This window comes from Mustela erminea, chromosome 10, assembly GCF_009829155.1.
Source record: "Mustela erminea isolate mMusErm1 chromosome 10, mMusErm1.Pri, whole genome shotgun sequence".
In the NCBI taxonomy this organism is placed as follows: domain Eukaryota; kingdom Metazoa; phylum Chordata; class Mammalia; order Carnivora; family Mustelidae; genus Mustela; species Mustela erminea.
The window spans coordinates 103647170-103718058 of NC_045623.1; the positions used below are offsets into that span (position 1 = coordinate 103647170).

Below are 70889 nucleotides of genomic sequence, written 5' to 3' on the forward strand. Positions count from 1 at the left end.
CTCTATTTCACATACCAAAATTTAAAAGAATTTCTTAATGTCACCTAATATTCACGGTCATTAGTAAATATCTTCACATTTATGCCCCCAAATATTTTTGTGCTTTTTCCTGTCAGGCACCTGAAGTTGTTGGCAAACTTTTGGTTTACTTTTTTCTTCCCTTTTGTTTTTATTTTTGTATTCTTTTAACATGCACATCATGTGCATTAGAACCAAAAGCCAGCAGAGGGCCAATTTGTGTTGAATGCCCAAGCCCATGTTTTTATGCTTCTCCCAACGTCTGAGACCTGGACCGCCAGGTTTCCTCGCCATTTCCTGTTACCCAGTGGACTTCTTTCCCATCCTCCCTCGTGCTGAAGATCTTCTCTCCAAGGTCCCACTTTGGATAAGGGTCTCCGTTCCAGGTCTCCGCCTTGGCTGCAAGCTGAGAGGAAGGATCCTGGAGCTGCTGGGACCCACCCTGAGGAGAAGGCTTATGTGAGAACAAGACCAGCAGAGGGCAGAGCAGAGCTGAGGGAGGAGGAGCTCTGTGCTGATGACATGGTGTGAGCACAGGGATCAGCAGCGCTTGAAGCCAGATCTCACCTGAGTCTTCCAGGTGGTAAACCAGTAGACTTCCTTTGTTGCTAAAACCTGTTTGATCTGGATTTGCTATCTCGGAAAACAAAGAGTCTCGTATAAAATAGTTCCCTGAAGAGCAAAGCAAGTCAGAGCAATACTTCACTGCCAGCTAGAGATTAGACCTTCTCTATGAGCCTGCCCTGTCATGTTTTCATTTTCAAAGAGAAGCTTGTTGACCATCGAGGACTTTTTAAAAAAGGTTTTATTTATTTACGTGAGAGAATGAGTGAGCGAGAGAGCATGAGCTGGGGGAGGGGGAGACACAGAGGGAGAAGCAGACTCCTCGCTTAGCAGGGAGTCCCAAGTGGCGCTTGATCCTGGGACTCCCAGATCATGACCCGAGCCGAAGGCAGAGGCTTAACCACCGACTAAGCCACCCCTGCGACCCTGAAAGACTTTTTTTTTAACTCACAATCCTGAGATCAAGATCTGAGCTGAAATCAAGAGCCAGGCACCCCAATCATAAAGGATTTTTAATTTCTTTTTTTTTTTAAGATTTTATTTATTTATCAGAGAGAGAGAAGGGGAGAGAGCGAGCACAGGCAGACAGATTGGCAGGCAGAGGCAGAGGGAGAAGCAGGCTCCCTGCTGAGCAAGGAGCCCGATGTGGGACTCGATCCCAGGACGCGGGGATCATGACCCGAGCCGAAGGCAGCTGCTTAACCAACTGAGCCACCCAGGCGTCCCAGGATTTTTAATTTCTGATGGTGAACTTCTGACAAGAGCCCTACAGGTTCTGTCCAGATGGAAAATGGAGTAGAGCAATCGCTGTCCTAGATTCTAGATCTTTCCTTGCTGTTTCATATCCAAGACACCTGAAGAAAGTTGTCTAATGTGCCTGCACCTCTGTTCCTTGTTCTTAAATGTGTATGATACAGGTGCCATGACTATCTAAGGGGTGGGGAGAGCATGTCCCGAAGGATGAGGGGAGCTCACCAACTAGACTGGGTTGGGCAGACAGAGTGAGCAGAACATACAGTTCCCTTGTTCTTGTGTCTCCAAGGCCCCTTCCCTGAATGTGGGCCCTTTTATTCTTGACAAGGGCTAGTGGTCCCATCTGGTGTGCTTTCTTTCCTGGCCCCTTGCCCTGTTTGTCCATCTCTGTCTGCTTCTAGGACGGGTGTGCCTCATGGCTGCTTGGCAGGCTCAGTTAGTAGAGTAGAGCGTGCGGCTCTTGATCTCAGGGTTGTGGATTAGAGCCCCACGTTGAGTGTAGAGATCACTTAACAATAAAATCTTAAAAAAAAGAAAGAAAGAAAAGAAAAGAAAAGTAAAAGGATGTGCATCAGCAGGTTCTTCGCATGTCTGCACCGAACCAGAGGCTGACATTTGAGTGGCCCACTGTGGACTGGTGGGGATCCCCCTCCCCTCAGCTTCCACCCACAGGCGTCTGTCTGTTACGCTGTCAGGCCGGGGGTCAGGTAACTCTGGAGTAGGGGCCGGGGGGCATCCAACACGAATTCAGAAGATGTTCAGGTCCCAACACCCAGAAACTCAGCCCAGGGGTTCTCCTTTAGTGAGGCTGCTGGGATGCACCCAGTGCACCCCCATTCTTCTTGCTGACTTGTTCCCTAGCCCAGTCCCAGGGGTCCGAAGGGTCACTGAGAAAGTGACTGGAGCACAGGACTTGGAGTTGAGTCCACACTTGTCCACCAAGAGGCTGTGTGTCCGAGCACAGTCTCTGGTCCCAGTGTCCAAACGAGGCCCGCCAGCTCCCCTGGTTGCTTCTGAGGCGCAAACAAAATAAAAGGAGTGTTGTGTCCTCGTCGGAGAATGTGTGCTTGTGAAGAGCAGAAATGCAATAAAATCGGCTCCATGGAGGCCTTGTGGGGAATTTCTGTGGGAGCCGAGGGCAGGAGTCCAGCTGTCCCCAGCAGCTCATTGTCCACAACCCTCAGCCACACTGACCCTCCCTCTCTCTGCACAGCAGCTGTCCCTGGAAAGACCTGGTGTCTGCAACGCCACAGTCCACTTGGGGAAGGCCCAGGGCAGCCTGTGCCGGCTCCCTCTGAATGGCCTGGGCCCTCAGATGTCAGCAGGGCTCGACCAGGGCCTCTGAATGGCCGGCCTGTCCCTTGCAGTGGGGCGGGGGAGGCAGGCCTGTGGTGACAAAAGGGTGGATAGGAGGGGCTGGGCCTCTGGGAGGTGTGAAGGTGCTTTGCTATTCAGAAAGCAGGTGGTGGAGGCAAGAGGGACCACAATCCAGGGCAGCCCCACGCCCGCCTTCCTGGGCGAGAAAGAACAGGAGTTCAGGGACACGCACTGTGGTGGTTGTGGCTGATAGGCCTGAACTTACCCTGAGACCTTCATGGGTTCCGTGTTTACCCATGTTTACTTATGGGTTCCTCAGTGTACCAATGTGAAAAATGGGAGGGAAGATCTCCAAGGGGCCCTGCCATCCTTGCTGTAGCCATTGGGGGGCAGCACGTCCTCTGCAAACACCCCCACTGGCTCAGCCCTCAGGTCCTTGGCTTTCCTCGGTTTTCACAAAATGGCACCAACACAGAAAGCTTTGTCGGAGGTTCTGGCACTGGTGAGAGAAACACCCGCTGAGAGCACCCTGGAACAGGTAACAGGCCGTGTCTGAGGGATACTGTGTTGCTCACAACTGGTCTCGAGCACCTTGAACGCCCAGAACCCCTTATTGGGACATTGGGATCCAGGGCCCACCAAGGGCGTCTTCCTGCTTCTGCTCCCAGACTGACCCCTCTCGCCCCCAGGACTTTCTTCCACCGAACACGAGAGGCTGGTTTGGAGGCTGTTGGAGGGGCAAATTCTCTCTGTTGTCCCTGGGATAGGAGGTGCCCTTTGGAGCCTTGGCCATAGCCAGGAAAACACTTAGGGGGAACAAAATTGACCTCAGCAATTTACTTATAAAAATGTTCACAAGGACACTCTGAGGGAAATAACATCCGCCTGGAATTAATATCGCCTGAAGCCTTTTAAGTTTTTTTCTTGGGCGTTTTTGTTTGTTTTCATTTTCCAGCTAAATTCAGCCAGATTCCTCGTCTGTGTGGTTTGTAATAGGGAACAGCTGGAATCCTAAATGAACAGTGAGCAGGAACACAACTAGACTGTAATATTTATAGTTCCCAGAGAAGTTGTAGCAATGTCAGTGGATGGTTGAAAACTTTCATTTTCAACCTTTCGATACAAGTAAAACAGAATATAAGTGACTACGGAAAAGTGGAAGAATTGGTCATGCAGGAAGATTCCAGAGTTTTCTTTCTTTCTTTTGTTGTGCTGCACTTTTTTCTTATCACAGAGGTGATGCTTGTCAATGAGGCGGGAAAATGTCATGCTCCGACCCACCCAAGAAGACTCTATTATTGAAATCCTTGGTGTGGAAACTTCCAGATCTCTTGGTACGTGCGTGTGCGCGCACACACACATACACGCACGAATCTCATGCCAGCCTGGTCTTCAGATGAATTCTTTAGGGTTAGACATTTTCAAAATTCCCAATTTCTTGCTATGTCAAAGCTGAGCTAGCCTGATGAGCTGAAATGCACTGAAGTGTTCAAAAACTTTAATAGAAAATAATAATAATAATAATAATAAATAAATAAATAAATAAAAACCTTGATAGAGGAATTTACACCTGCAAGTGTTGCAGAGTGGACAGACCCCTTCCATGGTCACTTCCTGGTGCCTTTATCTCTCCATCTCATTTTTGCTGCCTCCAAGGGGTCTCCATCAGGCCCAAGGCTTCTGCTCCCCCAGGAGCCCCTGGAAGGCGCTGGACAGTGAGGAGGCCAAAGGTCCCAGCTGGGCTGGTGGCAGGTTGGCCAGGCCGGGTGGCGGTGGGCCCCGCCCCAGAAAATCAATTCCTGCCACCCCGCCTGCCCGGGCCTCCCCGCCTTTTCCAGCTCCTACCCTTCCCGCTGCTGTGCCTGTCCCCCGCTACGTGCTCGCTTGGCGGTACCAGGAGTCCCTGCCTCCGGCTGCCCACCGCGACTTCCAGGAGCGTGGCACCTGGCCTGGTAAGGCTTCAGGACACTAGCGCGTGAGTGAGTTTCTGGTCATACCAGCGGCTTCCTGGCTAGAGCGCCCTTTCCAGAAAACAGCCAAGCCCTCCGCCCTCGGGGGGAAACCACACTTGAGCGCTCGTGAAGGCCCGGGAACCGGAAAGAGTGGCGTTCAGTGTCCTCACGGTGCGGCGGAGTACGTTTGCTCAGGAGCCAGTGTGCCTGAAACTCGGGCTTTCGTCCTCTTGATCGTTTCCCGAGTGCTGAAAGCCGTGATATTTTTGGACCTTTCCCAGTCCTGATGGGAGAACCGCCTGATCTCGCTCCTTGCCCCAGGGAGAGGCATCACAGGGCGGTGGAAAGACACAGAATCCCAATTCTATCCCTATGGCACTCTGGGCCTCAGTTTCCCTGTCTCGAATTTGGGAGTCAGAGTCCCCACCACATGGCACTGCCGTGAGGCTCAAGGGGAGATGAGGTCTTTGGGAACTTAAGGTGACTTTTGAAGCACAACATAAATGCAAGCAACCCTTATGGCTGAGCCCCCACCAGCATCGATTGCTGCACTTGGAGCTGTGCCCTGGGCCATTATGTGATCTGGAGGGGCCCAGGGTGGCTGGAGGGAACCTGTGGCTCATTGGTGCAGGAATCCACTGGAGAGGATTCTAGAGACCTCCATGATTCTACCTGGGATGACAGTCCCTCCCCCCTCCACAACGCATCCTTCCTAGGGCCATTCTGCAAGCTCTTCTCCCAATGCACAGATAACTCTGCCCCGAACAGGATCACACAGCAATCCTGTGTGGGCTCAGCCCTGGGATCACCGTTCCAAGCAAAATGGTGAAGAAGCAGCCCACCACAGTGTTACCTGAGACAACCAGTGTCATCTCAAGCTCATTGTCCATCTCTGGGGCAAAACAGAAGATGGCCTGGTGGCTTTTGTGGTGATGTGGGTGGAAAAAGCATGGCAAGAAAGAACAGAAGCTTGTGCCCTATCTTCAGTGCAGTGAGAACAGTATGTGCAAAGGCCCTGGGGTTGGAATGCATTGGTCTGTCTGAAGAACACTGTAGCCTGAGCTCAGTGAGCAAAAGGGAGAGATGACATCCAGGAAGTAGTCAGGCGCCAAATGGTAGAGACCACAATTAGGGCCTTGGTATTTGGTCGAAGTATAATGGGAAACTATTGGAGGAATTTGAGTAAGAAAGTGATGTGATCGGATTTCTGTTTTTAAGGTATTAAATAATAATTAATAAAGAGTAATGAATATCATGTACCCACCACCCACTTTAAACAACACATCATCACAGACGCAAGTGAAGTGCTGTGTTCTCTCTCTCCCTGTAATGAGCAGCACCACTGTTCTGAATTTCATGTTTTTCTCATGAATCCCCTTTACTATGGTTTATGCCACCTCAAGATCACATATGTGCATAATTATTTTGTTATTGTTCAACTTTTTTTAAAAGCTTTTATTTTTAAGTAATCTCTACACCCAACGTGGGGCTCGAATTCACGACCCTGAGATCAAGCCTGAGCTAGCCAGGCACTCCCTGTGATTATTCAACATTTTACAAATAATATTGCAGTATGTATTTTTCCTGCTACTTGCTTCTGTGGCTGGCGAATGTCTTCCGCACTGATACGTGTGGTTCTGGTTCATTCATTCTATACTACTCTACTACCTCGATGATTATGGAATGTGATCCCATTCGCAGACATTTAAGATGTTTCCCGTATGTTTCAACCACAAGTAATTCTGATGAAAACATTTTTGTTTCTGATGCACACACGCAAGCTTCTCTAGGGTCAGTACCTACGAGTGGGATTTCTGGGTCATAGGCATAGACATGTTCCATTTAATAGATATCACCAAACTGCTTTCAGAGCATGGGTTCCCGTGGACAGTTCTACCAACAGATGATGAGGACGGTCCCTTGTCCTGAGCCGTGCTTGGTACTGTCAGACTTTTCGAGGTTCGTGCCTGACTGGGGGTGTGAGACGGCATCTTGCTGTGGTTTCCATTTTCGTTACCTTAATTACTAGTGAGAGCGAGTACTTCCATGCATTTACTGGCATTCCCATGTCCTCCCCTGTAAATTGTCAGCTTGCCCCTGTTCATGATTTTTCTCATAGGCTGCTAGTTCTTTTTCCTCCTGCTTTTTAGGAATTATTTTCTGTGGTCTGGATTCCTTCCTTCGGCCCATCGTCCCCAAGCGCCATTAGACGTCAGCTACTCTTCTCCGATACTTGGGGTTTCCTGCAGAGGACAAGTCCTCATGGAGCCTTTGTCTTCCCAGCGAACACCTGTCCTTCTGTCCCCTGCATTTTCTGGACACTGCTCATAGCTATAGGCTTAATTAGATCCAGGCTCAAAAAAAAAAAAAAAAAAAATTCTCCTTTGCAGCCCATTTCATTGGCACGGCTGTGTAGTCCAAGAAGCACAGAATGTTAGCTTATTTCACCCGGAGTGATATGAACACTGCTAAGTATCTCCAAAGGTGACCTGCCCAGCCCATCTGTTGGACAAAGACCTTCTCTACCTGCCACCTTCAGGTGCTAGGAGCCGATGAGGGTCATCACCTGCGTCCACCGCTCCACTGTGGCTGCAAAACGATTCCTTTTGAATTTACGAGCTGGAACCGCTCCAGGAGGACCTTCCATTCACCAACTGTAGAGGGTTGAATGGTGCCCCCCCCCCGAAAGATACATCCACTCAGAGACTGAGACTGTGACCTTATCTGAAAAAAAAAGATCTTTGCAGATGCCGTTAAGGATTTTGTAGGTTAACGAAGGATTCTGAGATGAAATCATCCTGGATTGTCGGGTGGGCCCTAAAGCTGATGGCGAGTGTTGTGAGAGACAGACAGAGGGACACAGACACAGAGGGAAGAGAAGGTGATGTGAAGCCAGAGGCAGAGATCAGAGGCGCGAAGCCTCGGGCAGGGGCTCCTGGAGACACTAGAGTTGGCAGAAGCAGGGAAGGGCTCTCTGGTAGAGACCAGAGGGGACCTTAGCCCTGCCAATGCCTTGAGTTTAGATTTATGGTTTCTGGAACTGTGGGGAAAAAAATACATTTCTGTTCTTTCAAACCAGGCCGCTTGTGGTCATTATCTACAGCAGCCCGGAACCCACGACGAGATTTCTTCGAGATAGAATTTGGACAGAAAAGGCAGGACAAACACTTGCTTCTTCCTCTCTATTTGTCAATTTACAGAATAACAAACGGTTCCTCTAGCAACCTCCAAAATTGACCAATGAGTTTTCTTTCATTTTTTAGCACCATATGAGCTCCTATATTTTCTATATATTTGGTATTTTTTGGTCCATTGAGTTTTAGTCTTTCTCTGATATTTTTTTCCCAAGAGCCCATTCCAGAAGGCCACTGCATCTTTTGGGCATGACTTCAGTAGTCTTAGGTAAATTTCTTGTTTTCTGGCCTAAAATGATATCCCAGACACATCCTATATATCCTTGCCCCAGATCTGGAAGCCGCATCTCTCCAGGGAGCCCTGGTTCCCCCATATGCGAAAGAGAGAAACCACTGTCCAGGCCCAAGGTATCCACTGATACCCCTGCTTGTGGTTGTCTCCAGGCCGAGAAGTACACAGGGTTGTAAAGCACAGCCCCCTTAGAAAAGATTTTATCGACTCAACACTGATTATTTCCAATTCGAATTTACGATTACAACATTTTTACTTAGATTTCTCGATTTTATATTTGGATCTCTGTTTTATTATCCTGAAATTATTGTTACTGAGGGCAGAAACCTAACTATTTCTGTACACATAGTAACATAGTGTAGCAATTACACGCATGTGAGTACACACGCAGCTTCAAAGTAACAATACTACTACTGACTAGATACTGACAAGATTCCTGAGCACCATTTGGATTTCTTTGCAGCCCTTCTTGTCCTTAGGACATACTTACCCCATTAGGTGTGATGGTAAAATCACCATGTTTAAAGATAACCCAGAGGGGAAAGAAATAAATTAAAATTTTTTTAAATAAATTAAATTTAAAAAATAAAAAATAAAAATGACTCAGAGGGGGCGCCCGGCTGGTTCAGTCGGCGGAGCATGCAGCTCTCGATCTCGGGCATGAGTTCAAGCCCCACATTAGGTGTAGAGATCACTTAAAAATAAAATCTTTAAAAGAAATAAACCCGGGGCACCTGGGTGGCTCATTCTGTTAAGCATCTGCCTTTGGTTCAGGTCATGTCAGGGTCCTGGAATCGAGCCCCACATCCGAGCCCAGTAGGGAGTCTGCTTCTCCCTCCAACCCTGCTCCCTCTGTCTCTGTCTCACTCTCTCAGATAAATGAATAAAATCTTTTTAAAAATAAAATTAATTAAATAACTTGGAAAAAATTCTTCTCTGTGTATGCTACCAACTCAATGTATTTGATCATTTTACTATGTTTTCACATCTTAAGTATTCTGGATTTAAAAAGATGTTTAAAATTTAGTTTTGTTTTAGGGGTGCCTGGATGGCTCAGTAGGTTAAAGCCTCTGCCTTTGGCTCAGGTCATGATCCCAGGGTCCTGGGATCGAGCCCCACATCGGGCTCTCTGCTCAGCGGGGAGCCTGCTTCCTCCTCTCTCTCTCTGCCTGCCTCTCTGCCTACTTGTGGTCTCTGTCTGTCAAATGAATAAATAAAATCTTTTAAAAAAATAGTAAAATAAAATAAAATTTAGTTTTGTTTTATAACGATGTAAAATGGAAGGTTCCAAGCTTAAAACTACCGAACAGGACGCCCTCAGAGAAGCTCAACTTCCAGCCCCATCCCCCACTCTTCTTCTGCCTCCCCTTTCAGATAACCATTCTAATTAATTTTCGGTTCCTTCTCCCCTCGCTTTGGAGCACAAACAGCGATGACCCCTGTCCCTGCCGGCTCGCGGTGCCCCGAGCCTGCCCACTGGGCTCCCCACGTGAAATCCTTCAACACAGGCCGAGCACCAGTCCCTCTGAGGAGGTCGCAAACCGTGGTACTCCAGGGAGAGAGTGATGGCTTAGGTCAATGTCTGTCCTGCTCATGGGGCTTGAGTGCCCACCGTAGAAACCATCCCTCCTGCCCCATCTCTGCACCCCAGGCCTCAGCCCCATGCCTGGCACGCGGCAGGTGCTTTAGGAAGCTTGGATAAATGAAAAGGAAGACTTCTTCTTTTTTTTTTTTTTAAGATTTTATTTATTTATTTGAGAGAGAGAATGCACACAAGCAGCGGGGAGGCAGGCTCCCTACTGAGCAGGAGCCTGATGCGGGACATGATTCCAGGACCCTGAGATCATGGCCTGAGCTGAAGGCAGACGCTTACGACTGAGCCGCCCAGGCATCCTGAAAGGGAAGACTTCTGTAGCTAAAACAGCTTGGATACCAAAGACCTGGCTTCAGATCCTGGCTCCACCGTCTTCTACCCTGGAAATGGTGGACGCGTCACCCGCCTGTCCCCCATCTTGGCTTCCGTTTCAATAAACTGGGGGAAATGCAGCTTCTCTGAGGACGCCCCGAGCGGTGAATGGAGTCAGAGGTGATGGATGACAGCGTGGGGGAACAAAGCCAGTAAAGAGCAGACAAAGGAACTGGGAAGAACATGGTGGGGGGCTGGGCCGGAGAGGGGAAGCGACGAGGCGGTGGCGAGAAAGGGCCTCCGTCAGAAACGTGCATCGGTGCACTCAGACCATGGCGATCATGGTGGTGACCGATTGTGACCGTGAGCCGCAGAACTGGACCTTGAACCCGGCTCTACTGACAAGGCCCAGCCACCATCTGACCCACGAGGATGAGACGTGCAGGGAGGTCCTCTCTGCTCTCCTGCCCTCTCCTCCCCCTCTGTCCTGCAAGCCCGGGGTCCTACTCCTCTGTTCTTCCTTTGCTCGCCCAGCCCGGCCCAGGCTCCAGACAGACCTCGCCACCAGCAAGTTGCAAGGTAAGACTCTCTTTCCTTCTTCCTAAACTTGTTCTGGAACCCTTCCCACCTCGATCCCTGTCCCATCCCCGGTGTCCCTGGGGGGAGGGCAAAGAAGGCATATTTGAAGTGGTACAAAAGAAACAGAAAAGAGAAATTTTCAAATGACCAATTCCCAAAGACATTTTATTTCACCTAAATCCCACAGGGCAGTCCGGGCTGCTTTGTAATTTACACAGATCAACACGCATGATTCAATAGGAAGATACTTAGGGCTCCATTTCCTTTACATTTCTATTCCAATCAATTCCCATTGGTGTCTTCTAACAAACCCCTTCTCATACCCTTAAACCACCGCATTTCCGCTCAGGGACAGTGGTTTACTCAGTCTTACAGAAACGGGAACAGGAGCCTCGGGGAGGCTGCAATCCCGGCACCGGATTTCTCGGAGGAGCCGGGGTGGGGGAGGAGCCGGGCAGGGCGTGGGCTCAGAGGAGGGCCCTTTTGTCCTGCACACCTCCCGCTTCAAGCTCGCCATCTCTAGAATTTGTCTTTCTTGTTCCTCTTTTCAGTAAGTCTTCTCGAGAATTCGAACCATTTGTTGAGCTTTTTTATGTAAAGCTGGAACTCAGGACCTAGATTATACGCTATGAAAAGAAGAGTTCGTACGCGAAGGTCAGAAGTTTGGTGGTCCTTGTGGGACAGCCAGACACATTCCCCACACCTGTACTAAAGGCGGGGATTTTAGGTTCCTTAGAATGCCCTCCATGTCCTGTCCCACCAGCTTCAAGCACCTTCCCGCTTTCTGAATTTAGGCGTGCAAGCTGCCTTAATCCAAGGGCTGACACATCGGCGGTGGTTCTGCCCCTGGACCTTGGTTTCTCGTGCGATGCTCAGTAGCCCTTACCTTAAGGGGACATGCATGTTTTCTAATAAATGAATTGCAAGACATCTATATCTGGTCATTATCTTGCTTTTGTAATCTTGCTTCTTTGCCAGGTCATTCCTTATTGCTGGGGTGACCATATTAACCCAGTGGGGGTGGGTTCAATGGAACTGGGAGGCATCAGGTGCGTGACACAACCGGGCTGGCCAGAGACCAGCGCTGCTACCTAGAAGGCTGGGTCTGAGGGCAGGGGGAGCAAAATGGTGCTCAGTTCTCTTAGCAGCAAAGGGAGGCTGTCGCTCCGGTCCCCTGACTGCAAGTGGGGGAAGAGGCCTTCTTATTATCTCCTGGGAGCTGAAGTAATAACCCTAATCGGTGAGTCTCAGAAGGGTGGGCACAGAGGACACCCAGGTGAACTGCAGCATGGGGCATCTGGGTCAGAGAGGCGGATATCTAGACCATCTCTGTGTTTCCTCCTGAGGGTGAATTGAAGCGACACTCCCCCCCTCGTGGAAGGAGCATTTGGGGTGTGGCATTGGGGAAACTATGCAATCTGTACGTGTCTACTGCAAGAGCCATGGGACATTTCATCAGGGAAAAGGGGACATGGCAGGATTAGAACAAGGAGGTAGATCAGGGGGTCCGTGTCCCTTCAGCCAGGCTGCTAGCATTTGGACCTAGTTAAGAGGATGTCGTCCTTTGGGGAAGGAATTGGTACTGTTATTATGGTATATAGTGTGATACGGGGAAATGATCATTATGACAGGTGTCCTTTTTCCTCTGTTGGTATTGCTGGAGGAGCAAACAAATGCAAGAGGAAACAATCAATGAACCAGGAAGGAAGGATGGGGAGAGAATCACAAATGGGCCTTTGTTGATGGGGAGGCGGGGAGCCTGTCTGGAGATTTAAAGGTTTTGAAAGATATGTATAATCAGTGGGGGGCATACTGAGTGGGCAATATTGACTGGAATCAATTCTATCGTATTCGAGGATGTCAAGGTCTCAGGAATGTTTAGCAGAAACAGACTGTAAAGACAATGAATTCAGGGGATATTTATAGCTCACCCTAAATTTACAGAGAAACGGGCAAAATAAAGATGGGGAAATTGCAGAATATTTGCATTCTTGCAACCACATTAATAAGGTGAGCCAAGAAGCCTGACCCAGGGAGGCTGGACTGGTCATACCTACTTCCAGCACCCTGGTGTCTGGGGCATGATCCCCAAGAAAATGTAGTAAACAATACATGCTCTAGTTAACACCACCTTGAGGAGATGTGTGGGAATTGGGGATGGGCTTGCCTGCACTCTTATGGGAGCGTCAGGATGTTGTTAAGCATCTTGCTCTCCTACTGGGTGTCTCTGGCCAAGACCAAGTAGGTAATAAATCATGTAACTGTCCATCCTCGTGGTCTCCTCTGTTCTACTCACTGGCATCACTGCCTGGACTGGGAAGATGAGCCACCTCCTTTGCCCACACATCCCCTGTATGGATTGGCCCATCTGAGCCTCCTGCCCTTTAGATGACTGTCCCTCCCCTACTATTGCCAGAAGACATGCATCCACCCAGAGAAGGAAGAAAACAGGACTCAAAGAATCGCAAAGGATAAATAAGAGTTGATCTTACGTAGGTGAGGGAAATTCATGAGGTTGGTTTCCACCACTCTGTTGTTCAGGGGCTGGGTGCTCCGGTAGTCATTGTGGAGGGTCTTGTTGTGGTGATCCACTATGGAATTCTCTAGCTTCCAAATCTACAGGCCACATGAAGTGGATTATGAAGGGGAAGAGGTACTGGGTGGTTTTAAGGAGCATAGTTTGTTGGGTTTATTTCTATAACCCTGATAAAGTGAGTATGAGAAGATCTCAAGTTCTGCTCCATCGCAATAGAGCATCCACCCACCCACCCAGCCACCCCGCCATCCACCCAGCCACCCATTCATTCTTCCAACCATCTCTTGGTCACCAGTAGAAAGGAGAAAAAGAAGCAAATAGATTTGTGGGTGGGTATCTTTGAATAGGGTTCTTTCCACCTTTTCCTGCATTGGGGAAATGAAAATTTAAAGAAAAAGATCTACTTGTTCCTGAGGAAGAACATGACCCAGAAGGAAATGCCAGCTTTTCCTCTGCCGCCTCAGTTACGTTTGTCCTTTCCCTAAGGCAACAAATAGTTACTGTGCACCCATGCTATGCTGGGGAACCAAAGGTGGCTGACACAGCTCTTCTCCTCAGAGGACTGCAGGCCTGCTAGCATATTAAAGAGCTAACAATGTCAGTAAGTCCTTGTGTAAAGCCATTTATGAAGTTAGAATGTAAGCTCCACGAGGACAGGGGTTCTGTCCATCAAGGGCCTAGAACGTTACCTGGAGGGAGCATCCGCTCAGCAAATGTTTGCCTTAACGATGCAGCCCTTCTTCTCTGACCCGGGTCAGGTCCCAGTCCTTTGGTTGCATCCAAGGTCCCAGGGTTCCCTGGATTCCCTGATGCCTCAACTTGCCCATCTCTGTCCAAGCACTAGTAAAGTCACCCAGGCCAGGAGGGGTGAGGCACAGCAGTCCCAGGGCAGGAAAGCAGCTGGGAGCCCGGGTGCTGGCATTAAGGTGAGAGGTAGGGAAGCGCTCTCGTCAGCCAGGCAGTCAGAAGGGGACCTGCGGAGGCAGGGCGGGGGCCTTACCTGTGCTCTGGAGAGCGGCACGTGATGGGCCAGCACAAACCAGTGGACGTTCTCAGTGCAGGGAGGAGTGGTGAGTGACCCATTGTAGCTGTAGTAGTGCTGGATGTCCCCAGGGAGCATGTGCAGAATGTCAAGGTCACTCAGAACCGTGCTTTGTCCTAACAGAGGGGACAAAGGATAAAGGAATGTGAGGGGCCACTGGTGCCCCTTGGGGGGACAGCTCAGGCTCAGACCGCCCCACGTTTGAATCTTCTGAGTCACCGGAACACAGAGGCTGATCGTTTGAAGCATTTCCCCAGTCTGCTGCTTCCTAGAAGGGGGTAAGAGCAAAGACTCTGGGAAGAGACCCACTCAGATACCTCCTCCTGGCTGTCACCTCAAAGGCAACAAGGGAATGTTCAATAGGATTCCTACAAGGATAAGGGGGGAGGGGTGTGCTTATAAAGTCTGGTCATTGAACTTGAGCTTGGAAAGTCCTTGTGAGCCTAACTGTCATCACAACTGTTGGGCAGAAGATATGCTTTATGTTAAATGAGAGAAGAGAATTATGACTGCTAGGGGCTTCCGGATAAGAAATCTCAAAAAAGAACAAAATGTCTTGGTTTTGGCTCACTTAGAAATGAGTGGATAGAGAGACAGTCGGTTAAGGATCTGCCTTTGTCTCAGGTCATGATCCCGGGGTCCTGGGATGGAGCCCCGCATCCGGGCTCCCTGCTCAGCAGGAAGTCTGCTTCTCCTTCTGCCCTTCCCCCTTCTTGTGCTCTCTCTTTCTCAAATGAATAAATCTAAAAGAAAGAAAGAAAGAAGGGAGGGAGGAAGGAAGGAAGAAAAAAAAAGAAAGAAAGAAATGGGGGGATAGAGATGAGAAAGGCAGACTCAGAACCAAGTGGGGCTTCAGGCACCTGGTCCTGAGCATTTCCTGCCATGGTTCCCGAGAAACCAGGCTCAGCCCCCGGGGGTGGGGGCTCGCGTGGGGAGAGGAGTTTCCACAGGGTATCCGGAGACTCCCAGCTCAAGTACCCATCACCGCATCTCGAGAATCCCGCTTCCATTCATGTCATGATTCTGAGCTCCTGAGCTCAGCATGACGCCAACGAAGAAACAGAGTTGAGTTGAATTTTTTCGCTTTCCCAAACATGCACTTTGCATTCTTTTGATGGCAAAGAGGTTACAGCTTTTACGTAGACATAAATAGACTCGCTAAACCAAGGCGTCAGAGTCTGGTAGTGGAAAATCCCATGAATAGGCTAAAAAAAAAATTCTAAATTTTAGTGTTATTGGACGAGCTTCCAGATACAACCTTCTAAAGGGCTCTCGAGCGTAGATTTAGCTTCATCCCTGTAATATAGTTAAGTGAGTCAAGAATTCCAGCACCATGGTGCAGCCACTAGGGAAAGCGATGTGATGGCAGCTTTAAGAATTAGCCCTTGAATTACCATATGACCCAGCAATCCTGCTTCTCAGCTTGCACACAAGAGGACTGAAATCAGGGAGGTGAAAACAGTACGACACGCTGACGGTTTGGATGTGAGGGATAATGGAAAGCGGAAAACCAAGAATGATTCTGGGAGGGGCGCCTGGCTGGCTCAGTTTGTAGAACACGCAACTCTTGATCTCAGGGTCATGAGTTCAAACCCCACACGGGGGGTGGAGGCCACTTTAAAAGGAATTTTTTTAAGTTAAAAAAAAAAAAAAAACAGGGATCCTGGGGTATGGGGCTTCAACAGTGGGATGGCTTATGATGCTCTTTGCTGAGATGAGGAAGTCGGTTTAGGGACGAGCCTGGGGGATGGGTGGTAGGGAAGGTTCGGGCCATATTAAATTTTAGATCTGCAGGGCAGTATCAAGCAAGCTGTTGGATAGAGGAATCCAGAGTTGAGAGGGAGGCCAGTGCGGCGAGCAGTATTGATCAGAAGCATCATTTATTGAATTGGAAAAGGAAATGGCTCTGGATCAGTTCGTAGAAACGGAAGGTCTAAGGTCCATGCATTCAAGGAAACGCCTCAGACCACAGGCCTGTGGTTTCTCTTGCTGGCCTTGCTGAGGGTCCGCAAAATAGCCAGCTGGTTCTTGCGTCTGCTTTGCCTCCCCTGCCCCGTGGTCCTGTCACTGCATGGAGGACCTCAGATTTTAGGAGTCCACAGCGCAGAGAGGGCAACGGAGGCCATGGGACGGAATGAGGCCCCTGGAGAAGGCAGAGCCGGCGCCCCCCACCGTGAGAGCAGGAGCAGAAAGAGAGCCCAGCTGGGGGTGAGCCCGAGAGTGGGCAGGAGAGCGAGGTGGGATGGCCTGGACATCTAACAGGGCTGACCTTAAAGGGACGGTGGCTGTCAGGGTCAGCCGAGGGTGAGTGAGAAAACGGAACAGGACCACGAGGCAACACATTCAAGGGCGCGTCGAGTAGGAAGGAAGAGGGGAGGACAGCAAGGGGCCGGCTGGGTCCGTGAGACTCGTGGGGTGTTAGCAAGGGGCCGGCTGGGTCCGTGAGACTCGTGAGGTGTCAGAGCACGGATCTGTGTGCCGAGCCAGTGGCGGGTGAACAGTAAGAGATGGGGCTGCGGGACAGCAGAGGCGAGCAGGTGGACGGACCCTACGCGGGAGGGCCGGTGCGCGCGTGTGGAGGGCCGGGCTGGGTCGGGAGCAGGGACTCTCGCCCACGGCGACAGAGGCGGGGACGTGGAGCTGGGCCGGGGCAGATGGGTTAAGAAGATGAGTGAGGGTCTGACCGCCTTTTAGATAAAGCGGGAACAAGGCACCCGATCCACTCAAGGGGGAAGCTGAGGCGGGGGGCCGAGGGGCTTCGAGGGAGGGGAGGAAACGCGAAATAAGCGTTCTGGAGCGGGGGAAGCAAGGGCCCGGATGAGTGTTTGAGGACTTCCAGGCCGTGTTAATACATGCTCATATTTGTAGCTATGAATAAAAATAACAGCAGTTGGGGGCGCCTGGGTGGCTCAGTGGTTGAAGCGTCTGCCTTCAGCTCAGGTCATGATCCCAGGGTCCTGGGACTGAGTCCCAAGTCGTCAGGCTCCACACTCAGAGGGGAGTCTGCTTCTGCCCCTGCCTCTCCCCCATCCCCACTCGTGCACTGGGGAGAAAGGAAGGCCCACAGGTCGGAGGTCAAGGGACCCCCTGGATGGGCGGGACCGGAAGTCAGGGACCTGCCGTCTGGGAGGGGTGGCCAAAGTCCGAAGCACAAGCCCAGGGTGTCAAAGCTGATGTGGTTGTGGCTCAGGTCACAGGCCGTAGGGGTTGGTGGCCACTCGGACATGAATCCTGCCTTCTGGAGGCAGAGGAGAGAGAGACCAGCCCTGTCCAGGCACAATGATGGGAGGGCGTTCCTTAGCCTGAAGCTAAGGAGGACATCTCTCTCTCTCTCTCCCCCCCCCTCCTCTCTCTCTCTCTAGTGCCCAGAGTCATCACTACTCACTGGAGCTAGAGGTGAAGCGAAGATATCCCCTGTCCGTGGTCCCCAGGCTTCCAGCCGTGGGAATCAACACATGGGGTTTGTGAACAGGTTTCTCAAGGGTGTTTGCAGCCTGAGCCGACAGCAGGAACCGCTGGCATGAGAGCCCTGGCCCCCCGCGGGCCCTGTGCCCCCCCCCCGCCGATGTCCCCCTTCCAGGCCCCCCCGTTCCTGCCACACGCTCCTCCGCCGCTGCGGGCTTTCCTCACCTGGATACTGGATGTTGTTCAGGTGGGCAATGAAGTTGCTGTAGTAAGTGTTTTCACCGTGATCCCTGACCTGAAGGAAAAACAGCAGTGCATCGAGTGGGAAGGGGACCTCGGTCTGCTGATCCCGTGCTTTGGTGTCCCTGTTGACTGGGCAGAGCCCGGGGGCAGGGAGGAGGCAGCCGGTCCGAGCCCCAGCTGTGTGGGGAGAGACTGTCTGGTCATTCTTTGCCACCGACTGCCTGGCCTCACTGGTCTCTTCCAGGGAGACAGGACGGAAGCATTGGGACAGCTTCCAGGGAAAGAGCCTTCTCAGGGGTGACCGGTGAGGCCCTCAGGGCATGGCCCAAAGTCACTGTCACCATACCCCCCAGGGACTCTGTTTGGGAGGGGTTCACCTCAGGCCAGGTCCCTGTGATGAGGGGGGCTTGGTCCCCTGTGCCCGGTTCCTCATCCTCGGGACTCCTGCCGGAGCGGGGGACAGCCTCTGTCCAAGCCAAAACTGCTCCAGTTCTGCCCCCTGCCAGGTCACCACTGTTTTGTGTGAGCGTTGACTCTTCAGAAGTCAGAACAATTACTTTTGGTGAAAAAGGTGAATTTCAATGGCTCTTTTCAGTCGGTGGTGTTGGTCTAATTCTTCTTCCACTGTGTATGAATTCCGATTTCTTGGATCTATGAATGCCACTCGCTATGTGTTTTGCTAGGTCCCTCGTGGATTTTTGTTCCTCTGTTCAGCCTTTTGAGTGAAACAAATACCTTCCATGCACGATTTAACCATTTTTAAGTATTAATGGTTGTTCTAGTGATTACAGCTGTTCCCCCTTATCTGAAGGGACCCGCAGTGGGTGCCTAAAGCCACGGGTAGTGCCAAACCCTGTAAATACTACATGTTTTCCTATACATACCTGTGGTAAAGTTTAGTGTATGAATTAGACGCAGTAAGAGACCAACAACAATAAACTAATAATCAAATAGAACAATGATAACAATATACTGAATTAAAAGTTACGTGAATGTGGTCTCTCCCCAAATCTCTTGTTGTACTTCACTCACTCTTCTTGGGATGATGCACTTGATCAAATGCCTGCGTGACAAGGTCACGGGGGTGAATGACGCAGGCACTGTGACCTAGCGTTAGGCTTCTGGAGTAAACATCACTAGAAGGAACATCTCCTTCTGGGCTGCACGTGACCACGGGTAACTATCACCTGGGAAAGGGAAACCAGGGGTAAGGGGGGACTACTGTTCAATATACAACTTATCACAGCCTACCTCCGGTTAGTACTAACTTAATTCCTATAAAATATGGGGACTTTGTTCCAAGCTAGCTCTATTTCTTTCTATTTTCCTCACTTTTGTCATTGACATTACATCTACCTACATCGTAAACCCAACAATAAGTGGTGTAATGATTCCTTTCAACAATCTGATGGGTTTTTTAAAAGAAATCTTTTAAAGACAAGACAAAAACATTTTTAGGTAGTCTTTTATAGTTACCATTTCTAGCATTCTTCATTTCTTTCTGCAGATTTGAGTTACTGTTTGATATCATTGCTTCTCAGCCAGAAGGGTTTTGGGTAATATTTCTTGTAAGACAGATCTGTTAGCAATTATCTCAGTTTTTCTGTATCTAGGAATGCCTTTGTTTCGCCTCATTGTTGAAGGGTGTTAGTTAGATTAGGATTCCTGGTTGACATTCCATGGCCTTCTGATGACTTGTTTCTTTCTTTCTTTCTTTTTTTTTTTTTTTAAAGATTTTATTTATTTATTTGACAGAGATCACAAGTAGAGAGGCAGGCAGGGAGAGAGGAGGAAGCAGGCTCCCTGCCTAGCAGCGAGCCTGATACAGGACTCGATCCCAGGACCCTGGGATTACGACCTGAACCGAAAGCAGAGGCCCTAACCCACTGAGCCACCCAGGCGCCCTGATGACTTGTTTCTAATGAGAAGTTGGCTGTTAGTTGTACGTCAGTATCCTATTTATAAAAAGTCCTTTTTGTCTTGTTGATTTCAACAGTTTGACTCTGATCAGACAAGGGCTTTGTTCAGTTTCCCAGTTTGTAAATTATTTTTTTTCCCATCAAATTTGGGGGAAAATGGGACCATTATTTCTTCCATTTTTTTTTCTTTCACTTTCTTTCTCCTCTTCCAGATTCCCACTATGTATATGTTGGGCTGTGTGATCTTGTTCCCATGAATCTCTAAGGCTTTGTTCATTTTTCTTCAGTCTTTTTCCTTTGTTCCTCAGATTGAATAAATTCTTTGATTTCTCTGCAAATGTACTGACTCCTGCTGTCTCATCTCTGCTTTGAGACCATGTCGTGAATTTTTCATTTTATTTATTATATTTTTCAACTCTAGACTTTCCACTTGTGCATTTTTGTCATTTCTGTTTCCCTTTTTTGAGTCAGTGTCATTATACTTTCCTTTAATTCTTTGAACACAATTTCTTTTAAGTCCTTAAACATGTTTATGATGGTTGTTGGGAAAGTCCTATCTGATAAGTCCCTGAGTCCACTCAGAGTCATTACCTGTTGGCTGTTGTTTTTTCTCTTAAATGTGGATCATATTTTCCTATTTCTTTGCATGTCCAACTTTTTTTTTTTTGAAAACTGGACATTTAAGTAATATAGGATGTAAATATGATTTCTGATTTTTAAAAAATTCTATTGTTGGTTTGTGTATCCGTTTAGGAATTTCTTCCACTTCATCTGCAAGATGGGTCTCCCCAGCCACACACAGCAGCTGATGTCTTGGCTCTGTTCTTAAATCTTATTCCTAGGGCCCTCTAGGAACTACCTATATGGTAGGTAGCTTTGTGGTCAGTCAACGATTTTAGCAGAAGTTCTTGTTCATACCCCTCAAGCCCATCATGTTTGCACCCTCTGCTGCTGGATCTGGATTAGCTGCGAAACACATCCAGAGGTCAGCCATTTAGCGGGTCAGCTGCAACTTTCACTTTCTATTACCTTTACTGATAGATCCTGGGGCATGGGCTTTCAACTCACACTCCAGATCAAGTGAGTCATCCACCTCTAGGCAGTAAGATGGCTGGGTTCCCTGTCCAGCCTGCTCCAGGAAAAAGACCTTGCTGACCAAGCTGGAGGTTGGGGATAGGAAGAGCCCCACTGTTCTAACTCAAAATTCTAGCCACTTTTCACAAACAAATGCCTCGGTTTGTTGTTTGACTTTGGTCCAGTTCCAGAACAGAGATATGGTTGGTTTTGGCCATTTTATCCAACTTAGCACTTGTTGGGGGAGACTGAACTCATGACCATTTCCCGCCACCTAGCTGCGGGTCCCGCCCTCCAGACCTTCTGAGAAAAGCAGAAAAGCAGGTGTTGATTTACCTGGCAGGTGGCCAGCTTCCCCTTCCCCTCCGGCCAGTTTATGTTTGGCCAGCCACGCTGTGATCCCAGCTCCTTTAAATCAGTTGTCGCACTCATCCAAGATCCCCGGGACTGGGGACACAGAGGGAACACAGTGACTGTGAACAGGGGCTTCACTGAGTCAGAGTTGTTTAAGGACGGTGAGCTCAGTAGCAGATGAGGAGGGAAGACCCTTTGTCTACACCTGATGCGACACCAGTCTCTGATGTCACATGTGTCACTTCAGCCTACCTCAATGAGGGCTGCCAGCACAGCCAAGCCGTCTGGTTCACTCTGCGCTCTGTCGTAGCTCTCGTATTTGGAATTGTAGTGAACAATGTGAATCTGTGGGAGCAAGAAAGGATAAGTCAGACTTCGTGAGCTTCAGGTGTTCAGGGAAGAATGAAGAGAAAGGTGCTCTCTACCCAAAGCCTCAGCTTGTCCCTCCTAAACAACTCTGACCTCCTTCCCTCTGGGTCTGAGATCTATCAAGACCAGGAAGTTTTCCAATGGAAAGAGCACGAGTGGGATTCTGGGGAGATGGCAATTCAAGGGCATTTCCCTGACCCCACCCTCCAGGCAGATGAGCTGGCAGTGTCCAGAGGGCTCGTCTGAGGTCACTGGGTTCTCCTGTGGTCTCCCAGGGGTGGGCACGAGATACCTTGCTCTGGAGGACACTGTAAACCGTGGTCATCTTAAGGACAGATCTATGCAAGAGAGAGAATCCTGAAAATCTAACACAGAGACATTCAGCTGAAACCAAGAGGGCTTGCCCCGTTCTGTGGGCTCTAAACTCCTGCCTTGCACTGTGCTTTCTGTGAGAGCGGGGACCCTGCTTGAATCCCTGACACGTAGCAGAGATCACTAAATGGTTGTGAATGAATGAAAAAAAAAAATCAACTTAGGGTGACTGGACGGTCACCATGCAGTCTCTTTGGCTGTTTTCATAAGGAAAGTGACTGTGGGACTGGAAAGAAGAAAGAGGACCTGGCTGGGGTCCCCAGAGTACCTCCGCCACAAATCGGATGCCGTCGATGGTGTGCTCGGAGCCCCTGATCTCTGAGGACGCTCCACCCCAGTGGAAATGCATCTGCTCGGCTGTGTACTGGGTGCCGTCGGGGGCCGTCATGTGCATGGTCGGGGGCAGGCTGATCTGCACTGGGAGAGAAGACGAGAGAGGGCTGCGGCCGGTGCACACAGGCACGAGGGGTCGGGTCTACCGGCCAGGCAGCTCCCCCGCTCCCTTGCACACTCATGGAGCAAGCCAAGACCACGCCGGCTTAGGATGCCCTGAGCAGGGTCGCCCACGGGGAGGAGGTGACCGGCACACAGGGCAGGCTGGGAGAGCCCGGCTGGGCAGGCACCCACATCAGGGTCCACACCCTTCTACCCAGACTCGGGGGTCAGGGGCAGGACCACCAGGGGAGGGGGTGGCAAGGCCAGCTTGTCAGCCCTAGGGAAAGAGGATGCCCTAGAAAATATGACCAGTGGGTGTGGAAACCAGAATCCCGCTCTCGGCTTCTGACCAGCTTTGTGATTTGCCCACAGCATAGGAATAGGAAGGGGGGTTGGGGGACCTCTTGGGACTAGTGTGATGACTTTTATTCCCAGAGCACTGTTTGCGAGGCCAAGTTGAAGTGTTAAATATCATCATCGTGGGTAGCCTTTTAAGAATAGCCCAACTGAGCTCCTTGCTCAGTGGGGAGCTGCTTCTCCCTCTGCCTCTCCCCCGGCTCGTGTGCACGCGCGCGCGCTCTCTCTCTCTCAAATAAATGAATAAATAAAATGAATGAATGAATGAATGGATAAATAAATAAATAAATAAATAAAAGAACAGCCGACTCTACTCCATAAAACCCCTGTAAGCTTCAGTGCTTTTATGGACAAGGAGGCCAACCTGGGGAGGGGGAAAGCCTTCCTTGCTCAGAGGCACAAGATCACACGGTGGGTGGGGGAGGCAGACCAGGCCAAGAATGGGTCGTGGTGGGGACAGGATGTCACCTACAGGCTTCCACTTCTCTTTGGAAGACAAGAGACCACATTCTGCAGCAAGTCAGGAAACACACGGACCCCTGGCCTGGGGCTTAACTTGTTCTGATCAGTGGATGCGTTCAAGCGTTAAGTTCTTGCCGCCTGGAAAACGGGCCACTCTTCCCACTTCCTCCTCCTGCCCGGTGCCCTACAGATTGTCCCCAGGGAGGTCCCTCTGGTCACCTAGCTGCTGTTGTTTGCTTCCACGGTTCAGGCCTCAGAGACATTTGAACATTCTGGAATGAGCCAGGGAAAAGGGAGACTCCAGAGGGAGAGAGAAGACAGTGACCTAGGAAAAGATCTATGAGGATGTACATAATTTAGGTCTGGGACAAGGACAAGCAGCATCTATTCTGTTAGCCGGGTCTTCCTATTGAAAGTCATCGAAGAGAGGCGCCTGGGCCCCTCAGTCATTAGGCATCTGCCTTCGGCTCGAGTCATGATCGCAGGGCCCTGGGGTCGAGCCCACGTCAGGCTCCCTGCTCAGCGGTGAGTCTGTTTCTCCTGCTGCTGCTCCACCTGCTTGTGCTCTCCCCCCTTCTCTTTCTCAAGTAAATAAGTAAAATCTTAAAAAAAATAAATAAAAACTTCTGTCTTGTAAAAGACACTATGAGGAGACTTAGAAGATAAGCTTCAGACTAGGAGAAGATATTTGCAAAAGACGCATCTGATGAAGGACTCCTAGCCGAAATGTACAAAGAACCCTTTAACACTCAACAGTAAGAAAACAACCAACCTGATTTAAAAAAATGGGCTGGAAACCTTAGCAAACACCTCACCAAAGACACACAGACTGCACGTTGTAGGTCATCAGGGAAATACAAATGAGCAACAGTGAGATACACGCGCACTTATCAGAACAGCCCAAATCCAGGACACTGACGACAGCCAATGCTGGGAGGGCGCGGCGGGCAGGAGCTCGCGCAGGGCGGGTGGGGGCGCGACATGGTGCGGTCCCTTTGGAAGACAAAGCTAAACGCAGCCGTACCATCACGTTCGCTGGTCTTTACCCAGTGGTAAAACCAAACTCTGCACCTGGATGTCTATGACAGCTTTATTCGTAATTACTGAATGGTGAACTTGAAAGTGGCCAAGATGCCCGCTCAGTAGGTGAATGGATAAACTGTGGTCTATCCAGACAACGGAATATTATTCAACGCTAAAAAGAAACGAGCTATTGGGTGCCTGGGTGGCTCAGTGGGTTAAGCCTCTGCCTTCAGCTCAGGTCATGATCCCAGGGTCCTGGGATCGAGCCCCGCATCGGGCTCTCTGCTCAGCAGGGAGCCCGCTTCCCCTCTCTCTCTTTGCCTGTTTCTCTGCCTACTTGTGATCTCTCTCTCTCTGTCAAATAAATAAATAATCTTAAAAAAAAAAAAAAGAAAGAAAGAAATCAGCTATCAAGCCATCAAGAGACATGGAGGAACTTTAAATGCATTACTAAGTGAAAGAAGCCAATCTGAGAAGGCCATCTACCATGTAATTCCAACTCTGTGACATTCTGGAAAAGTCAAAACTACGGAGACAATCAAAAGGTCTGTGGCTGCTGGGGTAGAGGGGGAGATGAACAGGCAGAGCACAGGGGATAATTAGGGCCATGAAAACACTGTGTATGATTCTGTAACAATGGATACTGTCATTCTACATTGGTTCAAACCCATAGAATGTGTAAGTTAAGAACAACCGGGGCACCTGGGTGGCTCAATGGGTTAAAGCCTCTGCCTTCAGCTCGGGTCATGATCCTGGGATCCTGAGATCGAGCCCCACATCGGGCTTTCTGCTTGGTGGGGAGCCTGCTTCCCCCCATCTCTCTGTCTGCCTCTCTGTCCACTTGTGATCTCTTTCTGTCAAATAAATAAACAAAATCTTTAAAAAAAAAAAAAAAAAAAGAAAGAAGAAAGAAAAGAATGACCCCTAAGGCAAACTCTGGACCAAATTATACTGTGTCAAGGTAGAGTCATCCTTGATTTAAAAAAAAAAAAAGTATTTTTCTGGGAGACCTGCATGGCTCAGTTGGTTAAGCAACTGACTTTTGATTTTGGCTCTGGTCATGATCTTGGGGTTGTGGGATGGAGCCCCATATGGGGCTCCATGCTCAGCCCTGAGTCTGCTTGAAATTCTTTCTCCCTCTCCCTCTGCCCCTCCCTCTGCTCACTCTCTAAATAAATAAAGAAATAAAATCTTTTAAAAATATATCATTCGGGGCGCCTGGGTGGCTCAGTAGGTTAAGCCTCTGCTTTCAGCTCAGGTCATGATCCCAGGGTCCTGGGATCGAGTCCCACATCGGGCTCTCTGCTTCAGCAGGGAGCCTGCTTCCCCCTCTCTCTCTCTCTCTGCCTGCTTCTCTGCCTACTTGTGATCTCTGTCAAATAAATCAATAAAATCTTTTAAAAAAAAAAAGAAATATATATCTATATATATCTATATATATATATCTATATATATATCTCATTCAGGCACCTGGGTGGCTCAGTTGGTTGAGCAGCTGCCTTTGGCTCAGGTCATGATCCTGGACTTCCAGGATCGAGTCCCGCATCGGGCTCCCAGCTCCTTGGGGAGTCCGCTTCTCCCTCTGACCTTCTCCTCTCTCATGCTCTCTCTGACTCATTCTCTCTCAAATAAATATATAAAATCTTTAAAAATAAATAAATAAAAATAAAAATATATCATTCTGGTAAGTAATATGGATAATGGGGGGACAATGTATGTGGGGGCAGAGGGTATATGAGAAGTCTCTGCATTTTCCTCTTCATTTTGCTATGCAGCTAAGACTGCTCAAAAAAAAAATGAAGTCAATTAAAAATACACGTATACAAATCCGTATATATGTACATATATAAGTGTGTATGTATATCCGTATATATGTACATATATAAGTGTGTACATGTATAAGTGTGTGTATGTATATGCATATATGTATATTAGGTTCTAAGATCTAAAAGGTAATAAATGTTTAATCAAAATCAAAAGTAACAAATGTTTAATTATATCATATCAACTTTCTTGTTAAACCTACTCAACAAAATGTTATCAGATTTGAAAATTGGTTGAGTGGGGTGTTGTTGTTGCCTTTTTCCTTCAGGAGAATTCTTGAAGCTTGGAGCTTGCTGACAATGTAAAGCCAATTGTAAAGAATTCTAAAAATCTTGCAAAATACTTGACATCAAAAAACGTAAGTAATGGGAGCTGTTTGAGTGCTTTCCCATAGGTTTGACATGATGTCGGGTGGACTGGGGACCCTACAGGCTTCCAGCCTCTAGAGAACCCAGTACAGCCCATAGGAGGAAGTTCCAGGGTTTTCTCCAAACTGGGAGGAGGGAGCCGCTGGGACCCCCTGGGAAGCTAGGACCTTCCTAACACTTCCCCTCTCCTGGGTCCTCAGCACAAAGCCCTACCCGGCCGGTGTGCAACGGAAACAGTCCATGTCACCAGTGGGGGTTTTCAGTCGTTCGATACTTCCGGCTGCCTGTCCTGGTGGGGTCAACCCAGCCTCCCCCCTGCCTTCAGTTGCTACCTGTAGCCCCTCTTCATCGAGGGCAAGGACTGGAAGAAGGGCAATTTCAGCGATTGACAATGGATTTAATTATTACTGTCTTAACAAAGAAAAGGAGTCCTTAAGAAAAAGCCTGAGGTCAAATTCTTAGATTTCAAATACTGAGAACTGCGGGTCTAATTATCCTCTCTTGGAAGAGCCATGACTTAAGGTTCCCCTAATTTGGCCCAACCATTACTGTAATTATTAATGTTCATGTTGGTATGAACCAAAATAAATGTTTATTGAACCAAAAAAACGGAGGAGGGGGTTTGCAATCTGCCAATTTGCTGGAGGCTTCAGAGAGAAACTTTGGAAGTAGGAGCTTGACATTAAAGATAAAATCAGGCTTTCATGAATTATTTGTGGAGTTCAGGGATCCAGGCCACATGTGCCTGAGGGCTTTTATAGCTCTTCACTCTCCAGGGTCTACCAACCCCATCAAGGGCAACTGCTTTTATCTTCTCAATTGTGCAAATAGGAGATCTAAATCCTGTGACCCCAGGCACCTATGTGGGTGGGCAGGAAGTCGGCCTAGCCCAGGAGGAAGTGGGGAGGGGGGTGTCCGAGGAGGAGGACAGGGTTGAGGAATCAGACATCCAGGGGCAGGGAGTGGCCTGGATGCAGCTCAGCCGCCAGAGACCAGGTGACCTTAAGTCTTTCGGCCTCCCAATGTCCTCACCTCCAGCCCTAACAATGACCCCTGCCAGGGGTGGGGGTATCATGAGGCTCAGAGGAGAGGGGCCCACTTGGAATATCAAAAGTATGTTCAGGGGCGCCTGGGTGGCTCAGTGGGTTAAGCCGCTGCCTTCGGCTCAGGTCATGATCTCAGGGTCCTGGGATCGGGCTCTCTGCTCAGCAGGGAGCCTGCTTCCCTCTCTCTCTCTCTCTCTCTGCCTGCCTCTCCGTCTACTTGTGATTTCTCTCTGTCAAATAAATAAATAAAATCTTTAAAAAAAAAAAAAAAAAGTATGTTCAGTAAACACAAAGCAAGGGTTTTCCAGTTGTCCAGTCCAGGCTTCTGAACTGGGGGTGGTCTACAAGACCCAAGTCAGCCTTTTCCTGTCTGACCTCCACCTCCTCCCTAGAAGAGGACCCATTCAAGGCCCCAAGAGTCTCTTTTTAAAACCTTTGAGGGATGCCTGGGTGGCTCAGTCGATTAAGCATCTGCCTTTGGCTCAGGTCACGATCCCAGAGTCTTGGGATCCAGATCAGGCTCCCTGCTCATCGGGGAGCCTGCTTCTCCCTCTCCCACTCCCCCTGCTTGTGTTCTCGCTCTCTCTGATAAATAAATAAATCTATCTCTAGAAAAATAAATAAAACCTTTGAGAAATCCTGGGCCCTCCTGTCAGGCATTTTGAGCCAATCAGACTCAATGCAGAAAATATGGAAAAATCAGACGAGGGCACAGATCCCCGAGGACAAGCGGGTCCCTGGCGTCAGCGGCACAGACTCCGTGGGCTGGATTTCCCACTGGCGGGGTTGGAGTGAGCTGGGGGAGAGGTCAGGCCGCGGAAGGAAAGATCCAGCCAGGAATTGAGGCCAAAGACTGAGCACCAACCCCCCCTCCACCCCGTGCACAGCTTGGCGTGGGGGCCACCACCCGCCTGTGGCCTGTGGCGCCCAGCCTGCGCTCTGCGCCTCCCTCAGGCCGCTCCGGCATCTGGCACCTGCTGCTGGGGCTGAGTGCGAGGGGACAGCGTCCTGCCACCTGCCCCTTACCTGTGTGGCCATTGTTGATCATGTGGAACTCGCCTGCCTGGACCCCGTAGCCTGTCAGGTTCAGAGCCTTCAGGGAGGGGTTGTACTGAACTTTTCTCCTCTCCAGGTTGATGGGGGACTGTCTCCTCCCGCCGCAGGTGGGGTACTCCCTTGGCCAATGCAGTTCATCCAGCGCCCCCTCTGTGATAGGAGAGAGCCAAGGGGGTCAGAGTTGGAGGGGCTCAGCGCACCGCAGGGCCTGCCCAGCGGGAGGCCAGGATCAAGGTCAGAGGTCTACCTTCTAGAAAGCAGAGCCTGACCCCTAGAAGTCAGAACCTGCTTCGTAGAACCTGATGTCTCGGGGACGTGACCCGGATTCCAAACTCCCCTGTTGTCACTGGCACCAAGAACAGTTGGTGTTTGGAAAACAATAAAGGTCTTTAATATATAAATTTTAATATATTTTTATGTTAATATTTTTATATGTATGTTTATATTAAATATATTGTATATATTATATTAAATCTATATTTAATATATATAACATATGTTGTATGATTCATATTTTTATATTATATATATTTTATGCAATATATACATTTATATTTTTTAGTATTTATATTTATGTAGCTTGGTTTTCCCCTGTAATGGGGATAAATGACTAGAAGGCTCCTCAGGGCTTGGTGTTACTGAATTACTCTTAGGGGTCCAGTCCCCGTGTTCTTCTAATGGCACAGTTTTCCTTCCGCTCTCCCAACAATCACGCAGCGCCCTCTCCCCCTGCAGCAAACCCCCCCCCCAACTGTTTCCTTGCTCCAGCCCCGTGCGCTGGGTCTCAGTAGGGTAGAGACCCCCAGGTTGCCTACACCTATGGATTCAGGACAAGAAGGTAAAGCATCAGGTTCAAAGATGACCAAAGTGATTAGTTGAAAAAAAAAACCAAAGTAAGGAAATGTCTCATTTTAGAGTGCGTGATCATTCCAGGGAGGAAAGGAAGAAAGCTAGTCGCTATAATGGGCCACACCTTCGCAGTCGGGAATCCAAGCTCTCCCCACCGTTAGGGAGTAGCTGTATGGCAAATGCCTGGCTTGTTTTAAGGAAGGTGTTTGTTTGGGGACCCCTCACAGTTGCTTGGTTTTGCAATCAACAGAAAAGTCAATTTTTTATTTCTCTGCTCTTCTGGATTTAATCCTACAAACCAGTATTTAAACAATTCTTTCCCAGAGGTGGGATGCCAGGATCAAGGCCAGTGGCCCCGAGCACAGCCCCCTGCATGGATCAAGAGGCTTTAGCCTGTGTCCCTAGCTGTGCTGCAGATTTCCCGAGGATTCCTAAAAGGCCTTTGAAGTAGCCTCCCCAAGTGTTGCTGGGCCCCTGGGCTTTCAGGAAGGCCTGCGGTCTTGTAGGCTGGGCTGAGCCCGAGAAGGACTAGACCTGCCTGTTGGAATTCTTTCTCTTGCTTTCCCTTCTGAACCACCCTTGGTACCAACGAGCCGCACGAAGCTGAACCCCAGGGCCTCCACCGCTCTGGCCACGTGTGGCCTCCTCTGCTCCAGAGCGGAGCCATAGGCCACAGCTGACGCCCTGCCCTCTAACACGGGACTCTCTGTGCCACCCATGATGTCCCTAATTCTGCTGCCCTTAACTCAACAAGACACGCATCCACCATGAATATATGCTTCCCTTGGGGTCCAAAGCTGGTGGGGGCACCATGGGGAGAGTAAGTCAGTCAGCAGCCCTGAGAGTCCTCCAAAGCCCGATCCCTGGGTGCAGTGTAGGGAAAGGGGGGCAGGGTAGGAGCTCTCTTCACCACCCCATGGGAGGGGGTGACTCTGGTCCAGATGTGCAGATCTGGACCTTAGCAAGGTCATGGCTATTGGGAGGCGGCAGCCCCGGAGGCTGTGCAAAGGTGTTGGGTTCTCAGGAAGTCAGGATGTTCCGGGTAAACTTCCAGAGAGACCATGAACTCTCCAAGAAGAAAACTCCACAAACCCGCACGCCCTCTGTGAGATGGCAGGGAGCCTGTTCTAGCAACTTCCTCCTCCACTGCAGAGCCCGAGAAAGCAGAGGGCTTCACAGTCAGTGGCGGCAAGCGGGCTCTCCAACCAGGAGCATGGCCAGGAAAGGTTCTAAGGCAAAAACACCTGCCGGGGAATCTTGGGCACCCCCGACCAAGACCTGGTTGTCCAGGAAGGGAGAGCAAGCTCCCCTAGTCCCCGATCGGAGGTCTGAGTTCCGCGCGCTCTCTGTAGGCGGACAGGGCAGCTCCCGCAGGGGTGAGGGTGACGAGGAAAGGCACAAACCCGGCGGGGATAAGGGGGGAGCTTACCTGAGTAGGTCCACTCAGACCCGTGCTGGGCCTGGGCCCCCAGGAAGAGCAGAGCCACCAGAGCCACCAGAGCCATCATGGTGCCACGGGTCTGGAATCGCGCTGATCCTGGGGCGCTCTTCTTTTAAAAGCTCAGAAACTGTAAATAACAATTTACCCAGTCTCGCTGACTGACCCACCCTCCGCTGCGCCCACTAAAACAATAACACCTTCCCACAATGGTCCTTGTGACTCTGGTGACGGGCCAGGTGACGCGCGCTCGCCCAGGCCCGCTGGTGTCATCGCCACGTGTGCTGAGCCCACGCTTGGGGTTGTTCCATGTCCTAACTTATGAAAACTCCCTTGAAGGACCACACAGTGCACCCTTTGTAGATGAGTGGCCACAGGACAGGGGAAAGGCCCAAGGCAGAGAGAGGCAGGATGGGAAGGATTTCCCGGGACAATGACATTTCCTGTGCCCTTGATCCTGGCAAGCGGGGACTCTGGGAATGGGTGAGGGCCGTCCCCTGAAAGCCCTAGCCAGATTCGGCTTGGCATCTCCTGCCCATCTCAGCAGTGCCCAGAGGCTGCCCCTGCAGACCTGGGCTGCCTCGGCCAGCTGTCCTTGGAAATGGCCTGCCTGGCCCTCAGCCCCCAGGCTTGGGCATGGGCCAGAGAGTCCCACCTGGAGGCCCTGTTCTTGGCCTCGCTCTTGAATCACCTGTGGACCCTGGAGCCCCAGCTCAGGACCCGTGTCCCAGGGCGTTCCTCGGGGCCATGGAGCCCGTGTGGGCATCCTGTTTCTCCAGGGGAAGCCTTTGTTCTGACAGCTGCCATGGGCCCAGTCACACCCAGACGGGTTGGATGGGCGGTGTGCCTAATCCTTCCGTGTCTCCTTGGGTAAACAGTCCTTGAAACCCGCTGAGGGAGAAACTTTTGAGTTTATACCTGCTGACAGGTCAGCATTTCCCATGCCCTTCCGAGAGGGCAAAGGCACAGGGCAGGCAGCATCCCCCAGGGCGCATGGGGCTCTGCCCGGACACAGAGGACATCCTGTTCTGGAGAGCAGCGCTACCCCGTCTCCCTCCCCGAGCTCGCCACACGCCCCCTCCCTGGAGCCCAGGGGATGCTGGACCCACTCCGTGCCAGCGCAAAACGATTCTGGCCAAGAGCAAGGGTTCTTCCGATCCCCGCTCTGCCACTGATGAGCTGTGTGAGACCCCGAGCAAGTTACTCACCCCCTCTATGCCTCAGTTTCCCCACCTTGAATAAGCGTTCACGAGAGGACCTCCCTCCTTGTGTGTGGCCACTGGCAGCACCTTCTACCCAGATCCCTCACTTTACGAAGAAAGGAAGCCAGCCCGTTAGTGAGGGGGCTGGAGGGAAAATGAAGGACTCATCCCCCCCTGCTGGAACTCTCTTACACGTTTTCAGAAATTAGAAGCTTGCTCTCCAGTCTTTGCAAAGAGAGTCACGTCCTGCCTGCTGGGCTCCAGCCCTGGGTGAGACCCCACTTCTCCTGAGGACAGCAAGGACGCCGGGGACCTCCCCAAGGCCAGGGACCCCTGACATCCAGCGGGCAGGGAAACACGAACCAGGCGTGTAAGCGTTTTTCTTGGGAATCTGAGGTGGGACTCGAGGAAAGAGGGAGCACAGAGGGAGCCCGAAAGTCACAGCGGGCGGCGGCTGCTGGTGCAGAGCCCGAGCGGGGAGGCAGGAGGGAAAGGGAGGCTGAGTGAGGGGTAGGGGCAGCCCGCAGAGAGGGGGAGGGAGTGGGGGGTACGGGGCAGTGTGAGGAGACAGGACCCGTCCTCACCGTAAGGAGGGATCAGGGAGCAGGTGTCCACAGCCACTGCCCAGGAATGGGAGGGCGTCGGTTACTCCCCATGACTCCATTTCCCACGGGTTCCCCTGTCCTGCACTCAGAGTTTTAGGGACGCCCAGGGAGCCCCGGCCCTTTTGCTGCCCCACGGAGGCCTCCAGTAAGCACACGTGAGTCTGTCGTTTTAGCAACCTCACCAAGCAGCCATCCTTCTCTGAATCCTTGGCTCGGGCAAGAACCGGGGAGGGCTGGGAATCTGTGCCGCTGGCTAACGTGGACAACAGGCGGTTAGAGTGAGTAATTGGGTTAATCGAGTGGTCGGATCAGCCGGGACCCACCTGCTAATGAGGGCATCTTACTAGAGAAAGAGGGTCCCTCCCTCTTCTCGGTGGCAGACTCCAATGACATCGTCAACACCGTCAAGCAGGGTCCCTTTCATTGCCTACACTCTAACTCACTGTCTTCTTCTTTTTTTTTTTAGACATTTTTTTCTCTTTAGAATTTATTTATTTATTTATTTGGCAGACAGAGATCACAAGTAGGCAGAGAGGCAGGCAGAGAGAGGGGGAAGCGGGCTCCCCGCCAAACAGAGAACCCGATGTGGGGCTCAATCCCAGGACCCTGGGATCATGACCTGAGCGGAAGGCAGAGGCTTAACCCACTGAGCCACCCAGGCGTCCCCTGACTCACTGTCTTCTTCAACCACAAAATTTTCCATTCACTTTGAACATGAGTTTCCTCCTTGTATTTGCGAAGCATGCTGCTTGTTTTGGTTCAGGATTTGTTTCATTTTAACTTGTTTTTTTAGGGTGTCACATTCGACTCTGAACTCGCTTCTGCCATCATCAGACCACATCTCTGGCTCATCAGGGCTGTGTCTAATTCTAAACTCCTGTTTTTCTAGCCCTATGGCTTGAGGGACTGGCTGAGATGAACTGACAAGTATGCCATTTTCAAAGTAATACCATATCAAAAATGAGAAGGGAGCTTTGTTCTTCCTCAGTGCCACCACAGCGCCGTGACGGAGGCCCACGGAGGCAAAGGAAAGGAGGAGGCAAGGATGTGTGATCAGCCCAGGTAAACAGGGAAGCACCATCAGCCCAGGTGAGCTGGGAGGGGTGGTCAACCCAGGGGAGCAGGGAGGAGAGGTCAAGCCAGGTGAGCGGAGAGACAAGGTCAACCCTGGTGAGCAGGGAGGGTGATCACCCCAGGTGAGCAGGGAGGAGTGGTCAGCCCAGGTGAGCTGGGAGGGGTGGTCAAGTCAGCCCAGGTGAGCCAATGCTCAGGTTTGCATAAGACTAGCCTAGAAGAATGGGTCTGTCTACCCAAGAATATGCACATTCTGGTTATAGTAATACAGACGGGCCACCATTTCATTCAGGAGAGCTAGCTCAGGAATCCTAAAGAATGAGTCATGCTCAACAAGTGAGCTTTCTAGCTGGTTAAAGGCTCCGTTCTACATAAGTACCAACACACAGTCTCTTTTGGATTAAAACTTCTCAAATGTATTACACTCATGCCTATTTTCTTAAACAGATTTAGCTAAACATAATTAAACTTTTCCTAATGACTGAGACTCACTGAGAGGAAAATCAATTATCTTGCATCATCACCTATTAAATGTCCCCTGGGCCTATAACTATAGAAGACTGTTCTCCTCACATGAAACAACCCCTGGTATATTTTTTGATTTCTTAGATGTTGAGGGCGGGGATTGGCTAGCTTAGTTATTAAAGCAATATAAGCTGATGTTCCTGAGAGGTATTCTAATTATTAACATTGAGAAGGCCAGGGCGTGACCAATCAGGACAGAAGTGAGACTTGGTGCCTTGGCAGGTCTGGAAGCCCCGTGCTTTGCCAGGAGTTAACCCTTTTGTTGGAGGACTGTATGGAGACTGCCAGGCCAGAGCCGCGCTGGGCAGCACGAGTGTCTGGAGGTACCCGTGTGTTTCTGCTTAATTTTTGCAGATAGCACTGGTCACATGGGCAGCCAATTGTTTCCTCTTAGGGTCATCTGTTTGCCTGCGCTCATCTCCTGCCTTTTTGTGTACTGGTTTTTACCAGTTTGGCCAGAAATCAATTGACTACTCATCTTAGAATTACATGCACAAGAAGAATGAATGGAGCTGAACTGAGAGCCCACACAGGTTGTACTAAAGCCAAAATATGCAAATTCTGAAGCACTTTTTTTTTTTGCGTATCTTTTATTTTTTTTTAGATTTTTAAAAAAAGATTTTGTTTATTTATTTGAGAGAGAGAGAGAGAGAGATCATAAGTAGGCAGAGAGTCAGGCAGAGTGCGGGATGAGGGGGAGCAAGCAGGCTCCCTGCTGAGCAGAAAGCCTGATACAGGCCTAGATCCCAGGACCCTGGGATCATGACCGGAGCCAAAGGCAGAGGATTTAATCCACTGAACCACCCAGGTGCCGCTTATTTTATTTTTTTAAGTAAGCTCTACACCCAGCATGGGGCTTGAACTCACAACCTAGATCAAGAGTCGTATGCTCTTACCAAGTGAGCCAGTTAGGCAACCTTGAAGCATCTTTTTTGACTTACATAAAAAGTTTTTATTTCCTTTCTGACTTGCAACTATGTCCCTATATGTAAGTATTAATGTAACTAAATTGTCATATTAACTAATCTGCTGGGGGCGCCTGAGTGGCTCAGTGGGTTAAAGTCTCTGCATTCTGCTCAGGTCATGATCTCAGGGTCCTGGGATCGAGCCCCGCATCGGGCTCTCTGCTCAGCAGGGAGCCTGCTTCCCTCTCTCTCTGCCTGCCTCTCTGCCTGCTTGTGATCTCTGTCAAATAAATAAATAAAATCTTTAAATAATCTGCTGGCAGACTATTCAGCCATATCCACCTGCATCAGTGGGATGCCCATGTTTCCTCCACCAACCTCTCTGGGAAGATACCCAGTCTTATAGGATATCTTCCGACTCATCCGTTTCCCCAGAATTCAGCATTTAGGGTGTCTACTAGCAGGCAGATCCCTCCATCATATCTACCCTTGGTCCAGTAACATCCCCCCACACATTCACACACAAAAATACCAGCCAGACCAAAACCCTGGTGGAAATTCTTTTCTCCATTATTAGTTTAGGTATTAACAAAACCGGAACCAATTCCTAACAACATTTACAGCCCAGCCTGCCATTAACATTCAGAGCACCTTATCTGTGTAAACTCACCATAAGACCTGGCGCTGGAACCGGTCCTCTCTTTTGCACCTGCTGGCTGGACCATCTGCTGCTTCTTCTTCATCTATAGACCAGAGTCTTGCTTATATCCCTTTCATGCACTCCACACCCACCTGCCTTCTGGAGGACAGTCCATGCCTGTCAGCTCCACCCTGAAACCAGCCAGTAAACAATTCCAAATCTATACTGAGTTCTGACTCCCCCTTACACTCAAGCGAATGGTTGTGAAAGTAGACTGTATCAGTTTCCTGTTGCTGCTATAACAAACCACAGGAAACTCAGGGCTGAAAACAACATAATGTATTCTCTTCCAGATTCAGGGGTCAGAAATCCAAAAATCAGTTTCACTGGGCTCAAGTCAGGCTGTTGGCAGGGCTGGTTCCTTCTGGAGACTTTGAGGGGGAAAATCCGTTCCCTTACCCTTTCAAGCTTCTGCAGTCACTAGCCTCCCTCCCAGAATCCCTCCCAGCTCGTTTCAACCGCCACGCCTCCTACTCCTTGCGTCTTCTTGCTTCCCTCTTACGAGGATGCTTGAGACTGGATGTAGGACCCACCCCTAAAATCCAGGATAATCTCCCCCATCTCAAGGTCCTTAATCATATCCACAAGTCTCTTGTGACATTCACAGGTTCCAGGGACCAGGACATGGACATTTGGGGCCAGGGGAAATATTTAGCCTAACACAAGGAATGAGGTAGGGACCCACCAAGCTAAATGAAACTTTGAGCCACTGAAAACTGGGTTTAGATTCAATGTCACCAAACACGCCAGGGATGGTGCGGGCTGTGAGGGAACAACTTGGAGAAGGGCTGATCTGTGGGGAGAAGACCTACAGCTGGGCAATTTTCTGAGTTCTTAACAGTCACCACGGTATGACCCAGGTCAGCTGGTTGGACCAGCAGAGCAACCCAGTAACCTGAAAACGTGTCAGTAGCACTTTAGGAAAGGGTGTCAAAGACCCAGTGTGGTCAGTCTCCCAGGAGAAGGTGGGACCAGCACCCCTCCTTGGTATGCTTCAAGGGGGACAGAGGAATCACCTTTTGGCCCAAGTTACAGTCTGACAGGGAAGGACAGTCTCTGCATCAGAAATATAAAACCCTTTGCCTTGTGCCCACACAAACCTCTGTGATCTTGATCTAAGACTGAAAAGGAAAAGATAACAGATATACCAAAATTTAAAATCTTTAAGGTTTTTCCTCCTCAGCAAAGGAAGCCTAACTCACTTTTTTACCAACACTTTCAACAAGAAAATTAGAAATGCTGGACAAATTATTTTTTTAAATATTTTATTTATTTATTTGAGAGAGAGAGGAAAGAGAGAGAACACGAGTTAGGGGGAGGGGCAGAGAGAGAAGCAGACTCCCCGCTGAGCAGGGAGCCTGACGTGGGACTCAGTCACAGCACCCTGGGATCATGACCTGAGCTGAAGGGAGACGCTTCACCGAGTGAGCCACCCAGGCGCCCATTTTTTTTTTTTTTAAAGATTTTTTTATTTATTTGACAGAGAGAGAGAGATCACAAGTAGGCAGAGAGGCAGGCAGAGAGAGAAGGAAGCAGGCTCCCCGCTAAGCAGAGAGCCCAATGTGGGGCTCGATCCCACGACCCGGAGATCATGACCTGAGCCAAAGGCAGAGGCTTAACCCACTGAGCCACCCAGGTGCCCCCCATTTTTTTTTTTAAGATTTTATTTTTAAGTAATTTCTGCACCCAGTGAGGGGCTGGAACTCACAACTCAGAGATTAAGAGTCTCGCACTCCTGTGACTGAGCCAGCCAGGTGCCCCAAGGACAAATTAGTTTTTTGAAAAGTCTCTTGGAAAACATTAGAGCTCACCAAGGCAGGGATATATAAACGGAATAATATGTCACCAGAGGTTGGGAATGCAAGGTTAGTTTAACATCCGAAAATCAATGTAACAAAAAAATAGGAGAAAAGGATATTAAAAGCATTTCCGCATGTGAAGAGAATATCAATCAATAAAATTCACCAAGCAAAAGAAAAAATCAAAATCCACTTACGATTTAAAAAAAAAAAAAAAAGCCACGGGGTGCCTAGATGGCTCAGTGGGTTAAGCCTCTGTCTTTGACTCAGGTCACAATCGCAGGGTCCTGGGATCCAGCCCCAAACTGGGGTTTCTGCTCAGCAGGGAGTCTGCTTCCCCACCCCCTCTGCCTGCTTCTCTGCCTACTTGTGATCTCTGTCTGTCAAATAAATAAATAAAATCTTTAAAAAAATAAAAAATAAATTTTTAAAAAGCCTCTTCAGAAATTAGGGGAAAGAGGGAATTTTCTCAATTTGACAGAGAATATCTACAAAAAATTCTAATTCTACAATAAATGGTGAAATACTGGAAGTTTCCCTCTGACAACATAATGGTGAAATACTGGAAGTTTCCCTCTGACATCAGGAAAGAGACTTGCTACCCCAATTTAAAATTTAAAATTTACCTGGAGGTCCAGGCCAGAGCAATAAAGAAGGGAAAGTTTTCCAGATTAGAAATTTTTTTTAGAGAATTTTTTTAAAGATTTTATTTATTTATTTGACAGAGATCATAAGTAGGCAGAGAGTCAGGCAGAGAGAGAGAGGAGGAAGCAGGCTCCCTGCTGAGCAGAGAGCCCGATGTGGGACTCAATCCCAGGACCCTGAGATCATGACCTGAGTCGAAGGCAGCAGCTTAACCCACTGAGCCACCCAGGTACCCCCAGATTAGAAATTTTAAGTCAATTTCACATCCAAGATGGGGCTCAAACTCACAGCCCTGAGATCAAGAGTAGCACTCTGCCCAGTGAGCCAGCCAGACGCCCCCATGGTGGTGTATTTGCACAGAGGAATGAATTAGCTACTTTTACAGGGAACTACACGGAGGATTCTCACAATATGTTAAATGAACAAAAGCAATCACCGAAGAACAAAAAATGATTCTATTTGTATAAAGTTCCAAAGCCAGCAAAACTAGTCTCTGGTGGGGGGAGGGTGGCTGTAGGGGAACACAAGGGGCCTCCTGGAGAGCCAGTGAGGATTCTGATCTGGGCGTTGATCTGAGATGATTAAGCAAAATGCTCATGTATGATTTATGCCCTCACCGATGCGTGAAACGTCAATTAAACAGTTAATAATGAAGGAAAACTGTTTGACAATTCCTCAAAATCTAAATACAGAATTACTGTATTAGGGGTCTCTGGGTGGCTCAGTTGGTTGGGCAGCTGCCTTCGGTTCAGATCATGGTCCAAGGGTCCTGGGATCAAGTTCCACATCAGGCTCCCTGCTTGGTGGAGACCTTACTTTTCCTCTCCGTCTGCCTGCCACTCTGCCTGCTTGTGCTCTCTGTCTGTGAAATAAATAAATAGAATCTTTAAAAAAAGAAAAAAAAAAAAAAGAATTACCGTATCATCCAACAATTCCACTTTTTAAAAAAAGTTTTTATTTATTTATTCATTTAAGTAATCTCTACACCCAACATGGGGCTCGAACTCACCACCCAGATACCAAGCATCTCATGCTCTTCTGACAGAGCCAGGAGTCTCTTCACTTCTTGATCCACACTCAAAAGAATCGAAAGCTGGAACTCAGACACTTGCACATGCATGTTCATAGCAGCATTGTTCCTCATAACCAAAAAGTGCAAACAGCCCGCATGCCCTGCGACAGATGAATGGATAAACCAAATGTGGTATGTGTATACAGCACCGTTTTATTCAACTTTAAAAAGAAGGGAAGCATTTTTATTTATTTCTTTTCCAGCTTTATTGAGATAAAATGGACAGCTAACCTTGTGTTAAGTTTAAGGTGAACAGTGTATTAACTTGATACATGTCTATATCACAAAACCACTACCACCAGTGTGAGCTAGGAATGAAATTCTGACAGACACACACTACGACCAGGATGACCCCGGAAAACATGCCAAGTGAGAGAAGCCAGACGCAAAAAGACATACACTGCATGATTCCACTTATAAGAGGTACTTGGAGTGGGCAGAGTCATAGACACAGAAAGGGGAATAGAAGTTACCAGGACACTGGGGACAGGGCACTGCTGTTGAGTGCGTCCTGTTTCTATTTGGGAAGATGGAAAACTTCTGGAGAAAAAAACTTCTGGAGATGGGTGGTAGTGGTGGTCGCACGACATCATAAATATGCTTAATGACGCCAAATTGTGCACTTAAAAATGTTCAGTGTTCAGTTCTGCACCTTCTGCTGAGGTCATGATCTCAGGGGTTGTGGGATCGAGTCCCAAGTCAGGTTCCCTGGTCAGCGGGGAGTCTGCTTCTCCTTTTCCCTCTGCTCCTCCCCTGTTCACGCTCTGTCCCCCAAATAAATAAATAAAATCTCCTAAAAACTAAATGAAATTGGGGCGCCTGTGTGGCTCAGTGGGTTAAAGCCTCTGCCTTCGGCTCGGGTCATGATTCCCAGGGTCCTGGGATCGAGCCCTGCATCGGGCTCTCTGCTCAGCAGGGAACCTGCTTCCTCCTCTCTCTCTGCCTGCCTCTCTGCCTACTTATGATCTCTGTCAAATAAATAAATAAAATCTTAAAAAAAAAAACTAAATGAAATTAAAAAACAAAAATGGCCAAGATGGTAAGTTTTATGCCGTGACTACTCTACCACAATTAAATGATTTAAATTTTGGGGGGGTTAGAATGGAAAATTTTACTCTATAGGGAGTAGTAAAATTTCCATATAATATTTATCATATGTATATTTATAACCCCACTTTAACAAGCTAATGATGAATAATTCTTTGTCCATTGGTGTGAAAACATAAACCAAAGGGACAACTCTCTTCAAGAATACAATATAATGTCTCTTAGAAAGAGACAAGCAGAATTATCCTATCATTTTTAAAGAAATTAAATCAACAGTTTAAACACCTCTTCACAAATCAAAAGCAGGCCCATGAGGTATTACAAGAGTGTTTTCTCAAACACTGAAGACACAAATAATTCTAAACTCACACAAAACATAGGCGAGTGCAGGGATAGGTAAACCTCAGTTTGTAGGCTGAACTTGGCTGTGTCTGTCCTTCCCGTCGTCCGTGGCCACTCTAGCCCAGAGACCAGAGAATCTGCAAAGCCTAACATGTTTACTCTCTGGACCTTTACAGAAATCATTTGCCAATAAGAGGGAACCTCCTCCAACTCATTTATTAGCTAGTATATCCCTGGCACCGAAATCTAACAAGGACAGCATAACAAGGAAAAATTATGATATCTCTCATGAATTTAGATACAAAAACCTTAAACAAAACAGGAAGGAAGGAAGGAAGGAACTAACCAGTGAACAAACAAGCTTCCTAAGACTTTCTGAATTTTCAGTCTGCAGCCCCTGGGCATGTTTGGTTCCTCCTGTGACGTCATTTTGCTATCGATCAGTCTCTTTTCGTTCATTTACTCAACCGTGGAAGGCACCATTACTAACCATCCCTTTTCCTTTGCCTACATCCCAGCCCCTCTTGTGGCTAATAGGAGCCACATCACTCACTTTTAGCCAATGAGACATAAAGAGAAATCTGCAGGGAAGACTTCTGGGAAAGCTCTTGCTTGCTCTCTCTCTTTCTCCTTTTTTTTTAATAACAGTTTCTTCCCCCACCTCCCCTTTTTAAAAAGATTTATTTATTTGACAGAGAGAGCAGGAAAGCACAAACAGGGGGAGAGGCAGAGGGAGAGGGAGAAGCAGGCTCCCTGCTGAGTAGAGAGCTCCAAGTAAGGCTCAATCCCAGAACCCTGGGATCATGACCTGAGCTAAAGGCTGATGCTTAACGGACTGAGCCACCCAGGTGCCCCAAAGCTCTTGCCTTCTTATAAAAACAGGCAAAAAGGGAGAAAACTTGCCAACATTGTTTCCTCCTCTTTCTTTGACAGTAAAATTCAAGTTTGATGCGTGGAGCTGTGGCAGCTGTCTTGCGACCATGAAGACAAAAAGCCAACATGTTAATGATCGTAGAGCAGAATGAGAGGAAGAATGTGGGTCCTCTGGGGCGCCTGAGTGGCTCAGTGGGTTAAAGCCTCTGCCTTCAGCTCAGGTCATGGTCCCGGGGTCCTGGGATAGAGCCCTTCATCAGGCTTTCTGCTCAGCAGGGAGCCTGCTTCCTCCTCTCTCCGCCCGCCTCTCTGCCTACTTGGGATCTCTGTCTGTCGAATATAAAAAAAAAAAAAAATCTTAAAAAAAAAAAAAAGAAAGTAGGTCCTCAACGGCTTCATAGAACAGTTGCCTCTAGACTTCTTGTTATCCAAGGAATCAACCCCTTTTGTCTGGGTCTCTGGTAGTTAGGAGTTCTGCCACCGGCATACAAAAGAAAGCATTCTTAAGAGATACCACCACAAATATACAACATTTCTGTCACTTTCCTAAGCTATGCTTCACAGAGCTTACATTCTGGTTGGAGGAAACAAATATATTTTTTAAAAAATAAATAAATAAATAAATAAATATCAATAGGAAATCAATAAATAAAAATGGGGGCGCCTGGCTGGGTCAGTCTTGATCTTGATCTCAGGCTCTTGATCTCAGGGTCATGTGTATAAGTGCCATGTTGAACTCCATGTGCGGGGCATGGAGTCTACTTTAAAAAATTTTTTTATTTTATTAATAAATAAAATTTAAAATAAAATAAAATTAATATTATTTATATAAAATAAATATTTTTAAATAAAATAAAAATTTTTATTTCAGGGGCACATGGGTGGCTCAGTCGTTAAGCATCTGCCTTTGGCTCAGGTCATGATCCCAGAGTCCTGGGATCGAGCCCCGCATTGGGTTTCCTGCTCTTTGGGAAGCCTGCTTCTTCCTCTCCCACTCCCCCTGCTTGTGGTTTCTCTCTTGCTGTGTCTCTCTGTCAAAAAAATAAATAAAATCTTAATTTTTTTTTTTAATTTCAAATAGTGCTAAATGTATTAAGAAGATAAAGCAGCATAATGGCATAGAGGATAAGGGAAAGAGGAAGACATCAGACAAGGTGGTCAGGGAAGGCTTCTCTAAGGTGATGTTTGAGCTGAGGCCTGACTGAGAAGAAGCAGCCAGGTAAAGGGGTGAGGGAGTGCGTTCCTGACAGATCAACCCACAAAAACCCAAAGATGGGAAGAAACACAGTGAGTGTGAGGGTCCCCCCCACACACCCAGTCCATTAACAGACCCTGTCAAGTCTACCTTCAAAATATTTCTGACCATCTTTCTCATCCTGCACATTGTTACCAGCCCGGTCTAAGCCACTAGGTCCCTTGCTTGGACACCTGTAGTGGCCTCTACCTGGTCTCCTACTTCTACTGAGGTCCTCCCTTATAGTCTGTTCTCCAAGCAGCCATAGAGAACCTTCTAAAACATGAACCAGCTCATTGCAATCCTTGCTCAAAGCCATCCAATGGCTTTGGTCTCTCTCAGGGTAATAGCATCTCCTACCACCGTGCTCCCCTTTCCCTGCTTTTCTCCTATCAAATGTGTTCTCACCACAGGGCCTTTGCACCTGCGGTTTCTCTCTGCCTGGAAAGCTATTTCCCCAGATAGTCATATGACTCCTCCTGCATCCCACTCAGATTACTGGTGGAGGGACATCCCTTAAGAGAAGGTCACTCCAGCCACTCACCCTAAAACACCCATCTGTCATTCCTGGTCCTTCTTATTTCTCCTTGTGCCATTGTTCTCAAGAATGACCAAATTTTCTTTTTAAATTCTGAATCAGGTCTTTCTCCCATACAGAAGTTGTTAGCATTAAGGATCGGGAGAGTTTGAGTGCATTCTTAAAGTGCAAGCATTCCCTTCCTAGACTCTAGGAAGGGAATGCTCAGGGGCTGGGCTGCTACTTTAAATCACCTACTGTTGAATACCTCCTGGAAATAAAAATGTAGTGGCACCTGGGTGGCTCAGTCAGTTAAGTGTCCAACTCATGGTTTCTGCTCAGGCCATGAGCTCATGGGTCATGGATTGAGCCCTGCGTCGGGCTCCAAGCTCAGCAAGAAATCTGCTTGGGATTCTCTCTCTCTCCCTCTGCCCTTCCCCTCACCAGGGCACACTTTCTTCCTCTCTCTCAAATAAATATTTAAAAAAAAAAAAAAAGGAAAGAAGGAAGGAAGGAAAGAAAGAAAAAGAAAGGAAGGAAGGAAGGAAGGTGGGTGGGTGTATTTTTTAGATGTCTTACCTACTTTTCTAGATACAGTCTTTTCCTCCAGCTCCCTGGTTCCAGTTTCTCTAAGTCCCAGATTGCAACACTTCCATCTTCATGAATTGGCTTTTAACAAACCATTCAAATTCGGTGAGAGGTGTGTGTGTGTGTGTGTGTGTGTGTGTGTGTGTGTTTGTAAAGAACCTCCTGTCCTTGGAAGTAAGCGATTTAAACTATCAAGGGCCCAAATTTACTTCCTACTTAAAACATTGACATTCCTTCCTAATTAAAAAAAAAAAAAAATTTAGCCGTGTTAGTGACAGATGATTTCTGCAGCCAAGAGGAATAATTAGAGCTGCTGGTTGGCACACTCAGGGCCCCCTGACTGTCCCAGCTTAGAGCGGGGCTGAGAGCACGTCCACAAATGAGGAAATGCTGATGTCAAAACCCGCTCTATCTGAACATTCCATAGTCGTGCGGTTCTGGAGTGGGATCTGCACCACGATGGCTTACACAGAAGTTACTCTCAGAGGAATGAAAAACTATTCAGTGGAAAATAAGATCGTGACAGCAAGCATCTACTTGTCCTTTCTTTACTTTGCTAAATGAATGAAGCTCTGTACCATCTGAGGCCAAAGGGTACTCTCGGTGTCATGCTTGCACAATCAAGACTTTTCTTTTTTCTTTTTTTTTTTTTTAGATTATTTATTTATTTATTTGACAGACAGAGATCACAAGTAGGCAGAGAGACAGGCAGAGAGACAGGAGGAAGCAGGCTCCCGGCTGAGCAGAGAGCCCAATGCAGGTCTCGATCCCAGGACCCTAGGATCATGACCTGAGCCGAAGGCAGAGGCTTTAACCCACTGAGCCACCCAGGCGCCCCACAATCAAGGCTTTCAACAGCCCATCACTTGCGCCATGCCCTCTGCTCGGACACATGGGGGACCACCACCATATTGAATGAAGCGGAGCTCCTCCAAAAAGGCTGTTTTTCTAGCTGGAGGGATACACTGTGCGCTCATGACATCCAGTGGCCAGAAAAATACTGTGCAGCATTTTCATTTATTTATTTATTTATTTTAGTTTCTTAACGCCACCCACGGTGCAACTGCAGACAGCTGCTCTGTGCAGGAATAGAGGATCCACAATGAGAGGGGAATGAGTTGGGTGTCTCCCTGCTGCAGTGCGAGCCAGAGTCCAGGCTAACCCGGGAAACCTACTGGATGGATGCCCATAAAAGGTCGTTTGGCTATCCAGAAAATTCCGTTCCCCACACCATTAGATAGGCGGTTACAGAAAGAGTGAAAAAAATATATTTAATGTCTTAAATTTTAACTAAGATTTAATTTAATTTAATTTTAAAATTTAAATTTAGTAAAATTTAATTTTAATTAGATTTTAATTTTTTAAAAATTTACTTTTTTTTAAGATTTTTTATTTTATTCATTTGACAGACAGAAATCACAAGTAGACAGAGAGGCAGGCAGAGAGAGAGAGAGGAGGAAGCAGGCTCCCCGCTGAGCAGAGAACCCGATGCAGGGCTCGATCCCAGGACCCTGGGATCATGACCTGAGACGAAGGCAGAGGCTTTAACCCACTGAGCCACCCAGGCGCCCCAAAAAATTTAATTTTTTTTTAAATGGAGGTGAAATTTACACAACATAAAGTTAACCTTTTTTGAAGAGGCAATTCAGTGGCAGTTGGTATATTCACAGTGTTATGCAGCCATCACCTCTAATTCCAAAACATTTTCATCACCGCAAGAAAATCCTGTACCCATTAAACAGTCCCTCCCCATTCCCTCGTTCCTTCGCTCCCTGGCAAGCACCAGTTTGCTTTCTCTGTCTGTGGATTTACCCATTCTGGCTATTTCATATACATGGAACCAGCCCATATGTGTGGCTTTTGTCTCTGGTTTCTTTCACTTAGCGTAATTTTGGGGGGGTTCATCCATTTATAGCATTGTATTGGCATTTCATTCCTTTTGGTGCCTCAGTAATATTCTACTACATAGATACATTATCACATTTGATATATTTACCAAACTCAACTATTGGTGGACATTTCAGCTCTTGCCACTGTTCGGCCACTGCTAATGCGTTGCTGTGAACATTTGTATACGAGTATTTGTTTCAACAGTGGTTTCGATTCTTTGAGGTATATGCCTAGGAGGGGAATCTCTAGGTCACATGGTCCTTCTCCTTAGTTCTTCAAAGAAAAAAATTTTTAAATCCTTGAAATCAATAGAAGAAATTTAAATAGATTTTTTGTAGACTCCTTGAAATTGATAGAGGAAGAATTTTATTTAGACCAGGACCTAACCCTAACCCTAACCCATTGATTTTTTAAGTTTCCATCATGCCTGTGTATCTAAAGATATTAGCCCAGCCCGAAAGTACCCAGGGGAATGAAAGCAGATGGAGGAGATAAAAGAACCCATTCAGGGGAAAGTTAATTTGCCTCAGGATACTCTGCGGACATTTGTTTAACTTGGGATGACAGTTCAGCAAACGGAAATCCCTGCCCCAAATCTTTGGTATGAGCTCTGTCATAACCTTTTATTTGAAAATAGCCTGCAAACCTAAAATGAGTTTGGACATCGAAAATGAATTAATTAAGCTGAAAATAACTCTCAAAACAATGATTTCCCTGGTGTGTTTTTTGATTCAAATCTTCTGGGTCACTAATTTGTCATGTTTTCTTCCAAAGGAGAAAACAATCAGGGGATGTATTCGTTGCCCTCTGCGGTGCCTCTACAGTCTTGATCCAACAACAGTGGCAAAGGAGCTGCTCGGCGTCAACCAATGTTCCTGCACGTCCCTGTTATAAACACGTTAACCGTGTTGGACGGAATGCTTTCTAAACCAGCATTCGATTTATTGTCTTCTCAAACAGAGGATTCTGAATGTGATTAGGAACATATTGGTCGGACCCAGTCTGAGCGACAGCACTGTGGTCTTCTCCAGAGCGAAGGGCTTGGAAAGACGCTCTAGGGCCTGCAATTCACCCTCAAATCCTTCAGCGCCATTTGTACGTGTGACTGAGTTTCAATTTACTTCCCGGGGACAGCCAGCTTCCTCAATGGGGAAAGGGAAAACTCGGAAACCGGAGGTAGTTAGAACTTATATTTGAAAGACTCATCGAAAGCCCACTTCAGCTCTCTTTATCTCCAATCAACACCAGATGGTTTGCCAATTAGCATAATGGGCGTTAAGAATAATTTTGCACTGATGGATTGATGGAATACCAAGGCTACTGTCTAGAACCTCGACTCTAAACACTCTTGCCCGTGTATGAGCAGTGTGGGTCTATCTGATGAGCCCATGTGTGATCTTAATTCCCTAGTAGTCACGTTTAAAAAAAGTAAAAACAGCTGAAATTAATTTGAATAATAAATTTTATTTATTATAAGGACCATGTGACCTAGCGATTCCAGTCTATCCAAACATCACTTCAGCATGTAACTGACATTTAAAATACTTATGAGATATTGTACGTTAGTTTCCTTGTACTGAGTCTCCGAAATGCCGTGTGTATTTTGCATATCACCAGCTACACAACACTGTGCTAGAAGCTCTGGCATATTATATCTCTAATCCTTAAAAAGTCAGGATATATTCTTTTAAGATTTTATCCATTTATTTGACAGAGACAGCGAGAACAGGAACACACGCAGGGGGTGTGGGCGAGGGAGAAGAAAGCTTCCCACAGAGCGGGGAGCCTGTATGTGAGGCTCCATCCCAGGACTCTGGGATCATGACCTGAGCCAAAGTCAGATGCTTAACAACTGAGCCCCCCGGGCGCCCCAGGGTTTGTTTTGTTTTGTTTTGTTTTTTAAGATTTGACAGAGAGAGAGAGAGCATGAGCAGAGGCAGAGGGAGAAGCTCCCTGGGAGCAGGGAGCCTGATGCGGGACTTCATCCCCGGGCCGGGGAACTTGACCTGAGCCGAAGGCAGATGCTCACCAGACTGAGCCACCCAGGCGCCCAAAGTTTGGGCATTTTTGACCCATTTTCCAGAGGAGCAAACTGAGGTGTGGAGCCATGAAGTGACCTCCTCAGGTGACATGCAGGTGTCCGGGGCAGCCGGAGGTTAGAGGAAATGCGGCCACACCCAGATCCCTGCCCTGTGGCAGGCGCCAGTCCTCCACCTGCCCAGGCAGGGATACGAAGGCCCAGCCCTCTGGTCTCCATTTCAGAGTTTTCCCACAGAACGGGCCTCCCCTGCAGCCACACTGGGCTCACCTTCTCCCCGCGCCAGGTCCTGCCCTCTTCACAGCGGCGGGGCGTCTCTCCCTAGAAACTCCCCAGGCAAACCTCTGCAGTGTTTCAAAGGGACCCGGCCTAAGACCCCAGGACTCCACTCCGACTCCAAAACCCTTACGCAGCTATGTCATTCTCTCGAGGTGCCCGGCTGGCTCAGTCGGTAGAGCATGGGACCCTTGATCTTGGTGGTGTAAGTTCGAGCCCCACATTGGATGCAGAGATTACTTAAAAAATAAAATCTTAAAAAAAAATAAAATGTCTCTCTCATTACGGACTAGCTGCAAAGACGGGGTGGTGAGAGGAGGGGAAGTAGGCATCTGCATTTTTAAAACACACAGACACAGAGAGAGACACGTAAATCAACAGGAACATCGGCTTGATTTCCAAGGAGTCCCCCAACCAATAAAATGTGTCTTCAAAGTACTGGCTGAAAATGGCAAGACTCCAAGAGACCTTAGACACTGTGGATTTTTTTTTTTTTAAAGATTTAATTTATTTATTTGACAGAGAGAGACACAGCGAGAGAGGGAACACAAAAGGGGCAGGCCGGTGGGGGGCCGGGGGGAGAAGCAGGCCTCCCTCTGAGCAGGGAGCCAGAGGCAGGGCTCTATTCCAGGACCTTGGGACCATGACCTGAGCCAAAGGCAGACACCCAACGACTGAGCCACCCAGGCACCCCAGGATCTTTGTGTCACTTTCAATCAGCCGGACTTCAAAAATTACAGCAGCAAATTTCTCAAGTGGACCAGCCCCAGCAGGCCAGAGGTCACTCGGGAGTCAGCCCTGACCCAGTCACCTGGCCACTCAGTCCCCTGGGTTGGCACGGCCAGCCCCCCAGGGCATGGACTCCTCTGAGACCCGAGGGACCTTCCAGGACCAGCAAAGGCTTTACCCATCTTTAGAAACCCCTTCCCGGGAGACCCGGGCAGTTCATGAATCCAAACAGCCCAGTTCGCTAACTTGGAAGGTTCTGCTCAGTACATCCTGTGGCCACTATGCATTCGATTCCTGGGGTCCCTCTGATTAAATTACATAGGACTTTTTCTAAATAATTAAAGGGACTTTTAGACACAGGCCCTGGCCTGTCCTTAACAGCCCACCAGGGAAGACAAAGCAAAAAGAGGGGAAGAGAATGATGGATTGCTTTTATTTATCTCTGGAGCTCAGGGGCAGCTCTGCATAGCAAGAAAACTCATCTTCAAACAAACCCGTCCCCACAGAAAAGGAAATGGCCTAGGGCCGCAGTGGGCCTCGGAAGATGGGGGCGGGGTGGGGGGGAGCTACCAAGGGGAAGATGGGGGCGGGGGGGGGGGGAGCTACCAAGGTTTCCACGCAGCTTGTCCCTTATAATCCAGAGTGGGGACAAGGAAGTGAAAATAAAAACCCAGCTGGCCCCAGGGGCTGTGGCTTTGCCCCACCTCCCCTCTCCGGGCCACTCCCCTTCTCCAGCCGGCCCCAGGGACACAAGGCTGTCAGCCCCTCCTGCCCCAGGCCACCCCTCATCATAGGTGATCTGAGTCCCAGCTGGCAGCAAACACGTGTGGGCTCCAAAAATTGTACACCACACGCAGTAATGCCTGTTGTAAACAAAACAAAATGCAATGAAAAGAAACGAAATAAATAAAATAAAGGACTAAATAAAATATCCCAGCAGTACACAGAGGAGTCAAGGTAAATCCATTCCCTTCCACCCCTCAGCCCTTCCCCAGGGGTTGCCATGTTAGACGTAGGGTGTGCGTCCTTCTAGACATTCTCCAGATGCATGCGCGCGCGCGCGCACACACACACACACACACACACACACACAGTGGGGTTCCTGTGGCACGTGTGGCCCGGAGATTTAATTCTTTTCCTCTCACCAAGCGGTGACACCTTCCCGCATCACGCATACCCTGTAGATCATTCTGTTCATGGTGGAAGCCTGTTCCACGGAAGGGACGCCCCATAACCTGGCCCAGAGAAGGACACACATTCCTCTCTTCTGCTTCCCCTCGGGACGCTGGCAGGTCCTCTCCCCGGCCCACCCAGCTTCCCCCCTCGAAATACAAGCTCTCTTGTCCTTTCCCACTGTGGCTCCAGCCATGGGTAAGCTCAGGGCTCAGAAGGACACTTTGGCCCCCAGGAAAGGCAGGCCTGTGGGCGCTGGAAAGAGGAAAGGTTTATTTTCTAATTCTACCACTTATTCTACATTCATTAGCTGGGATTCTTGTATAAATAGCTCTTTCCCTCAGCTCTTTCCCTCTATGAAATATAGAGTATGTTCTACTGGGATAAATACTCGAATTCTTTTCCTTCAAGTACCCATTCTCGGAGAAGGGAGGTTGTGTAATAGTCATTGTCAGTGGTAACAAGCGAGATGGGTTGTTGGTGGTAGTGGTTGATGGTTTTTAGCTTTTCCTTCTTGGGTATCATTGACTTGTGGATTCTCATATATTTATTATGCTAGAATTAACTACAGTCATCTCCAGCTATTCCTCCCATATCCTTTAGAATTTATCAGAATCACCAGGAATCAACTGCAGGAGAAAGGGCTCTTTTGTGGCTTTGACCTTTGGTAACTGTAGGAGTGGGTTCCTGTGCAGCTGTGCTTCTGTGCAGGCAGGCAGCTGAACAGGAAAAGATGGACATAAAGTAGGGAAAGGAAGGGTAACTGGAACCCACAAGGACGAGCCAGACCCATGCTGGTCTATCACTGCCTCAAAGCCTCCAACTTCAATGGTGTGGGTGACCTGTGAGAGAAGTCAGGGCCTTCCCCCTAGAGCTGCACACAAACCTGGCTGGAGGAGGTCTGGCAGGAGCTAAAACTGCCTTTTCTCGCCTGGGGCTCTACTCCAAAGAGGTGAGCCTGCGATCGGCCATACATGTGAGCTGTCGTAGGGCCTGACATGACGCAGACCCTACCATCAGCAGAAACACACCTGCTTCTCCGCCTTTATTTTTTTTTTAGAGAGAGAGACAGAGAGAGACAGTGTGTGCTTAAGATATACACTGGATTCCAAAGACTTAGGCCAAGGAAAGGAATGAGAATATCTGATGAATAAGTTTAATATGGATCACATATTGAAATGACATTTCGGATCTACTGAGTTAAAAAAATAGAGGACTGGGTGCCTGGGTGGCTCAGTGGATTAAGCCGCTGCCTTCGGCTCAGGTCATGATCTCAGGGTCCTGGGATCGAGTCCCGCATCGGACTCTCTGCTCAGCGGGGAGCCTGCTTCCCTCTCTCTCTCTCTGCCTGCCTCTCTGTCTACTGTGATCTCTCTCTGTCAAATGAATAAATAAAATCTTTAAAAAAAAAAAATAGAGGACTAAAATTAATTTCACCTGCTTTTTTTAAAACTTTGTCTAATGTGCCACTAAAAAACTTTGAACGGTGTACGTGGCTCATGTTATATTTCTTTTGGACGGCAAAAGATATAGACAATCGTGTCATCTTCAAACGATAAGAGTTTGGTTTCTTTCCAATTCTGCATTTCATTTATTTTTCTTGTCCTACTGCATTCGCTAAGACCTCCTATTTAATACTTAATAGAATCAGTAATGGTGAGGATCGTTGTTAAGTTTCCAACTCAAAAGGATGGTTTCTCAGATTGAGGAATTTCCTAGCTTACGTGATGGCTAAATTGTACCCCTCCCCCCAATTTATATGTTTAGGTCCTAACCCCCAGCAATCTCCAAATGTGACCAATTTGAGGACAGGGTTTTTAGAGAGATAATATTCAGTTAAAATGAGGTCACTAGCAGGGGGGCCTGGCTGGCTCAGTCAGTTAAGTGTCTGCCTTTGGCTCAGGTCATGATCTCAGGGTCCTGGGATCGAGTCCCGCATCGGGCTCTCTGCTCAGCGGGGAGCCTGCTTCCCTCTCTCTCTCTCTGCCTGCCTCTCCATCTACTTGTGAACTCTCTCTGTCAAATAAATAAATAAAATCTTTAAAAAAAATTTTTTTTTAAATGAGGTTATTGGGATGGGCCTTAATCCACTATGGCTAGTGTCCTTATAAAAAGGGGAAAGTTAGCCACATAGAGGGAAGATGCTGGGAAAAGGAATGGGAGAAGATGGTTGTCTACAAGCCCGGGAGAGCAGCGTGGAGCAAATTCTCCCTCACAGCCTCAGAAGGATCCTGCCCTGCCGACACCTTGACCTCAGACTTCCAGACTCCAGAATTGGGAAGATACATTTTTCTCCTGTGCAAGTCACCTAGTCTTGCTACTGTGTGATCACAGCTCTAGCAAACTAATACGAATTAAGGCATTTCCCTCCTATGCCTACCTTGGTAAGCATTCTTACCATAAACGATGCCTGACTTTTCTCAAATGCCTTTTCCATGTACACTGAGATCAGCATATGGACTTTTTCCTTCAACCTATTTATCAGTAGTGCATAGCTTTTCTGACTGAGCTGGCCAAGCGCCCCCATCTGGTCATTTTTGGAAGCTTCTTCTGTTGCTCCATTTTTAACTCCCTTTCTCTTTTGGTCCTACTTAGGTATTTAGTTATCTGTATCTGATCGCTCCACAGTCTGAAATATTTCGCTGGCCTAAGTCTGTTGCTCATAGTCTCTGCTGAGTGTCACTCATGATGGCTCGTTTCTTAGATGTTTGCAAACCGTGTCTCATGAGTTTGTCTTTAGTTGAACCTGGTATAATCCGGAGGGCCAAGCTGGGGTGCTCGCCTCTAGACGGGAGTGACACGCAGCCCAGTCAGCCACACAACGGAAAAGCGGCGAATGAGATATCCTCAAACATCCCGTGGTCTGACACCGTGGAAACTGTTAAGTGCCCAGGAGAGGAGAAGGGGATATATCTGAAATGGGTGTTAGTGAGCGAAACGGGTTGTTATGTTACGAAGTCACGTGATATCCTTTTCCTTTACGAAAATTTATTCTCGGGGCACCTGGGTGGTTTAGATGGTTAAGCATCTGCTTTCAGCCCAGGTCATGATCTCAGGGTCCTGGGACTGAGCCCTGCATCAGGCTCCTTACTCAGCGGACAGCCTGCTTCTCCCTCTCCCTCTGCTGCTCCCCCTACTTGTGTGCTGTCTCTCTCTCTCTCTCTCTCTGTCAAAGTAAATAAACAAAATGAGAAAGAAAGAGAGAGAGAAAGAAAGGAGGAACGAAGGAAGGGAGGAAGAAAGAAAGGAAGAAAGCCGGGCAAAGGGAATGTTGGACACAGCTCCGGACTCTGGGGTTCTGGGAGGGGACGAGGAGTGGGTGGGATGGGGGTGCAGGGGGCCAGGGGACGTCACTGAGAACGGCCCCACGCTTTTTCTCCTGCCCCTGGTCCTCCCAACGCTCAATAGTAACTGACCTTTAAAATATCATTTTGTTTCCCATCAAAATTTACTCAAAACAATGAAAAATAAGAGACAGGTGCCTGGGTCTCTGCAAATTTCTTTCCTGCTCCTGCCTCTCTCCGTCCCCTGTTTTTGCCTCCTCACTTAGGACAGGATATCAGACTGTCTGATGTGGAACCCCAAGTCTCTTGCATTACCCCAATAGAATGTTTTTATTTTTAATCATTTTTAATCACAGAACTTCATTTTAGGTACTTCTTTTTTTTTTTTTTTTTAAGATTTTATTTATTTATTTGAGAGAGAGCAAGGCGCCTGGGTGGTTCAGTTCGTGAAGCATCTGCCTTTGGCTCAGGTCATGACCCCAGGATCTAGGGATCCAACCCCACATTGGGCTCCCTGCTCAGTGAGGAGCCTGCTTCTCCCTCTCCCTCTGCCTGCTGCTCCCCCTGCTTGCACACTCTCTTTCCATGTCAAATGAATAAATAAAATCTTTATTTATTTATTTATTTAAAAAAAATTTTTTTTTAAAGATTTCATTTTATTCATTTGACAGAGAGAGATCACAAGCAGGCAGAGAGGCAGAGAGAGAGAGGAGGAAGCAGGCTCCCTGCTGAGCAGAGAGCCCGATGCGGGACTCGATCCCAGGACCCTGAGATCATGACCCGAGCCGAAGGCAGCGGCTTAACCCACTGAGCCACCCAGGCACCCCTAAATAAAATCTTTTAAAAAAACAGAGAGAGAGAGAGAGAGAGAGCGTGCGCGCGCATGAGCGGGGGTGGGGGGGCAGGCAGAGGGAGAAACAGGCTCCCCGCTGAGCAGGGACCTGGACAGAGGCCTCAACGCCAGGACCCCGAGATCATGATCTGAGCTGAGGGCAGACACTTCACCGGCTGAGCCACCACGGTGCCCACCCCCGCCCGTTGATACTCTTCATGTACTTGGTGTTGTACTTGGTGTACTTTTCATACCCAAAGTGACCGTGTTTACAAATTGAGTTGAGAAATCCCTAAACCCTTTCTGGGGAAGTCTACTCTGTTGCCAGTTCAGGTCACTCTACCACGGGCAGGGGGTCAGTGGTCACCCGGGAGTGGGGACAGCAAGAAGCTCCCAAGGGACCCTTCGCTAGCCACACACTTAGCCACTCCCTGCAGTGCCTCTGCTGGGGAAGGAATCCTGAGGCTGAACGTATCAGAGTGGAAGTAAGTAGCCCAAACTCCCAACAAAAAGAAATCCTTGTTACCCCTTAGTATTGGATCGTTAATATTTAAAAGTTGTGCATCATGCCACGTACACGGGCTGCTTGTGTGTTGACTTTACTGTTAAAATAATACTAGAACCTTCCAGATAGTTTGAAGCAGGCACACCTGGAGAGCTGCCCTCAGTTCCACCCCCTAAATATCGTTTTTCCAGACCTAGGCTGTATTTTGCCCAAAACACTAATTCGTTTTTCAGATTATAGGTTAGAAATACTTAATGACATGAAAAGATGTCTCCGAGTGTGTTTTTAAGTGGGGGAAAAAAGAAGCTACTTAACATTATGTTTGAAGTTTGTCCATTTGTTGGGGAGGAGGGCCCTATTACCAATATAAAAACAAAGGAAAAGCGAGTGTGATCCAAGAGTTTCACTTCTAGGTTTAAACACAAGAGGAATGATAATATATGTCCACACAAAAACATGTGTATAAATGGTCATAGAAGTGTTATTCATGGGGCGCCTGGGTGGCTCAGTGGTTAAGCGTCTGCCTTCTGCTCAGGTCATGGACCCAGGGTCCTGGGATCAAGCCCCGCATGGGGCTCCCTGCTCGGCGGGGAGTCTGCTTCTCCCTCTCCCACTCCCCCTGCTTGTGCCCCCTCTCTCTGCTATGTCTCTCTCTGTCGAATGAATAAATAAAATCTTAAAAAAAAAAAGAAGAAGTATTATTCATGACAGCCAAAAGGGGGAAACAACCCAATGCCCACCGACTACTGAATGGATTAAAAATGTGGCCCATCTGGGGCCCCTGGCCGGCTCAATCGGCTAAGTGGCTAACTCTTGATCTCAGCCCAGGTCTTGATCCCAGGGTCAGGAGTGAAAACCCCTAAAACTGGGCATGGAGCCGCTTAAAAAATCAAAAAGTCTGGTGTATCCGGGGTGCCTGGCTGGCTCACTCGGTAGAACATGAGACACTTGATCTCGGAATTGTGGGTTCGAGCCCCACCTTGGGCATAATTAATTAAAATGAATAAATAAAATGCTTTTAAAAATGTGGTATATCCCTAGAATAAAATATTATTCAGCAAAAACAAAAGTATCGACATTATAGCAATCTTTAGAAAGATTATGGTAAGTGGAAGAAGCCAAACACCAAATATCACATATCGTGTAAGGCTATCTGAATGAAATATCCAGGATAGGCGAACTTCGTCAGAGACAGAAAATAGAGTAGTGGGTGCTTAGGGCTGGGGAGAGCAGGAACAACCTGCGAATAGGTGGGGGTTTCTTATAGGGAGGGTAAACTGCCCTAGAATGAGATTGTGATGGTGACACAACGCTGTGAACATTAACATACTGAAACATTTTTGAATTGTGTACTTTACTTTTTTTGAGGATTTTTTATTTTTTTATGTAACAGAGAGAGATCACAAGTAGGCAGAGAGGCCAGCAGAGGCGGGTGGGGAAGCAGGCTCCCTGCTGTGCAGAGAGCCTGATGTGGGGCTCCATCTCAGGACCCGGAAATCAAGACCTGAGCCAAAGGCAGAGGCTTAACCCACTGAGCCACCCAGGCGCCCCTAAATTGTGTACTTTAAATGAGTGGATTCCACATTATGTGAATTCTATCCCAGTAAAGCTGTCAAGGAGAGAAAAAACAAACCCCAAGTTGTGAGTGGGCTCGTTTAGGAGTGGATACATGCATGGGTTTGACTTGCTTCTTTTCATTTGTCTGTACGTTCTAAACTCGACTACTTTTGTAAAACGAGAAGGACTATTTTTAAAAGATTATGTTTTCCAGGGACAATGTATATTAATATTTCAGCTTTGTTCATTCATTCTGACCTTGGTTCACAAGCTCCATCTGTTTTCAGAAAACAAGGGAATTTTTTTTTCCACTTAATTCCAGTCAACAAACATTTACCTAGGTCATACTAGGCCTTACTATACACTCTATTTGCCACGAAATCTCATTTTTACTTGTCCTAAAGCTCACTGGGGACATAGGTCTCCGCCTCCATCCATCTGAAGCTAACTTCAGAGATTCGAGCTTAAAGATCTTTAAGAGCTTAAAGAACTTCAAGATGCCTTCATAGTATTTTTTTAAGCTTGAAATTTACATGACATTATTCTAGCTAATTCTAAAAATGCATGCAGGTTTAATAACGACAGCTAATGAAAAAAAAAAATAACACCAACTAATGGTGATCTTGTGATTTGGTGGCCCTTATTTTGGGGGGGGGTTGTTTTTGTTTTTGCTTTTGTTTGGTTAAGACGGTAAATTTTATGTCACGTGTTTTGACCACAGTTAAGAATAAACTATAATAATTAAAGCTGATAATAGAGGTATAAAAGTTGGTAAAAATTATCTTCAATTCAAAAAAGTGTTTCTCGGGTGCCTGGGTGACTCAGTGGGTTGAGCCTCTGCCTTCAGCTCGGGTCATGATCTCAGGGTCCTGGGATCGAGCCCCGCATCGGGCTCTCTGCTCTGTGGGGAGCCTACTTCCTCCTCTCTCTCTCTCTGCCTACTTGAGATCTGTGTCTATCAAATAAATAAATAAAATCTTTTTTAAAAAATGCACTGAGTTGGGGTTCTTAAGTGGCTCAGTCAATTAAGCATCTGGCTTTGGGCTGGGTCACAATCTCAGGGTCCTGGGATCGAGTCTCACATCCGGCTTCCCTGCTCAGCGGGGAGCCTGCTTCTCCCTCTTCTACTCTCTCTGCTTGTGCTCTCTCTCTGTGTCAAATAAATAAATACAATCTTCAAAAAAAAAAAAGCACTGAGTTGAAAAGCATCATCAAAAAACAGAGTACATAGGTGAAAAACAAAAACACAATTAGCTAATGTTGTTGAACCTACCATTAAAAGAGAAGCATATTGTTATGGAATTGCAAAACAAGAATAAGAGAAACTTTAACCCCAGAAATTCTGAATAAAACATAGACGTACCAAGTATAAAAAAGAATCCTACATAGCTGCAATTTTAAATTATGACTGTGTGCCCATGAAAAGCAAGCGTTTTGAACCACGGTCATGTTTTTTATGGCAGCAAGACTAGGCAGCAAATTCATTATAATCAATCATAAAAGCTTTAATGAAAGTTTTATGAATAAGCATTTAAATGACATTAGAGAAATTTATTATATTATTAATACATTGCTCCTACTTTTACACAGAACACAAAGGCTGTAACTCATCCCTTAGAGGCAAAAAAAAAAAAAAGGAAAGATAGAAGAAAAGGTAAACAAACAAACAAAAAAGCCACTTCATTTCTGATTAAAGAAACATCATGAAAGTCATCAAATATGCTGAGAATCCCTGAAATACAAAATAAACATTTGGGATTAAGTTACCCCACGATTCGGAGACATTTTAAAGAGAGTGAATGATTATTGCAATAGTTACTTCTTGCCGGAACCTATATTTATGAACCAAACATTTTAATAAATATGGAGAGCCTATTAAGTATCTGACTCACTTATTAAATGTGTGTACATTCTAGCACATTCTATCAGAACTTACAGATCTAAAATCACAGACAGATTTCACATAAAATGTTGTCCTATGTTCACATATGTTCTCCCATATAGGACATAATCCCAGGAAGCTTCATATTAAACAAGGTGAAATTATGGAGTGATAATCATTTAAAAATAAGGTGATGGGGCAGCTGGGTGGGTCAGTTGGTTAAACGTCTGCCTTCGGCTCAGGTCATGACCCCAGGGTCCTGGGATTGAGTCCCGCATCGGGCTCCCTGCTTGGTGGGGGTCTGCTTTTCCCTCTCCCTCTGCTGCTCCTCCTGCTTGTGTGCTCTCTCTCTTGCTCTCTGTCAAATAAACGAATAAAATCTTTAAAAAAAGAAAAAAAGTCAAACGAACGAAAGAATTCTCTGATGTAGATCCACACAGTGAGCTCACTTACCACTGAGGAACCAGAGCACACAGTGTTGAAATGGCTCAACGTGTGTTCACTCAAAGAGAAAGGAACTTTTTAAGCAAAATCGAGGATCGGGCTTTCCCATTTTAGGGAGGTGTTTGTGCTCTGATGAAATCACGGCCTCTGAATGTTGCTGTTATGTTTGAAGCCTCCATTAGATCGGAGATAATAAAGCTGAAAATATGTCTGTCTCTTCTGAACCAAATCCCAATATTGTCATGCACCTCACAGACTTAAGACATAAAGTCAAACCAGAACTTGAAGGGCTTAATGCAGGGGTCCTCGCAATGGGCACAGATCCTTCCAGACTGCACCCCCCCACCACCACCACCAAAGGAAGCAGCGGGAAAGCAGGCCCCACTGGCCTGGCCTTGACCGCGATGGAAGACACTGGAACCGAGAATCTTCCAAGGACTGGCGGGCAGGACAGTGTCAGACAGGTGTCCTCTCTGGGCGGACAGCCACTGTCTCCTCTGCTTCAAGTCCCCGGGCTCCTGCCTTTGCTCCAAGAAGGTGCCCGGGTCTGGCTTACGAACAGAAGGACCGCAGGGATCTGACTTCCAGTCATGCGAAGAAGAAGCTGCCAGGAGACATTCCTCAAAGGAAGGAAATGAGCCCTGAGTGCGGTTTGGAGATCCTGAAAGGAAGTTATCCTCGGGATGCCTGTGTGGCTCAGTCAGTTAAGCACCTGCCTTCTGCTCAGGAAGTCAAGATCTCAGGTCCTGGGATCAAGTCCCAAGTAGGGCTTCTTGCTCAGCGGGGACCCTGCTTCTCCCTCTGCCTTCTGCTCCCCCTGCTTGTGCTCTCTCTTTCTCTCTCTCTGACAAGTAAATAAGTAAAATATTAAAAAGAAGGGGCGCCTGGGTGGCTCAGTGGGATAAGCCTCTGCCTTTGGCTCAGGTCGAGATCTCAGGGTCCTGGGATCGAGTCCCGCATCGTGCTCTCTGCTCGGCAGGGAGCCTGCTTCCCTTCCTCTCTCTCTGCCTGCCTCTCTGCCTACTTGTGATCTCTCTCAGTCAAATAAATAAAATCTTTAAAAACAAAAACAAAAACAAAAAGAGTGAAAATTTGGAAATGACCTAAATGTCCACCAGCAAGACACTAATGAGATCACAAGTGATATTTAAACTCTGATGGTCAGCGTTGTCTCAAAAAGATCAAGGATAGATGAACTGAGACATCTACACACAATGTAATGGGCTGGAGAGGAAAGCAAACTGAACAAGTACATACATCTACTATTACACTAGTTTAGTCTTTTTTTTTTTTTAAGATTTGATTTATTTATTTGACAGACAGAGATCACAAGCAGGCAGAGAGGCAGGCAGAGAGAGGAGGAAGCAGGCTCCCCACTGAGCAGAGAGCCCGATGCGGGGCTCGATCCCAGGACCCCGAGATCATGACCTGAGTCGAAGGCAGAGGCTTTAACCCACTGAGCCACCCAGGCGCCCTCTAGTTTAGTCTTTTTAAAAAGTATTTATCCATCTCTATATGTTTCCTGGACCATACACAGAAAAAAAAAATCTGGAGGGTCCCACACCAGACTGTTAACAGTGCAAGTGAAATAGGGATGGGAAACGAGTATGATTCCATTTTTGCTTGAATTATTTAATAATTAGTATCGAGTACTTTTGGAATTTTAAAAGGAAATAGTGAAAAACTCAACTGCTTCTTTTTCTGCCCTATTTTAAGATCTAGGAGAGTGTCTAAAGATAAAAACTGCTAGAATTTTATATTAATAAATTGATCTGTATGTCTCACATAGCACCCTGACCATAGGTGTCCCACCTGGACTCCCTTTCCGCCTGAGACCTGCTTTCAGGATCTTCATAGCATTTGCCACCAACTGACTATCTTTGTCTTACTTGCTTATGGCTTGTTTCCTGCATCATGCGATAAGCACCCTGAGAGCAAGAACTTTACCTCTCTGTTCCATCCAGCCCTGAAACGGTGTCTACTCATACAGTAGGCTCCCTATAAATATTTGTTGAATGAACCTTAACCAGCAGAGGAATAGCTAAGTAACTTCAGGATACATAATCTGAATCAGATTTCAGTACAAATCAGAAGCCAGAGGTGTTGCTGCCCCAGGTCTGACATTGTCAGAGAGGCAAAACTGTTCCTCTACTCTGTTGCGCTTAGTCATGGGGCCCTGCAAATTAAACTGACGGAAGACAGATCAGCAAGACAAAAGACAAATTTTGAATTTTGCAACATATATAATTGTTGAATCATGATGTTATAGACCTGAAACTTAAAAAAAAAAAAAAAGACAGATTTTCATTTTTGTATGTAGGGGAGGTCACAGAAAAATATGACTCAAGGAGATTAGAACTTGACCGGGGAACAAAGGGGTGAGGGACCCTTCGGAAGATAGATGGGAATTTTCGGACAATGTCTATCGGTAAGAGTCCATCTTCCCTGGCTGCTCCTAGGAAGGGGATTTATGACAATTTGAGTTCCTTTGGGGGTTCTACTTTTAGACGGATAAAGGAGACAAAACAACAACAACAAATCCCATTCTCAAATGCCTCCAGCTCCGAATAATTCTCATGCCATAGTCCACATCACAGACACCTTCAACATTTAATTTTGCTTCGTAGCTGTGTGTGCTCTGTCCACCCAGCCCGTCCAGCTGCCTCCAAGGCAGGAACTACGTCTGACTCACCTTGGAATCCATCCCTAGCACTGAGCTGGTGGCCAGAAGGCATTTAATAACCGTTGCTGCATGCAGAAATTTTCAAAACCGTTCACAAAGGAGACCAAAGAAGAAGGTGGGGCTCTCTCCCCTTCCAAGTCGAAGAACACCCAAAACTGTGTGTATCAACACATAAATGTACATTTTTTACTGGGCAAGAAACTTGAACTCCAAAACGGTATGTAACCCTCTCTAAAAGGTAAAAAAAGGGGAGGGGGACGCCTGGGTGGCTCATTGGTTGAGCGACTGCCTTTGGCTCAGGTCATGATCCTGGAATATCCCGCATCCGGCTCCCTGCTCGGTGAGGAGCCTACTTCTCCTTCTGACCCTTCCCCTTCTCGTGCTCTCTCTTTCTCAAATAAATGAAATCTTTTTTAAAAAAGTAAATAAAAATAAAAGGTTAAAAAAATACCAATACAGGTGGTAGAAATTGATGCCTTCCCCCCACTTTCTGATTCTCTTCTCCTGGCATATTTAGCATAGATTCTGGCCCAAGGCATTGCTCCTGGCCGGGGCTAATGCTGCCTGCCAAGACGGGGGCCTCTTCCCTGCCTCCCCACCCCGTAAGATGCTGAGCGACGCTCCCGACTTCCTAAGCATAAAAGGCCAGACTTTGTATTTCAGGGGAAATGTCCTGGTATATGGGACATATAGGCTGTAATTGACTCTTTGGGTGAATGAGAATACATTAAACTCCAAGCATAAGAAGCAAGACATAGGCTCCTGCCTGGGGAGCCAGTATCTGCGGGTCTGGCAGCAGAGAGTAAAAGCTTCTGTCCAGAGCGAGCCCAAGGACGCCATTAGGACGGGACCCAGAGAGGGACGTTGGCACAGGCGGCAGGGGCCCATTCCCTGCCAGGAGTCTGTGCACAAGCACCTCATTGGTGAGGCCTGGGATGGCGTCCAAATGGGACACTTTAATTGGAAAGTGACAGAAGCATCTCTGTCTTTCCTGGATCCGAAAATCCATTCGTTATGAAGGGAAGCCGTGGCGGGTGTTTGTTCTCAGCCTTGGGGGTTTTGTTTGTTCTCTTCTTTTTTGTTTTAATCCCCAGTGTTCACAAATCATCTTAAAGACCTTCTAAAAATCTCAAAAACGGTTGACAGTAAATTGATTTTAATTCGCCTTAAATATGTAGGCACATATGCCTTTCGGGACCAAGGGAGCAACGGCAGCCCGCAGACTCTCCCGGCACGGCTAGCCCCCAGAGGTGGAACTGTGTGTCCTCTAGAAAAGCTGCCTCCCATTTTTCTTCTACATCCTTCTGAAGCAGACTCCCAGCCTCCTCGAGACTCTCTTTCAGCTTTCAAGTCCCCTGAAGTCTGCTCTGCTCCTGAGGGTAGGAGGTGGGTGGTCCTGCCTTCCCCCCATGCTGCCTTCCTAGCAGGGTCCTCTGTAGGTTGGATAAGAATCTTCTATCGACTTGCTTTAGCATTAACCACTGTATCACCCCGGGCCAGAAATTAGGAGGAGGCAAGCAGGCACTCGTCTCGTCTGGGGCACACAAGTCAAGGAGGGGGCTCAAACCTCAGCAATGTAGAGAAATCATATCTTTTTTTTAAAAAAAAGATTTCATTTATTTGACACAGAGAGAGAGGGAGATCACAAGCAGGCAGACAAAGGGGGGTGGGGAAGCAGGCTCTCCACCGAGCAGAAAGCCCGATGCGGGACTCAATCCCAGGACCCCAGGATCATGACCCGAGCCGAAGGTAGAGGCTCAACCCACTGAGCCACCCAGGAGCCCTGAGAAATCATATCTTAAAACATCAAAACTGACACCAAGATCCATGATGAGCAAAATACCACAATTTTATTAAATTTATTTTTTTAAGATCTTTTTTTTTTTTTCAAGGAATCTCTACACCCAATGTGGGGCTCAAACTTACAATGGATGCCAAGCTCCACGGACTGAGCCAGCTAGTCTCTCAAACATCACAATTTTAAGTAAGAAGACTTGCAATATTGGAGCCCAACACAGGAAGAAAAATGTATGCCCCCAAATACATATGTTTATATATTTTTTCATAGTTGATTCCCCCCCCAGGACATTAAAGTGGTTGAGGAATTATTTAAAAATTGAAAAGTAAGGGGCACCTGGATGGCTCAGTTCGGTTAGGCATCTGCCCTTAGCTCGGTTCATGATCCCAAGGTCCTGAGATGGAGTCCTGAGTCGGGCTCCCTGCCAAGAGGGGAGTCTGCTTCTCCCTCTCCCTCTGCCCCTCCCCCTGCCTGTGCTCACTCTCTCTCTCTCTCAAATAAATAAAACCTTTACAAAAATTGAAAAGTTAGTGTATTGAAATTCACGTCATTTTAAGTGAAAATATTTTACTTTTACACCCCCCCAAAAAAGAGTCAGTTATAATCTTACCTTCCCAGCTTTAGTGGAGGCAAACTCATCAGTAAGCCTTTACAAAATCTTCTGTAATATATTTGGTATTACAGTGCCCAATCGCACCCCTGGGCTTACAGCACACTTGGTCCCCAAGCAGGACCACTGCCCACCTGCGGTCAGAGGCTACACCACCCAACGGTTCTGCCTCTTGGGGGGCACCATTCCCTTCGTAGCCATCTTTCCTCTTTGGACACTTTGGTATTTTTATTATAACTATATTGATTCCTAAGACAGAAGAAAAATGTCTCAAGGAACAAGTGTGCCCTGGGCCAAGGCAGCGCTTGCTGCCAAGCCTTTCCCTCCCCTATGGCTGTTTGCCCATTCTCTTGACTGCTTGGTACATATCTTTCCAGTCTTGATTTAATATGTATGGATTTTATTGCATGCAGCTCTTTTCAAGGAATCTCAGATCCTTTTTGGAAGTAGGTGAAGTAGAATCAATAATTGGGTGCTTTCCCAACATCCAGTCCATCTGCAAAAAGCATCAGGTGTGTTTGCAAATCCATCTGGAACCAGTCACTTCTCATTCATCTTTTGCTACCACCCTTGGGACCTATGCAGCCAACACGCACCATGGTCTGTCCCCTGTACAGGCAAGAGTCTCCTCTCCAAGCCTCCCCATTTCTGACCCGCCCTCTGTGGCTGACTGTTTCTTTGAGGTCCCCATGAAATGGCCTCTTGGGAGCCATGCTTGTGGGTAGCCCCACCCACAATGATGCGGGGCCTGAGCATGTGACCTGCTTCAGCCAAAGGGATAGCAGCAAGAGGTGTCGCCATCACCTCTTGTCCTTTTGGATGGATGCTTCATGGGCTACAGCTGCCATGTGGGAAGCTGGAACAGATGTGGGTAGGGGGCAAACTTTCTCTATAAAGGGTTAGGTTAGGCTCCGTGGGCTTTTCGGTCTCTGTCACAACTACTCAACTTGGCCATTGCAGCTTGAAAGCTGCCACTGACAATATGTAAACAAAGGGCCACAGCTGTGACCAATAAAACTTTATTTACAAAAACAGATCCAGTTCATGAGCCAGTTTGTCAACCACGGGGTTGGCCTACTGCATGATGAGAGGCTACAGGGAGAGACCCTGCAAGATGGGAGGCTGTAATTTGTTGAACGGTGTCCCCCAGAACGTCACATCCACCTGAAACCTATGAACATGACCTATTTGGAAATAGGGTTTTTACACACAGTCAAATTCAGATGAGGTCATGGTAGATTAGGGTGGGACTTAAACCAGCAGACACCAGACTCCTTCTCACTACCTCATGGAGTCTGTTTCCTCCTGGACTTTCAAGCCTCATGGCTTCTGCTTAGGGCCTGTTCTGTGCCTTTCTACCATGAGATCATTCTCTTTATATATCCGGAGTTCAAACCTAGCCACCCAGTCAGCCCCAGGCCATTAGGACGTGCTCCTACCAGACAGAGGCTCTCAGGCCAGGCCAGCTCATCAGCCATTTCTGGTGCTAATCTTCAATCCAGTTGGCAGCGTCCAGTAGTAAGGGCATGCCCCGTCTGAGAGAACCTTCCACGGGCGCTGTGGGCGTGGCAGGCAGTCAGAAACCCCTCAGGAGGGGGTAGTTTATCACCCCTCCATCTCGGCCTGGCCTGGCTGGGGCAAACCCTGAGTCAGCCATTTGCCCGCACAGCTGTCTGGCCCAGAGTCTGACAACCTGGGACTTTTTAGCGTCATGTCCTTGCCACCCTCATCAAGAAGCGAGCCTTCAGTTCGGGATCAGCCCTTTAGAAGACGAGGTCAGCCAGTTATAAATCAACCCAGTCTGCACCGCCCTTCTCACCACGAGGCTATCCTGATAGCCTCTGACAGCTCAGAGCTGAAAGCCCTTCTGTCCTGTCACTTCCCCACCCGCAGGAAGCACTCGCACAAAGAATCAGAGGAGCCCAGGAATCCCAGTGTAGGAGGCCCAGCAGCTTCGCTTTTCAAGGGAACTGGAAAGGGTTTGTGGAACATCGGACTTTCTGCCCTTTTGTTTAGGAAATGCCAGTGAATGCCACCATGAGAATGGGGTTGGGGACATTTTGTAATTGGAACTCAAACTGCAATACGGTGTAACAGCTGCTTTGATTCTGCAAGCTGCTTTCTCCTTCCAGCTCCAAACTCGTTCTGGAGAGAATCACACAGTATCCAGCGGATAAGGAAGCCTTCATGAGTCTTGTTTCTCAGTGTGAAGCTGTTACAGTTGAATTCGGGGAGGGAGTTGTAGTCCTGGGTAGATAATGTTAGTTATGGGAAGGCTCCCTAGACTAATTTCAGTGTTGTGGCAGCTCGTTAAAATCCAAGGACAAGGTGAACATCCTCTTCGAGGAGCAGGATGCCAAGAGCTGGTCCTCAGGCGCCTCTGTTCACTCGCAGTTGGCTTGGGCACATCAGCCTGTCTCTCCTCGCTTTGAGAATGGAGACAACCGCATGGAACCTGTTCATGGTTTTGTTGACAGGGAAATGGGCTACACCTGGCAGGTGATAAGGCCTCGGTAACACCCATCTGTGAAAAGTGTAGGAGGAATTTCTCATTGTCTTTCAGTCCTCCTGACAGGCCCATGGAAACTGCATTCTGGGTGAATCACAGGGGCCACTGCCTTCCGGAGAAAGAACTCAGCTCCTGCTTTCCCATCAGGAGCACTTACACTGTGTCCTCATACTTCCCTTTCCTTCGTGGGGATTCATAGTTCCGAGTGGGCCATCTGGGGGTTCTGCACCCCTCGCCTCTAGAAAAGCCACCAGCCTGCCTGACAGCCAGGAGCCCTCTGCGCTGGCCACACCAACAGGGTTTTTTGGCCTCCAAGGCCACAGCTGCCTGGGCCTCCTTTCCAGTGACAACCTTAAGAACTGGGAGTAAAAGAGGGTGGGAACAGATAGGGATAAAAAGAATAGGGCCCCAGGAACCTGTCACAGCAGCTCAGCACTATCGGTGACCTGCCCGTCTTCACTCCCGCTTTGAGAGATGATTCCCACATGGATAAGAGCTACCTGGAGCTGTTAACAGTTCCTTTCAGCCTCCTAAGGTGGTATTATCACACCCATTTCAGAGATAAAGGAGTTGAGGCACTGAGGATCTGTCTGGCTCTTTCACACAAAGCCTCCAGCCCCCATGTGCTCTCCTTTGAGAGCTCCTCCAAGGGGGACTCTGCTCCAGGGGCCTGCTCCTTGTTTCCCCAACTTCCCTGGGTTTTTAAAATCTTTAGTCCCCCCTAGTCCTTATTCCTCGCCTCTGCATACCCCTAGATAAGTTCCCTCCTAGCAGGGACTGTTGTAAAACCACACTGTGCTCCATCTTCCTAAATCCAAGTCTTGCCCAATCCTTCCATCCTCCTGCTGACTTTGTGAGATCATCTCTGAAGAAGGCAGAGGAGGCATGCCCTAAGACACGCCCTCAAATCTCAAAAGCCGCTGTAAAGGTAGAGGCTCAAAGCCTCCAAGCCGCCGTAAAGGTAGAGGGACATGCAGGTTTCTTTGTGAAGAACCAGAAAAGGGTGCTAAGTTAAGAATCAATCAAATTCCTAGCAAAAATTGCAAGGGAAGAGTGGAATTTCCTTTTCTTTTGTTTTTTAAAGATTTTATTTATTTATTTGACAGAGAGACACAGCAAGGGAGGGAACACAGCAGGGGGAGTGGGAGAGAGAGAAACAGATTTCCTGCCAAGCAGGGAACCCGACGCGGGGCTCGATCCCAGGACCCTGAGACCATGAAATGAGCCAAAGGCAGACGCTTAATCCACTGAGCCACACAGGCGCCCCTAAATTATTATTATTTACACCGGATAACTTTATGTGGTTTTTGGTATATGCGAAATACTTTGCAATAAACACAAAAGCCTCACAGTCTGTTACAAGGAGAGGCCATTCACTTAGAGCCCCTGATGGCCACCATTCTCCTCTGATCTCTTACCACCCGTATGCCCCTTGTCCAACACTGAAGTTTCCTATCCAGTTAGAGACTCGCCTTCTCAAAGAGCTATGTCCCTTTTACAGCCGGCCAGCAGTTTCCAACCAGAGTGCACATATGGGCCACAGATAGAATCAGTAACCCAGGTAGGTCATAGGCTGCTGTGGTTCACCTTCCCTCAACCCTGGTGTCAGCAAATGTCTTCCAGGAGCTACATGTGCATGGTCTTCTGAAACAGCACTGGACACTCCTATCCCTCCCTGCCCGGCAGGAAGGTGAGGGCTTTGGATATGCCACTGCAAAAATTGCTCCCCGAGCATCCTGTTGGTGATAAAGAACTAAATCCCTGTAACGAGGTAAACTCCCCTGCACTAGGCAGCAGACAAATGTAAGCTCTGCGGCCTGCTAACAATGCCTCAGGAGCTGTGAAGACAGGGAGGGCATTTGGCAGGCTGTGGATTTGGGGAAAGATTTGAGGGCATCTCTACGAATCATTAACATCTGAGCTACAACTTGAGGTCGAAGTGCTGGCTCAGGTCACTATGCTGTGGCCTCCGAGAACATTGCAACAAAAGCTGAGACCAGGTTCTGCATTTGATTTCCTGCTAGATTCACTGGGTCTGGCCGGGGAGCCCTGTCTTTCTTCTTTATCTCTCTAACCAGGTTAATGGAAAAGAGATTGTTTCCGAGCCTTTGAGGGCCACACCCTAGGATTGCTCTGAACAGGACCTCTAAGTGTCTGATTTCCTGAGTTAGAAAGCTTAGAAGCTGATTTAGCTGCTGAGTCATGGGGCTGCGATCTTGGTTTTTAAGCAGTCTGCAACATCAGTGTGTGACTGGCAGTATCACAAACTCTGCTTGCAAAACTCACACAATTCTTTAGGAAACATTTTACAACTTCCCTGTTGCTTTAATCCGAAAGTTCTTGCTTCTTAGCCAATAGGAAACAAAATTCTGTGGACTCGATTGGCCCTCACCTTCACCTTGGAAACCGAACCCAGTAGCTCAGGGGATAAAAATGTTAGGAGTGAAGCAAGAAAAGCGGTTTTGCCACTGATCAGGAGAAATAAGAATTAAATTCCAATGCATATTTTAATCTCTCTCTGCAAGGTGATGCAGAAAATACGGAGATGCATGACATTACTTTAGCCCTCAGATTTACCACGAAGGTGAAAGCTGGCAAATACAAAAGTAGCGATAACAGAAAGCCCTTCCTTCCAAGGGGGACTGAACTACAGAACTGATTTTAAAGGGGTAGCAGCTCTCTCTTGATCAGCAAGGTGAAATCTCCGCACCCACCCTTTCCTGTTTTCATTTGCCAGACTACCATGGAATACCACCTGATTTGAAATACCCAGATCTGTGTGAAATTCCAGTCCCAATCATAACGTGTATAGATGCTTTCCATGTGCAACATTAGCAAGAGCTAAAGGCCGAACTGCACTGGGGATGCACGTGAAGAAGTGCCTGGCACGTAGGAAGCGCTCAAAAAGCATCAGCTCTAACTGAAGGAAAGTGAACTTCCTTTTCGGCCACCTGGGCCCGCTACCCATTGTCTGGGCGATGCACAAGGACAAAAAGACCGGGTCACGCTGGCAGGCCGGGGGGCGGGCGGGCAGGCGGAGCGGCCAGGAGCGGAGCGCGCAGGCGCGGACGGGCGCACGTGGCCCCCGACACGCGGCCCCGCGGTCCCGCAGCAGCCCCGGCCCGGGAGCGCGATCGAGGCGCGCGGCCGCCAACGTTTCGAGGCCGAAGGGGTCTTCCGCGCCGCACTGAGGGGCGGGGCAGGCCGGGAGGGGCGGGCCGCGAAGGTCGTCGCCAAGGTCGTGGGCCGGACGTGAGGCGCCGGAGCGACGCCGCGTGCGTGCGGGACTCGGAGTACGTGACGGAGCCCCGAACCCTCATGCCGGCCGCGCCACCCCGCCCCACCCCGGGGCCCCGGCGCCACAGACCCGGCTCGGCCTGGGGTCCCGGCCGGGGGCGGGAACGGAGGGCGTCGGGGCAGGGACTCGCCCCCACCCCTACAGAGCCGCGGGGTAGTCGGGACTCCCCACCCCCGCTCCTCTCCGCGTCCCCGGGTCGCCGCTCCCCCCTCCCGGCCGCGGCGGCCGCCGCAGCCCCACCCCTTCCCGGGAGGTGCGGGCCCGAGTGACGGCGCGCCGGGCCAATGGCGAGGCGGCGCGCCGGAGGCGGGGTGGGGGGCGGGAAGTGGGCGGGCTCTCAGGGAGCTGGGCAGGAAGTCGGGGCGGGACACCGGGAGACGACCTTACGGTCCTCGGAGCGGCAAGACCTTCCGTCTTTACGCTCGTCCTCGGTGCCGGCCGCATCTTCTGTTTCTTTCCCGGGCAGCGCTATCCGGCCGCCAGGTAGGGACCCGGGGAAAGCAGGCCGGGCCGCCGCCCAGGCCTGCGGAGCCCTGCCCTTGGGGGGCATAAGGACGTGGAAGGGGCGGGTCGGCACGTGCGAGCCGTGCTCCGCCGGAGGGGCAGGAGCTGATTAGCCCGGGATTACGCACTTAGCTGGGCCGCCGCGCTGCTGGGAGCTCGGGAGTGGGACGCGCGGGCCTTCCGTGCAGCGGGCGCGGAGGGTGCAAGGCCTTGGGGAGATGCGGGCCGCACCCCAGGTGCTCGCTAGAGCCAGGCCTTCCCTAAAATGGAGGAGGGGCAGGGACGGGAGAGATGCCCAGAAGCCGCGATCCCTGCCCCCCACCAGCAGCCCCTGTGCCCCGCTGGTGGCCGAGGGCCTCCGGTCGGGCGGCTGGTGACCGAATGGGCAGGGACTGATGAATGGAACTGCAGAGGGTGCTTGTTTTTGAGACTGCGGCCGAGCCGTTTCCCTACTGGGAAAGCCATCCCCGCGACCTCGCCCAGGTCAGGCAGGAGCTGCTCCGGCTCCCCGGCCTGGCCATCGGCAGTCGGCCCCCGAGCTGACATTAAAAGGCCTTATTTTAAGAAAACTTTCTGTTCGTTGTTTGTCGTGCAATGGGGTCTTCCCTTTGCGCGGTGTGGCGGTTGGGGGACGCGGCGGGGGACACACGTAGGCCCCGACTGCCCGGTCCACAGGTGCCGCCCCTGGTCCGGGGTTCAGTCTAGGCAGATAAGCTGTGAACACTCTTGGGCAGGCCAGCCTTTCTTGCCGGCCTTGCTTACTGAACCTTAATGACTCAGGAATAGTTTTTTGACCAATTTAAAGATAAGTTCAATTTTGTTTTCACACCCTGAAATAAATCACTTTGTCTTAGTATCACTGAAATTTGAAAATGGCATCTGAGGATAGGATGAGGGCATAATGTAGTAAAGATGTGCTTGAAAGTGCATCTAGGGGGGCCTGGGGGGCTCAGTCCTTAAGCATCTGACTTGGGCTCAGGTCATGATCTAAGGGTCCTGAGATAGAGCCCCACGTGGGGCTCCCTGCTGGGCCGGAAGCCTGCTTTCCCTCTCCCACTCCCC

At 48.4% G+C, this 70889-nt stretch overlaps 2 protein-coding genes across 4 annotated transcripts in view; one reads left to right on the plus strand and one right to left on the minus strand.

Moving 5' to 3' along the window:
* Window positions 1-10651: 10651 nt before the first annotated feature.
* CA6 (carbonic anhydrase 6) lies at window positions 10652-30873 on the minus strand. Its single transcript, XM_032303074.1, has 8 exons — window positions 30679-30873; window positions 28371-28550; window positions 22098-22246; window positions 21341-21433; window positions 17724-17793; window positions 14052-14209; window positions 13008-13131; window positions 10652-11141 (listed from the first exon to the last, which is right to left on the minus strand). Exons 1-8 carry the CDS (start codon window positions 30755-30757, stop codon window positions 11035-11037), a joined length of 960 nt encoding a protein of 319 aa, XP_032158965.1. The 5' UTR covers window positions 30758-30873; the 3' UTR covers window positions 10652-11034.
* A 38271-nt stretch (window positions 30874-69144) lies between these two features.
* Window positions 69145-70889, plus strand: part of ENO1 (enolase 1) — a 14964-nt gene continuing 13219 nt past the window's right edge. Inside the window, exon 1 of one of the 3 annotated variants that reach the window (XM_032301880.1) lies at window positions 69145-69318. The gene's annotated coding sequence lies outside the window, so the exon portion shown is untranslated. Of the gene's footprint in view, window positions 69319-69669; window positions 69807-70889 lie in introns of those variants that run through there. The other 2 variants (XM_032301881.1, XM_032301879.1) reach the window with 2 other exon arrangements.

Coding starts and splice junctions, on each gene's coding strand:
- CA6 (XM_032303074.1), bottom strand. CDS start 30,757: ATGATGGCTCTGGTGGCTCTGGTGGCTCTGCTCTTCCTGGGGGCCCAG. Junction 14,210..17,723: donor GAACAACATCCAGTATCCAG/GTGAGGAAAGCC, acceptor CCCCTCTGTTAG/GACAAAGCACGGTTCTGAGT. Junction 13,132..14,051: donor TGCCGCTCTCCAGAGCACAG/GTAAGGCCCCCG, acceptor TGTGGCCTGTAG/ATTTGGAAGCTAGAGAATTC.